Source organism: Spinacia oleracea, chromosome 6 (genome assembly GCF_020520425.1).
Source record: "Spinacia oleracea cultivar Varoflay chromosome 6, BTI_SOV_V1, whole genome shotgun sequence".
NCBI lineage: Eukaryota > Viridiplantae > Streptophyta > Magnoliopsida > Caryophyllales > Amaranthaceae > Spinacia > Spinacia oleracea.
In genome coordinates this window covers 34031671-34103759 of record NC_079492.1, presented here as the reverse complement: position 1 = coordinate 34103759, position 72089 = coordinate 34031671, and the positions used below count along the sequence as shown (strand labels likewise).

The 72089-nt window shown below is 37.5% G+C and overlaps 4 protein-coding genes and 1 long non-coding RNA gene across 5 annotated transcripts; all 5 read left to right on the top strand.

The window, feature by feature from the left end:
- The first annotated feature begins 24947 nt into the window (after positions 1-24947).
- LOC110805650 (uncharacterized) lies at positions 24948-25665 on the top strand. Its single transcript, XR_002538071.2, has 2 exons — positions 24948-25041; positions 25437-25665. It is a non-coding gene; the product is annotated as an uncharacterized lncRNA (long non-coding RNA).
- A 629-nt stretch (positions 25666-26294) lies between these two features.
- LOC110805654 (late embryogenesis abundant protein, group 3) lies at positions 26295-28908 on the top strand. Its single transcript, XM_022011278.2, has 2 exons — positions 26295-26711; positions 28012-28908. Exons 1-2 carry the CDS (start codon positions 26577-26579, stop codon positions 28702-28704), a joined length of 828 nt encoding a protein of 275 aa, XP_021866970.2. The 5' UTR covers positions 26295-26576; the 3' UTR covers positions 28705-28908.
- A 602-nt stretch (positions 28909-29510) lies between these two features.
- LOC110805648 (uncharacterized) lies at positions 29511-31350 on the top strand. Its single transcript, XM_022011271.2, has 2 exons — positions 29511-29728; positions 30674-31350. Exons 1-2 carry the CDS (start codon positions 29603-29605, stop codon positions 31145-31147), a joined length of 600 nt encoding a protein of 199 aa, XP_021866963.1. The 5' UTR covers positions 29511-29602; the 3' UTR covers positions 31148-31350.
- Positions 31351-50033: 18683 nt separating this feature from the next.
- On the top strand, positions 50034-52573 carry LOC110805649 (late embryogenesis abundant protein At3g53040). Its single transcript, XM_022011272.2, has 2 exons — positions 50034-50248; positions 51993-52573. Exons 1-2 carry the CDS (start codon positions 50117-50119, stop codon positions 52434-52436), a joined length of 576 nt encoding a protein of 191 aa, XP_021866964.1. The 5' UTR covers positions 50034-50116; the 3' UTR covers positions 52437-52573.
- A 1716-nt stretch (positions 52574-54289) lies between these two features.
- Positions 54290-56443, top strand: LOC130463059 (uncharacterized). Its single transcript, XM_056832081.1, has 2 exons — positions 54290-55499; positions 55815-56443. The coding sequence occupies exons 1-2, from the start codon at positions 54290-54292 to the stop codon at positions 56441-56443; spliced, it is 1839 nt and encodes a 612-aa protein (XP_056688059.1).
- Positions 56444-72089: the final 15646 nt, after the last annotated feature.

The following is a 72089-nucleotide window of genomic DNA, read 5'->3' as shown; positions in this document are numbered from 1 at the left end:
CTCACTATAAATAGAGCTCCGTCTAAAGCTGTCGAAAAGACTCCATACGAATTATGGTTTGGAAAGCCTCCAAATGTGTCTTTTCTTAAGATTTGGGGATGTGAAGTATACGTCAAACGATTAATTTCAGACAAACTTCATCCAAAATCTGACAAATGTATCCTTGTGGGATATCCAAAGGAAACAAAGGGGTATTACTTCTACAATACATCTGAGAACAAGGTGTTTGTTGCTCGAGATGGTGTCTTTTTGGAGAAAGATCACATTTCCAAAATGACAAGTGGGAGAAAAGTAGACCTCGAAGAAATTCGAGTCAAACAACAAACTCTAGAGAATGCTCAAGATGACATTCAGGATGAAACTCAGAGATCTTTAGAAGAATCTGGTGAGAATCATGGTCAAACTAGAAATGTTACCCCGCGTAGATCGCAAAGATATAGATCTCAATCGAAAGGTACTTAGGTATTTTGACGAACGAGAGCTATGACGTTCTATTACTTGAAAGTGATGAACCTGCGACTTACAAACAAGCTATGACGAGCCCTAGCTCCAAGCAGTGGCAAGAAGCCATGCAATCTGAATTAGACTCCATGTCTGAAAACCAAGTATGGGATTTGGTCGATTTGCCAGATGGCTACCAAGCCATTGGAAGCAAATGGGTTTTCAAACTGAAAAAGGACAAGGATGGGAAACTTGAAGTTTTCAAAGCTAGATTGGTTGCAAAAGGTTACAGGCAAGTCCACGGTGTGGATTACGATGAAACCTTTTCACCAGTTGCAATGCTAAAGTCTATTCGGATAATGTTAGCAATCGCTGCATATTACGATTACGAAATATGGCAGATGGATGTCAAAACTGCTTTCTTAAACGGAGTTTTAACAGAAACTGTGTTTATGACACAGCCTGAAGGTTTTGAGGATCCAAAGAATGCTAAAAAGGTATGCAAGCTAAAGAAGTCAATCTACGGATTGAAGCAGGCATCCAGGAGCTGGAATATACGTTTTGATGAAGCAGTCAGTGACTTTGGTTTCATCAAGAACGCAGACGAATCTTGTGTATACAAGAAAGTCAGTGGGAGCAAAATTGCTTTCCTAGTATTATATGTCGACGACATATTACTTATCGGAAATGACATTCCTATGTTGAACTCTGTCAAGATTTGGCTTGGGAAATGTTTTTCGATGAAAGATCTAGGAGAAGCACAGTACATATTGGGCATCAAGATTTACAGAGATAGATCTAAAAAGATGATTGGACTTAGTCAAAGCACTTATATCAATAAGGTGCTTGATAGGTTCAAGATGGCAGACTCCAAGCGAGGCTACCTACCCATGTCTCATGGAATGACTCTAAGCAAGACTCAGTGCCCAAAAACACTTGATGAGCGTAGACGAATGAATGGGATTCCATATGCATCATTGATTGGTTCAATAATGTATGCTATGATATGTACACGCCCGGATGTTGCGTACGCACTCAGTGCTACGAGCAGATACCAGTCAGACCCAGGAGAGGCGCATTGGACTGCTGCCAAGAACATTCTGAAGTACTTGAAAAGGCACAAAGATGACTTCCTGGTCTTTGGTGGAGATGATGAATTAATTGTTAAAGGCTATACGGACGCAAGTTTCCAAACCGACAAAGATGATTTCAGATCACAGTCTGGGTTTGTCTTCTGCCTCAACGGAGGAGCAGTAAGCTGGAAAAGTGCTAAACAAAGCACCATTGCGGATTCTACAACTGAAGCGGAGTACATTGCTGCACATGAAGCAGCAAAGGAAGCTATATGGCTAAGGAAGTTCATAGGTGAACTTGGTGTAGTCCCCTCCATTAAAGGACCAATAGCCCTGTATTGTGACAATAACGGAGCTATTGCACAGGCAAAGGAGCCTAGACACCACCAGAGAGTCAAGCATGTACTTCGTAGATTTCACCTTCTACGAGAGTTCGTTGAAAGAAAAGAAGTCGAGATAAGCAAAATTGGAACTGATGACAACATATCAGATCCATTGACTAAACCTCTGCCGCAAGCGAAGCACAACTCGCACACTGCAGCTATGGGAATCAAGCATATTGGAGAATGGCTTTGATGTCTCTGTTTAATGTTTTAGAGTTTTAGAGTTTAAATCTTTGTAAAACATTATTGGTTAATCATTCACAATAAATGAAAAGAATTCATTTTTCCATTTAATTTGTGGTTTATTAAATGATGAGTCCCTTCAATTTGACGATATATTCAAGATAGACTGTCAGGACCAGTCCTGTGACTAAGAAATGTCTATCAAGTGAACTTGAATGTCAAAGGTTGAAAAGGTCCCTGGTCGGAGTTTTCTATAAAATTGGACGCATAGAAAACGTTAGACGATTAGAATGCAAGATGACTAGTAGTTCTGTTTCTTGAACTATGTGGACATGGCCATGTCATAATCATTTGCATAGATACTTACTTTGGGAAGACTAGTATCAAACAAGACCTATGAAACTTTACTGTAAGAGATGAAAATCTGTCATAAGTAAATTTCATTAAAATTATTAGACACTGAATCCTCAATACCTGAGTAATTTGAGATTACTTGTTTGAGAACTGGTTGCTTTGACGTTGACCAACCGTCGCACCGTAAAAGGAGGCTATAAAGGCAACGCTCAGGTAATCACCTATCAAACGAAGTCTAATCTCAATATCACAAGATTGGGATTGTCCTCCCATAAATCGGGATGAGATGCTTAAAAGTTATACAAGGCCACTCGGAGAGCTAGAAACTGTGAAATGCATGGCCGTGCTCGGATGAATCATAGGCTATGATTATCTGTTTATTTGATCAGTTGAACTCTGAAACCGAGAAACACCTCTGGACATAATAAGGATGACAACTCTTACCTTATGTTCAAGAGCAAGCATCGAGCGACAAAGGAATTAGGAAATGCACACTTGTCCCTAAGGACAAGTGGGAGACTGAAGGAAATAATACCCTTGGTCCAAGTATGCATTCTATGTTAAGTCTAATAAATGCGGTTCAGTATTAATTAACAAGTTAATAATTCAGTGAGATCAAGTGAGCTGAATGCCTAGCTAGAGGCCGCTTCAGTTCAAGTGGAATTAATGATATTAATCCACAGCTTACTCTTGACTGAACCCGTAGGGTCACACAAATAGTACGTAAACGGATCAAGTATTTAATGGCATTAAATACTCCATCTATGGATATTCGGAATCGACGGATCTTGGTTTCAGTGGGAGCTGAGATCGTCACAGGCAAGAAATGAATACTCCGGAAACGATGATATTGCCGGAAACGGAAATATGGATCGTATCGGAAATATAAATATTATCCAAGTCGTAGATGTTGCCGGAAACGGAAACATGGTACGTATCGAAAAATATTATCGGAAATGGAAATATTGCCGGAATCAGAAATATTGCCGGAAACGGAAATATTGTGAGAATCGGAAATATTATCGGAATCGGAAAATAATTCCGGAAACGGAAATATTAAATATTTGTTCGAAACGGAAATTGATTCCGGAATCGGAAATGTTGAATATTGTTCGTATCGGAAATGAATTCCGGAATCGGGAAATTAATCGGAAGCGTATCGTACGAATTAGCATCGGACGAGGCCTGCCAGACGAAGGCCCAGCACGAAGCCGGGCCATCGCCCAGCAAGCCAGCGCGCCACAAACGCACCAGCCAAGGCTGCGCCAGGCCCACCGCAAGGCAGGCCCAGTGCGCGCCAAGGCTGCGGCAGCGTATGGGCTTGCGGCAGTGGGCTGCGAGCTTGCGGGCTGAGCGCGCGCGCGCATAGCGCCCCTCGTGGGCTGCTGTGCGTGCGTGTGTGTTTGTGTGCTACTCGAATCCTAAAGCTACCGGGATTTTTCATATGATTAAATCTAATCCGAAAAGATTTAGTTTATTTAATTAGAGTCCTAGTAGGATTATAATTAAATAAATTAGTATCCTAATAGGATTCCAAATCCTTTTCCATAACTCTATAAAAACGTGCCTAGGGTCACATATTTAAATCGAGCATTCAAGTATTCAAAGTGAGTTTTTGAGAGCAAAATTCAGTCACACAATTGCCTATAAAGTGCCGAAAATTCAGTCACGTTTCCTAAAACATGCAGAGTTCGGTTAATGATTAAATTCCTAATTCTAATTGATAAATTAATTAAATTAGAGTTCTTGTAGGATTCTAGGTTTAATTAATTTGTATCTGAATAGGATTTCGATTCCCTTTCCATACCCCTATAAATATGAGGCTAGGGCTCACAATTTATAACAAGTTTAAAAGTATTCAAAGTGAGTTTTTGAGAGAAAAATTCAGTCACACATTTGCCTATAAAGTGCCGAAAATAATAGTACCTTAAGGGCGATTCTAGTTGGTCAATCTTAAGGCGGATCCGGACGTGCTGTGGACTATCTACGGAGGGACGACACTTGGAGTCCTAAAGACTTGTTCTTGTTCGGTTCGGGCGCAGCTAGGGAAGGCACGCAACAAAGAGTATGCATCTAAACTATGCTAAATGATTATGTGTAAATAATATGTTTTCCTGGCTTTATGGTTTTTCCGCATGATTTATGAATTGTCATATGTATCATAACCTAACAGTGGTATCACGAGCCTCTTATTATTTTCATAATCTAAATTGCATGAACATGGTTAAATATTACAAATTTGCAAGAATTAAAAGGGGTGATTAATTTTCGTAATTGTTAATTAATTGCAAATTGCGTTTATTTAATTATACGTACGCAGTTTTTTCGGCAGTTTCTTCGTTACTCATCCAAATCGAGTGATTTTTGTGTCAATTCCGCATGTAAAAGGCATTCTAAAATTTTGACAAAAAGAGTATTTTTCTGCCGAACCCAGAATTCTCAAATTCGAAGCCTAACTATGACTTTTCGAAGGTTTTAGTTTTTCGAATGCAAAATTTCGTAAATTTAAGATGTTAAATTAAATATTTGCGATTCTTGTTGATAAATCTTGAATTTTTGATTGACCTGCTGTATATGTTTAACAAGTTTGAATGCCTAGCCTTGTTAATTATGCAATCTAATTTGTAATTATGATTAATTTGTTGAAAATTAGAATAATTTAGAATTAATTTGATTTTCATAATTAATTATAATTTAATTAGATACCTATGATTAAAAACCACCATAAAAATTGTAAATTTATGTTAAATTTTAAATTTTTATGACCTAGACTTGAATCCATGTTAATCGGAAATCAATTGAATAATAAATTTTCGATTTTTTCGCCCTAAAATTATGAAATTAATATTATTTATTAATTTGTCATTAATTTTAAATATAAATTTTTAAATTTTATGCGATTCGCTCATGAAACTTGCACGCACAAAGCAATGGACGCTACGTGTTACCCTTAAGGGGTGTTGTATAGTGCGGGCATGTGACGACGAGCAAGGGAGCTCGTCGCCCATGCGGCACGAATGCAATGAGCAAGGCCATGGTGCACGAGCACAAGGCAGCAGCCCTGCCTTGTGTCGTGGGCTGTGAGCAATGGACGAATGGGCGAGGGCGAAAGCAAGGCACAGCAGTCGCGTGTGGGCAGCAAGCGAGCTGCGCCACAGGGCGCATTGCCTCGCGCAAAGCGTGCGGATCCTCGCGCGCAGCGAGCGCAAGCTCGCGTGCCACGAGTGCTACGCCCAGCGTCGATGCCTCGCGCAGCGAGCGATGGCTCGCAGGATCGAGCGCTGGCAAGCGCGCGCAGCGAGCGCTGGCAAGCGCGCGCAGCGAGCGCTGGCGAGCGTGCGCAGCGAGCAATGGCCCGCATAAAGCAAGCGCTGGCGAGCGCGCGCAGCGAGCGCTGGCGAGCGAGCGCAGCGAGCGATGGCTCGCGTGCATCGAATGCTGGCGCGCGCAGCGAGCACCAGCTCGCGTGATGCCTTGCCAAGGAAAGCAGCAGCAGCAATGCGACGCAGCGCATGGGCTGCGCGCACATGGCCAGCGATGGCTGTGTGCGTGTGGCCCATGGGCGTACGTTGCGTAGGGTTGTTGCGTTGCGATTAGATCGTTTTGAAATTTTAATTTGAAATTTTCAGTTTACGTAATTTTAATTAATTTTAAAATTAATAATTTAAATTATTTTCTTGGATTTTTTTGAATATTGTAATTATAATAAATTTTATTTATTCTAATTATTTTACTAAAATTAAAATCATGAATTAATTTAAATACGACTGAAATTAAATTAAACTTTTTGGATTCAATTATAAATTTATATGAGCTTTAAATTTTAATTAAATTTGTATGTTTCCGGTTAGACTAGAAATACATTTTTATGTTTAAAATTAGTAAAGCATATGAATTTATTGGTTTAAGTGGGAGACCTTTTTAGTCATAAACTCTTGATTAGGTCTACAAAACCTTAAGGTTAAAACAACTTGATTAGAATTAATAAGGACTGAATAATTTGTAGATTATTTGTGCCCTTGATTAATTGATGCAAATGTTTATGTGATGCATAATGTGTTTTACTAACCAGCTATGTGGGCCATTCATTTTAATGAATGGATGAATGGTATATATTGTATATGTACTGTTTTGCAGGTTATGAAGTGACTAGTATGGCCCAAATAGGATAGAAAATATGGTCTGCGTACCATTAATTTGAATGTAATTGGTCTAAAGGACCAAAGTTGTTTTTCAATTCAAATATGGTCTGCGTACCATCAAATAGTTGTAATTATTTTTAATTATAGCTTATTCTATTTGAAGAAAATGGTGCCTCCCACGGAGATTTTCAAGACGGACTTTGAAGTTAAAGCTTCAAGATGAAGTCGGGCTATACTAGATCACATTTATCTTATGCATGTTTTAAGTTATTTATTGCTTTTAAATATGTCTTAAAATGCATGAGATCAAAAGCTTGATTATGTTGCATGATTAAGGATTTTAGTTCACTTAAAATCTAACCAACATAGTAAGAGCCTTAAGTTCCAAACTTAAAAATTGAGTTAAAAGGTGCCATGCCAAAATATACACTTGCTTGGATATCCTTTTCATCAATCTAGTAATAGTTTTCGCTCAGCGAGGTGTTACTTATTGGTCCTAAAGGGGCAAGGTACACAAATAATTGTGAGTACATGTTAGTTTTGGTGAAACTCAACGATATAAGTAAGGAGTCCTTTTATGTCGTGGCAAAATCGATAGGTTTACCTAATAAGTTCTTAGACGTACCTATCAACCAAGAATAGTTTCTAGACTATTAGCAAAAGGCTTTTGCTTACCTAAGATGTTTTAGGATTAAGTCGACAAACTGTGCTTAGTTCTTCAATGATTTTAGGATCTTGGAATCATTTTATTCACACCTGCCGGAACACATAACTTGAATAAAATGCTTAATAAACATTGAATTATGCATGTATGCTAGAATTTAAGTTTATTAAGAGAAACTGTGAATGGTTATTTATTTGTTTATTCTTTTCAATTGTAGTTTTTAAAATGGCAAACAACAATCAAAACATCATCATAGGTTCTGAGCTTATGGTCAAGCTGAACCTGGCAAATTTTCTTGAATGGGAAGCTAAGCTAGTTGAAATAGTCAAACTCAATGGACTTGAGTATGTACTGTCACATCCCATGCCAAGCTACTATGCCAGAGACATGACCCCTGAGAGATTTTACGCCTGGGATGCGGATCTCAAAAAGGTTATGAGTCTCATGCTGAACAATATCCCTGATGATTGGGCTAAAAGGTTTGTAGCCTATGAACCTTTTACGCTCATCAAGAATCTGAGGGATATCTGTCGTGGAAGCACGGAGGACAGGGACCTAAACGTCCATGAGTTGATTGAATCAATGTCTGGTCTAAAGGTTAGTTCTTCCAACAGGTGTTATAGGATGGAGATCCAAGAAACACATGTTCAGCTCCTTCGCACTAAACAGAGGGTAGGAGTCCCACTGAGGTTCCATGTGGATCTTATGCGTTCATACTTTGATCGCCTAAGTCTACTAGGAACACCAATAAGCGAAAGGATGGCAGCCTCTATCTTGCTCAATTCACTACACAGTGGGTTTGGTCGCTTCAAGCAACTATTCCTAAGTGAACCAAGAGAAGAAACAGTTGCAGAATTTGTTCACCTTGTCAGAAAGGCTGAAATAATACTGGACTGTGAAGCCAAAGATTTACTCAAGGCTGGAAGGAGACCATTCAAGAAAGGTGGAAAGTCCAAGGGCAATGCTAAATCAAAGCAGGACAAGTCCACATCAAGCTGTCTTTATTGTGATGGAATAGGCCATTACAAAAGAGAATGTCCAAAGCTAAAGGAAGATCAGAAGAACGGAACAGTCGTTCCATCTTCAGGTATTTTCGTTATAGACTGTATACTTGCTAATTCAACTTCTTGGGTATTAGATACAGGTTGTGGCTCACACTTATGTTCCAATCCACAGGGACTAAGAAGAAGTAGAAAGTTAAGCAAGGGTGAAGTCGACCTACGAGTGGGAAATGGAGCACGGATTGCTGCATTAGCTGTAGGAACTTACTATTTGTCGTTGCCCTCCGGGCTAGTTTTGGAACTGGAAGAATGTTTCCATGTTCCAAGTCTTACTAAAAAAAAAAACATCATTTCAGTTTCTTGATTAGATGCTAAGGGATTTTCCTTTTTAATAAAAGACAATAGTTGTTCGTTTTATTTTAAAGAGATGTTTTATGGATCTGCTAGATTAGTCAATGGACTTTATTTATTAGATCACGACAAACAAGTATATAACATAAATACCAAAAAGGCCAAAAAGGATGATTCAGATCTCACCTATCTGTGGCATTGTCGATTAGGCCATATAAACTTGAAACGCTTAGAAAGACTTCAAAAGGAAGGAATTCTAGAACCATTTGACTTAGAGGATTATGGTAAATGCGAATCATGTTTACTTGGCAAAATGACAAAGCAACCTTTCTCTAAAGTTGGAGAAAGAGCAAATGAACTATTGGGTTTAATCCATACAGATGTATGTGGACCAATGAGTACAAATGCTAGAGGTGGTTTCAGCTACTTTATCACTTTCACTGATGACTTCAGTAGGTATGGTTATGTCTACCTAATGAAGCATAAGTCTGAATCCTTTGACAAATTCAAGGAATTTCAGAGTGAAGTAGAGAATCAATTAAGCAAGAAGATTAAGGCACTGCGGTCTGATAGAGGCGGTGAATATCTGAGCTATGAATTTGATGACCATCTGAAAGAATGTGGAATTCTATCAGAATTGACTCCTCCTGGAACACCACAATGGAACGGTGTGTCGGAACGGAGGAACAGAACCTTGCTAGACATGGTCAGGTCAATGATGGGTCAGGCCAAACTTCCATTAGAATTTTGGGGACATGCACTAAATACAGCTGCACTCACTATAAATAGAGCTCCGTCTAAAGCTGTCGAAAAGACTCCATACGAATTATGGTTTGGAAAGCCTCCAAATGTGTCTTTTCTTAAGATTTGGGGATGTGAAGTATACGTCAAACGATTAATTTCAGACAAACTTCATCCAAAATCTGACAAATGTATCCTTGTGGGCTATCCAAAGGAAACAAAGGGGTATTACTTCTACAATACATCTGAGAACAAGGTGTTTGTTGCTCGAGATGGTGTCTTTTTGGAGAAAGATCACATTTCCAAAATGACAAGTGGGAGAAAAGTAGACCTCGAAGAAATTCGAGTCAAACAACAAACTCTAGAGAATGCTCAAGATGACATTCAGGATGAAACTCAGAGATCTTTAGAAGAATCTGGTGAGAATCATGGTCAAACTAGAAATGTTACCCCGCGTAGATCGCAAAGATATAGATCTCAACCGGAAAGGTACTTAGGTATTTTGACGAACGAGAGCTATGACGTTCTATTACTTGAAAGTGATGAACCTGCGACTTACAAACAAGCTATGACGAGCCCTAGCTCCAAGCAGTGGCAAGAAGCCATGCAATCTGAATTAGACTCCATGTCTGAAAACCAAGTATGGGATTTGGTCGATTTGCCAGATGGCTACCAAGCCATTGGAAGCAAATGGGTTTTCAAACTGAAAAAGGACAAGGATGGGAAACTTGAAGTTTTCAAAGCTAGATTGGTTGCAAAAGGTTACAGGCAAGTCCACGGTGTGGATTACGATGAAACCTTTTCACCAGTTGCAATGCTAAAGTCTATTCGGATAATGTTAGCAATCGCTGCATATTACGATTACGAAATATGGCAGATGGATGTCAAAACTGCTTTCTTAAACGGCGTTTTAACAGAAACTGTGTTTATGACACAGCCTGAAGGTTTTGAGGATCCAAAGAATGCTAAAAAGGTATGTAAGCTAAAGAAGTCAATCTACGGATTGAAGCAGGCATCCAGGAGCTGGAATATACGTTTTGATGAAGCAGTCAGTGACTTTGGTTTCATCAAGAACGCAGACGAATCTTGTGTATACAAGAAAGTCAGTGGGAGCAAAATTGCTTTCCTAGTACTATATGTCGACGACATATTACTTATCGGAAATGACATTCCTATGTTGAACTCTGTCAAGATTTGGCTTGGGAAATGTTTTTCGATGAAAGATCTAGGAGAAGCACAGTACATATTGGGCATCAAGATTTACAGAGATAGATCTAAAAAGATGATTGGACTTAGTCAAAGCACTTATATCAATAAGGTGCTTGATAGGTTCAAGATGGCAGACTCCAAGCGAGGCTACCTACCCATGTCTCATGGAATGACTCTAAGCAAGACTCAGTGTCCAAAAACACTTGATGAGCGTAGACGAATGAATGGGATTCCATATGCATCATTGATTGGTTCAATAATGTATGCTATGATATGTACACGCCCGGATGTTGCTTACGCACTCAGTGCTACGAGCAGATACCGGTCAGACCCAGGAGAGGCGCATTGGACTGCTGCCAAGAACATTCTGAAGTACCTGAAAAGGCACAAAGATGACTTCCTGGTCTTTGGTGGAGATGATGAATTAATTGTTAAAGGCTATACGGACGCAAGTTTCCAAACCGACAAAGATGATTTCAGATCACAGTCTGGGTTTGTCTTCTGCCTCAACGGAGGAGCAGTAAGCTGGAAAAGTGCTAAACAAAGCACCATTGCGGATTCTACAACTGAAGCGGAGTACATTGCTGCACATGAAGCAGCAAAGGAAGCTATATGGCTAAGGAAGTTCATAGGTGAACTTGGTGTAGTCCCCTCCATTAAAGGACCAATAGCCCTGTATTGTGACAATAACGGAGCTATTGCACAGGCAAAGGAGCCTAGACACCACCAGAGAGTCAAGCATGTACTTCGTAGATTTCACCTTCTACGAGAGTTCGTTGAAAGAAAAGAAGTCGAGATAAGCAAAATTGGAACTGATGACAACATATCAGATCCATTGACTAAACCTCTGCCGCAAGCGAAGCACAACTCGCACACTGCAGCTATGGGAATCAAGCATATTGGAGAATGGCTTTGATGTCTCTGTTTAATGTTTTAAAGTTTTAGAGTTTAAATCTTTGTAAAACATTATTGGTTAATCATTCACAATAAATGAAAAGAATTCATTTTTCCATTTAATTTGTGGTTTATTAAATGATAAGTCCCTTCAATTTGACGATATATTCAAGATAGACTGTCAGGACCAGTCCTGTGACTAAGAAATGTCTATCAAGTGAACTTGAATGTCAAAGGTTGAAAAGGTCCCTGGTCGGAGTTTTCTATAAAATTGGACGCATAGAAAACGTTAGACGATTAGAATGCAAGATGACTAGTAGTTCTGTTTCTTGAACTATGTGGACATGGCCATGTCATAATCATTTGCATAGATACTTACTTTGGGAAGACTAGTATCAAACAAGACCTATGAAACTTTACTGTAAGAGATGAAAATCTGTCATAAGTAAATTTCATTAAAATTATTAGACACTGAATCCTCAATACCTGAGTAATTTGAGATTACTTGTTTGAGAACTGGTTGCTTTGACGTTGACCAACCGTCGCACCGTAAAAGGAGGCTATAAAGGCAACGCTCAGGTAATCACCTATCAAACGAAGTCTAATCTCAATATCACAAGATTGGGATTGTCCTCCCATAAATCGGGATGAGATGCTTAAAAGTTATACAAGGCCACTCGGAGAGCTAGAAACTGTGAAATGCATGGCCGTGCTCGGATGAATCATAGGCTATGATTATCTGTTTATTTGATCAGTTGAACTCTGAAACCGAGAAACACCTCTGGACATAATAAGGATGACAACTCTTACCTTATGTTCAAGAGCAAGCATCGAGCGACAAAGGAATTAGGAAATGCACACTTGTCCCTAAGGACAAGTGGGAGACTGAAGGAAATAATACCCTTGGTCCAAGTATGCATTCTATGTTAAGTCTAATAAATGCGGTTCAGTATTAATTAACAAGTTAATAATTCAGTGAGATCAAGTGAGCTGAATGCCTAGCTAGAGGCCGCTTCAGTTCAAGTGGAATTAATGATATTAATCCACAGCTTACTCTTGACTGAACCCGTAGGGTCACACAAATAGTACGTAAACGGATCAAGTATTTAATGGCATTAAATACTCCATCTATGGATATTCGGAATCGACGGATCTTGGTTTCAGTGGGAGCTGAGATCGTCACAGGCAAGAAATGAATACTACGGAAACGATGATATTGCCGGAAACGGAAATATGGATCGTATCGGAAATATAAATATTATCCAAGTCGTAGATGTTGCCGGAAACGGAAACATGGTACGTATCGAAAAATATTATCGGAAATGGAAATATTGCCGGAATCAGAAATATTGCCGGAAACGGAAATATTGTGAGAATCGGAAATATTATCGGAATCGGAAAATAATTCCGGAAACGGAAATATTAAATATTTGTTCGAAACGGAAATTGATTCCGGAATCGGAAATGTTGAATATTGTTCGTATCGGAAATGAATTCCGGAATCGGGAAATTAATCGGAAGCGTATCGTACGAATTAGCATCGGACGAGGCCTGCCAGACGAAGGCCCAGCACGAAGCCGGGCCATCGCCCAGCAAGCCAGCGCGCCACAAACGCACCAGCCAAGGCTGCGCCAGGCCCACCGCAAGGCAGGCCCAGCGCGCGCCAAGGCTGCGGCAGCGTATGGGCTTGCGGCAGTGGGCTGCGAGCTCGCGGGCTGCGCGCTGCGCGCGCATAGCGCCCCTCGTGGGCTGCTGTGCGTGCGTGTGTGTTTGTGTGCTACTCGAATCCTAAAGCTACCGGGATTTTTCATATGATTAAATCTAATCCGAAAAGATTTAGTTTATTTAATTAGAGTCCTAGTAGGATTATAATTAAATAAATTAGTATCCTAATAGGATTCCAAATCCTTTTCCATAACTCTATAAAAACGTGCCTAGGGTCACATATTTAAATCGAGCATTCAAGTATTCAAAGTGAGTTTTTGAGAGCAAAATTCAGTCACACAATTGCCTATAAAGTGCCGAAAATAATAGTACCTTAAGGGCGATTCTAGTTGGTCAATCTTAAGGCGGATCCGGACGTGCTGTGGACTATCTACGGAGGGACGACACTTGGAGTCCTAAAGACTTGTTCTTGTTCGGTTCGGGCGCAGCTAGGGAAGGCACGCAACAAAGAGTATGCATCTAAACTATGCTAAATGATTATGTGTAAATAATATGTTTTCCTGGCTTTATGGTTTTTCCGCATGATTTATGAATTGTCATATGTATCATAACCTAACAGTGGTATCACGAGCCTCTTATTATTTTCATAATCTAAATTGCATGAACATGGTTAAATATTACAAATTTGCAAGAATTAAAAGGGGTGATTAATTTTCGTAATTGTTAATTAATTGCAAATTGCGTTTATTTAATTATACGTACGCAGTTTTTCGGCAGTTTCTTCGTTACTCATCCAAATCGAGTGATTTTTGTGTCAATTCCGCATGTAAAAGGCATTCTAAAATTTTCAAATTCCGCCGAACCCAGAATTCTCAAATTCGAAGCCTAACTATGACTTTTCGAAGGTTTTAGTTTTTCGAATGCAAAATTTCGTAAATTTAAGATGTTAAATTAAATATTTGCGATTCTTGTTGATAAATCTTGAATTTTTGATTGACCTGCTGTATATGTTTAACAAGTTTGAATGCCTAGCCTTGTTAATTATGCAATCTAATTTGTAATTATGATTAATTTGTTGAAAATTAGAATAATTTAGAATTAATTTGATTTTCATAATTAATTATAATTTAATTAGATACCTATGATTAAAAACCACCATAAAAATTGTAAATTTATGTTAAATTTTAAATTTTTATGACCTAGACTTGAATCCATGTTAATCGGAAATCAATTGAATAATAAATTTTCGATTTTTCGCCCTAAAATTATGAAATTAATATTATTTATTAATTTGTCATTAATTTTAAATATAAATTTTTAAATTTTATGCGATTCGCTCATGAAACTTGCACGCACAAAGCAATGGACGCTACGTGTTACCCTTAAGGGGTGTTGTATAGTGCGGGCATGTGACGACGAGCAAGGGAGCTCGTCGCCCATGCGGCACGAATGCAATGAGCAAAGCCATGGTGCACGAGCACAAGGCAGCAGCCCTGCCTTGTGTCGTGGGCTGTGAGCAATGGATGAATGGGCGAGGGCGAAAGCAAGGCACAGCAGTCGCGTGTGGGCAGCAAGCGAGCTGCGCCACAGCGCGCATTGCCTCGCGCAAAGCGTGCGAAGCCTCGCGCGCAGCGAGCGCAAGCTCGCGTGCCACGAGTGCTACGCCCAGCGTCGATGCCTCGCAGGATCGAGCGATGGCAAGCGCGCGCAGCAAGCGCTGGCGAGCGTGCGCAGCGAGCAATGGCCCGCATAAAGCAAGCGCTGGCGAGCGCGCGCAGCGGGCGCTGGCTCGCATGAAGCGAGCGCTGGCGAGCGAGCGCAGCGAGCGATGGCTCGCGTGCATCGAATGCTGGCGCGCGCAGCGAGCACCAGCTCGCGTGATGCCTTGCCAAGGAAAGCAGCAGCAGCAATGCGACGCAGCGCATGGGCAGCGCGCACATGGCCAGCGATGGCTGTGTGCGTGTGGCCCATAGGCGTACGTTGCGTAGGGTTGTTGCGTTGCGATTAGATCGTTTTGAAATTTTAATTTGAAATTTTCAGTTTACGTAATTTTAATTAATTTTAAAATTAATAATTTAAATTATTTTCTTGGATTTTTTTGAATATTGTAATTATAATAAATTTTATTTATTCTAATTATTTTACTAAAATTAAAATCATGAATTAATTTAAATACGACTGAAATTAAATTAAACTTTTTGGATTCAATTATAAATTTATATGAGCTTTAAATTTTAATTAAATTTGTATGTTTCCGGTTAGACTAGAAATACATTTTTATGTTTAAAATTAGTAAAGCATATGAATTTATTGGTTTAAGTGGGAGCCCTTTTTAGTCATAAACTCTTGATTAGGTCTACAAAACCTTAAGGTTAAAACAACTTGATTAGAATTAATAAGGACTGAATAATTTGTAGATTATTTGTGCCCTTGATTAATTGATGCAAATGTTTATGTGATGCATAATGTGTTTTACTAACCAGCTATGTGGGCCATTCATTTTAATGAATGGATGAATGGTATATATTGTATATGTACTGTTTTGCAGGTTATGAAGTGACTAGTATGGCCCAAATAGGATAGAAAATATGGTCTGCGTACCATTAATTTGAATGTAATTGGTCTAAAGGACCAAAGTTGTTTTTCAATTCAAATATGGTCTGCGTACCATCAAATAGTTGTAATTATTTTTAATTATAGCTTATTCTATTTGAAGAAAATGGTGCCTCCCACGGAGATTTTCAAGACGGACTTTGAAGTTAAAGCTTCAAGATGAAGTCGGGCTATACTAGATCACATTTATCTTATGCATGTTTTAAGTTATTTATTGCTTTTAAATATGTCTTAAAATGCATGAGATCAAAAGCTTGATTATGTTGCATGATTAAGGATTTTAGTTCACTTAAAATCTAACCAACATAGTAAGAGCCTTAAGTTCCAAACTTAAAAATTGAGTTAAAAGGTGCCATGCCAAAATATACACTTGCTTGGATATCCTTTACATCAATCTAGTAATAGTTTTCGCTCAGCGAGGTGTTACTTATTGGTCCTAAAGGGGCAAGGTACACAAATAATTGTGAGTACATGTTAGTTTTGGTGAAACTCAACGATATAAGTAAGGAGTCCTTTTATGTCGTGGCAAAATCGATAGGTTTACCTAATAAGTTCTTAGACGTACCTATCAACCAAGAGTAGTTTCTAGACTATTAGCAAAAGGCTTTTGCTTACCTAAAATGTTTTAGAATTGAGTCGACAAACTGTGCTTAATTCTTCAATGGTTTTAGGATCTTGGAATCATTTTATTCGCACCTGCCGGAACAATAAATTCGAATAAAATGCTAATAACTTGTTGAAATTGCATGATTGCTTTAATTTTCAAGTTATTACTCATGATAAATGTTTAGACTTTGCATGCTTCAATGTATGTTTTAATTATTGTTTATAATTAAATTCTTGCACTGCGGTAAATCCTTTTAGAAAGGTAACAGTAAATTTCTTCGATTGGTAGTGAATCCAAGAACGATTCAAGGAAATGAGAGAAAGTGAGCAATTTAAAATGTACGTTTCTTATAGCGACTTTTATGGTTGTTTTCGAACATCAAAGTCGAATGGCAAACCGATTGGTGCTTGTGAATTCAAAATACAATGTAGTTTTGAGATCATAAAGCATTGAGTTTAAACGCTCAGCTTTACCAATGGTTAACAACCTAAAATCTTTTTTCCATTTAATTCTCGAATGAGTCTAGTCCCTAGACATTCGAATAGATCGATACTTAGAGAACTTTAGAAGCTTCTGGTAAGATCATCTAGTTGAAACAAAATATTCAACATAAATTAAAATGGTAAAGAACCTTGTTGGTGACATTGGACATGTCTAACAAAGTATAAAAGTCAACACTAAAGAATTCAATTCTTAAGACTATAAGAAAGGGTACAAGAAATAGGAAAACAAAGGAACAGATGACAGGAATTTACAATTCCGTTTCTACCTATAAGTTTATGTTTAAAGAGAAGTGACCTAGGAATCAAACTTCCTTGGTATCATATACCGCTTGAGGTTCTTACTTCGGTAATAACTCAAACAATGGAAGCTAGGCTACACTAATGGCCTACAAGTGGGAAATGAAGCATGGCAATGCTACATTAGTTGTAGGGTCATCTAGTTTGTTTTAAGTCCTTTCAAAGGCTGGAACTTAATGGCTATTTTGTTCCATAATCAGCATACCTAAATTTCTGTTTTTCAAACACAGAAAGACTCACATTCAAGAAAAACAAAAACAATGTTTGTTTGTTTATTTGAGTGAAATGGTCAATTACGGGTTGAGTCAATATGCTTGATTAAAACAAACAACTCTTTAACAATAAAAACTTTACTAGGTTCAAATCAAACCCTTGATTTGAGTTCCACTAATCTTTGGCATTGTTGCTTAGACCATGTCAACAAGTTAACAATCACAAGCTCTATTTTAATGGACTTTTGAAAGTTGGTTGATTTCTAGATCAACTTAAGACAAGCCAGTCTTACTTGTTGAAAGTAACAAAGAATATGAACTATTGTTAGAACGCCTAGACGATAGAGTTCAAAGTTAAAGAAAGGTTTTATGACTTTATTATTTCACATGGATTTGAGTGAATATAGGTTTGAATCTGTTTGACTAGTTCAAAGATTCAGAAGTATAAAATCCACTTGGCAAGAAATCATAAAGATCTAGGTTAGATCATGTTGATGATTACTTGAGACCAAATATGATCATCAATGATTGTGTGTTGTAATTTCACAATCTAGGTCCATAAGATATGGCATATCTTAGTTGGAATAATCGAAGTCAATTAGTACTTGATTCGATCAATGATGAATCATAAAGACTTTTCCTATAATTTCTAAAATAAAATGCTCAACTACCACCAAACTAAACCAAATTCGTCAAAGCTATTGAAAAGTAATTTCAAAATTTCTTTTCATAATATATTTAAAGAGTTCCTAAACTCAGTGGGAGCTTAGTGTTTGTTATTCAACAAACTAAGGCCCCAAGTATAGATATATGTTTCATTGTGATTTATTCAAATGAGACACAAGGGTATTGTTTCTACCACGAATTTTTGAGAACATAATGTTTGTTTGCTCGAAATGATGTCCTTTTGGAGATTCGTTTCCAAAATGACAAGTGGGAGAAAATAGACCTCGAAAGTCTTCGAGGCGAACAACAAACATAAACAGACATTCCGGAGGCTTTTCGAAGTGCTTCAGAAAATCCGAACTTATCCTTTAAAGACTTTAGAAGTGGCTTTAAAGAATAGACATCTCTTAGAAGACTTTCCAAGTGCTTCAAGGAGAACAGAATATTCAAAGGACTTTCAAGTGGCTATTGATATTCTATTGTTTGATGTTCTATACCCAAGTAGGCATAGAGTTCAAGTCACTGAAACTATGAGATTCTTCTATTAAATAGTGAAGAATCATGGAGTTCAGGTCACTGAAGCTATGCGATTCTTCTATTAGATAGTGAAGAAACCTACAACTTGCAGTCAAACTATTATCATGTAGATTAATGAGTTTGTGACTTGTAAGAAAGCTATGACGAAACCCAGATTCCCTAAAATGGTTAGAGGCCATATATAGACTCAAATGTTTTAAATGGTTAGAGGCCATAAAACATACTCAATGTTTTGATGACAAAATTGAAATTTTGTTGATTTGCAAGAATAGTTTCACACCTATTGGTTGCAAGTTTGTTTTAAGGATAAAAACCATCAAACATGAAATTGTGTTCACACACAAAGCTAGATTAGTTGCTAAAGGTTACAAGCAAATTCACGATGTGGATTGTGTTGAAACCTCATGCAAAATCGTAATGCTTAAGTCTATAATTCAAGCAATGATTGCATATTGGTACATATGGCAATTGGATGACAAAACATCTTCCTCAGTCAAATGTTGGAAGAAACTATGTACATGGTATGTCATAGGATTTGTGGATCCAAATAAATGCTTGAAAAGAAAAGCTAGTTTATAAAATCTAAGTACAGATTTAAGCAAGCAATTGGGAATTAGAAATGTATTTTAGTGAAGCTAATAAGTATTTTAGTTTCTAAGTACAGATTTAAATGATGAGTCCCTTCAAATTTGACGATATATTCAAGATAGACTGTCAGGACCAGTCCTGTGACTAAGAAATGTCTATCAAGTGAACTTGAATGTCAAAGGTTGAAAATGGTCCCTAGTCGGAGTTTTCTATAAAATTGGACGCATAGAAAACGTTAGACGATTAAAATGCAAGATGACTAGTAGTTCTGTTTCTTGAACTATGTGGACATGGCAATGTCATAATCATTTGCATAGATACTTACTTTGGGAAGACTAGTATCGGACAAGACCTATGAAACTTTACTGTAAGAGATGAAAATCTGTCATAAGTAAATTTCATTAAAATTATTAGACACTAAATCCTCAATACCTGAGTGATTTGAGATTACTTGTTTGAGAACTGGTTGCTTTGACGTTGACCAACCGTCGCACTGTAAAAGGAGGCTATAAAGGCAACGCTCAGGTAATCACCTATCAAACGAAGTCTAATCTCAAGATCGCAAGATTGGGATTGTCCTCCCATAAATCGGGATGAGATGCTTAAAAGTTGTACAAGGCCACTCGGAGAGCTAGAAACTGTGAAATGTATGGCCGTGCTCGGATGAATCATAGGCTATGATTATCTGTTTATTTGATCAGTTGAACTCTGAAACCGAGGAACACCTCTGGACATAATAAGGATGACAACTCTTACCTTATGTTCAAGAGCAAGCATCGAGCGACAAAGGAATTAGGAAATGCACACTTGTCCCTAAGGACAAGTGGGAGACTGAAAGAAATAATGCCCTTGGTCCAAGTATGCATTCTATGTTAAGGTCTAATAAATGCGGTTCAGTATTAATTAACAGGTTAATAATTCAGTGAGATCCAGTGAGCTGAATGCCTAGCTAGAGGCCGCTTCAGTTCAAGTGGAATTAATGATATTAATCCACAGCTTACTCTTGACTGAACCCGTAGGGTCACACAAATAGTACGTAAACGGATCAAATTTTTAATGGCATTAAATACTCCATCTATGGATATTCGAAATCGACGGATCTTTGTTTCAGTGGGAGCTGAGATCGTCACAGGCAAGAAATGAATACTCCGGAAACGATGATATTGCCGGAAACGGAAATATGGATCGTATCGGAAATATAAATATTATCCAAGTCGTAGATGTTGCCGGAAACGGAAACATGGTACGTATCGGAAAATATTATCGGAAATGGAAATATTGCCGGAATCGGAAATATTGCCGGAAACGGAAATATTGTCAGAATCGGAAATATTATCGGAATCGGAAAATAATTCCGGAAACGGAAATATTAAATATTTGTTCGAAACGGAAATTGATTCCGGAATCGGAAATGTTGAATATTGTTCGTATCGGAAATGAATTCCGGAATCGGGAAATTAATCGGAAGCGTATCGTACGAATTAGCATCGGACGAGGCCTGCCAGACGAAGGCCCAGCACGAAGCCGGGCCATCGCCCAGCAAGCCAGCGCGCCACAAACGCACCAGCCAAGGCTGCGCCAGGCCCACCGCAAGGCAGGCCCAGCGCGCGCCAAGGCTGCGGCAGCGTATGGGCTTGCGGCAGTGGGCTGCGAGCTCGCGGGCTGCGCGCGCGCGCATAGCGCCCCTCGTGGGCTGCTGTGCGTGCGTGTGTGTTTGTGTGCTACTCGAATACTAAAGCTACCGGGATTTGTCATATGATTAAATCTAATCCGAAAAGATTTAGTTTATTTAATTAGAGTCCTAGTAGGATTATAATTAAATAAATTAGTATCCTAATAGGATTCCAAATCCTTTTCCATAACTCTATAAATACGTGCCTAGGGTCACATATTTAAATCGAGCATTCAAGTATTCAAAGTGAGTTTTTGAGAGCAAAATTCAGTCACACAATTGCCTATAAAGTGCCGAAAATAATAGTACCTTAAGGGCGATTCTAGTTGGTCAATCTTAAGGCGGATCCGGACGTGCTGTGGACTATCTACGGAGGGACGACACTTGGAGTCCTAAAGACTTGTTCTTGTTCGGTTCGGGCGCAGCTAGGGAAGGCACGCAACAAAGAGTATGCATCTAAACTATGCTAAATGATTATGTGTAAATAATATGTTTTCCTGGCTTTATGGTTTTTCCGCATGATTTATGAATTGACATATGTATCATAACCTAACATTTATAAACTCTACTTTTATTTAGTCATGACTATCGTTATTACTACTATTACTACTATTTATAGTTAATGGATTTTGAAATATTTAATACTTTGGTTTTGGGCCTTAGTGGTTCCAGTTTGTTTTAATGACCATTAACTATTTATTATGTTTTGAAAGTTAGTTAATTTCGCTGCGTAATTCTGGTAAATAGCCTTAGCCGTTATCACGGTGGCGGTAATATCTTGGTAAAAGCAAGGAATTATTAGGGTGTTACACTACACCCCACCCCCACTCACTAAAATGATATGGTCCTCACTTATTTTACTTATTAAAATATCTACCTAACCCCACTTGTTTTATTACTTTATTTCATTCAATTCTTCTTCTTAATACCCGTGCCCTACCAAGTGTATCTCTTAAATAAATACGGAGAGAATAGTAACTTATATAACTAGTAACAGTGTAACACCAAATATTACGTTGAGTAACATAAATAATATAAAAAGTATCTTAAAATGATAATATTTGGAACTAAAAAAGTATTTTGAAATAGGAACTAAAAAAAAAGTTGAGATTTTTTAGAAATATATGTTACTAGGGTGTCTAACTCACTACCACGTGAGTATTGTATGAGCGAGTCTACCACTTTTCTAGGAAGAATATGTCTAACAAATCAGCCAATGATTTAATATTTTATAACTCCGTATAATCAAAAGTTGACCCGACCTGAAAACCCGACCTGAACCCGACCTGAAAATAGCGGGTTTGGGTTGAGATTTTCAACCCGATTAATTAAATGGGTCGACACAAACCCGACCTGAAGTTAAATGGGTTAGGTTTGGGTTGAAAATCTCAACCCGAAATCAACTTGTGTAACCTGATTATTTAAATGGGTTAAAATCAGGTCGGGTCAACCCGACCTGATAACCCGACAAAAGTTAAAACAATTTTTTTTTAAAATAATTAGTTAAAAAAGAACGACAATTTTGTAAAGAACAAAGAAAGCGCAAATTTTTGGCTATACCCGGGTACAGCCAAAGCTGGCTGTACCCCCATCCAAAACGATGTCGTTTTGTGTTGTTTAAAATGAACATTAATATACTGGTACAAAAATGAACATTTACTATTTCGAAAATGAACATTTATTTATTTATTTGGAATGAACATTTACTATTTTGGAAATGAACATTTATTTATTTATTTAGAAATAAACTACAAAAATGAGCATTTACTATTTCGGAAATGAACATTTATTTATTTATTTGGAATGAACATTTACTATTTTGGATATGAACATTTATGTATTTATTTGGAAATAAACAATATAGGCGCTTGTAAAAACATAAAAACCAATTAAGTGAACAATTTCATTATGAACATTAACCATATATTTATTGTGAACAAACAAATAAACAAGAAAGAACAAATAATTCAACAAAAAAGAACAAACAATATAAAAAAGAACATAAAATTCCAGAAAAAAGAACAACCAAAACAACAATTATGAACAATTTTATGATGAATTTTAAAGCCAACATGAAAGAACAAACAATAAAACAAGAAAGAACAAATACTGGTACAAAAATGAACATTTACTATTTCGAAAATGAACGTTTATTTATTTATTTGGAATGAACATTTACTATTTTGGAAATGAACATTTATTTATTTATTTGGAAATACACTACAAAAATGAGCATTTACTATTTCGGAAATGAACATTTACTATTTCGGAAAAGAATATTTATTTATTTATTTGGAATGAACATTTACTATTTTGGAAATGAACATTTATTTATTTATTTGGAAATAAACAATATAGGCGCTTGTAAAAACATAAAAGACCAATGAAGTGAACAATTTCATTATGAACATTAACCATATATTTATTGTGAACAAACAAATAATTCAACAAAAAAGAACAAACAATATAAAAAAGAACATAAAATTTCAGAAAAAAGAACAAACAATACAACAATTATGAACAATTTTAATTTATGATGAATTTTAAAGCCAACATGAAAGAACAAACAATACAACAAGAAAGAAAAAACAATAAAGCAAATAATTATTATGAACAAACAAATAAACAAGAAAGAACAAATAATTCAACAAAAAAGAACAAACAATATAAAAAAGAACATAAAATTCCAGAAAAAAGAACAAACAATACAACAATTATGAACAATTTTATGATGAATTTTAAAGCCAGCATGAAAGAACAAACAATACAACAATAAGTTTGATGAATGAATTTAAAAAACAACAAGAAATAACAAACAGTACAACAAGAAAGAACAAACAATACCAAAAGAAAGAATAAAAGATTAATGAAGAATTTAATTATGAACATTAACCATATGATTATTATAAACAAACAAATAAACAAGAAAGAACAAACAATATAAAAAAGAACATAAAATTCCAGAAGAAATAACAAAAAATACAACAATTATGAAAATTTGATGATGAATTTAAAAAACAACATGAAAGAACAAACAGTACAACAAGAAAGAACAATCAGTACAATAAGAATGAACAAACAGTACAATAAAAAAGAACAAACAGTCGACAAGAATGAACAAACAATATGAGCGCGTCGTTTTTGGGGGGTACAGCCAGAGCTGGCTGTACCCGGGTACAGCAGTCAGCAATTACAAAGAAAGAATACGGGGTAGGTCATTGACAATAATGGGCCAAGCCCAAATAACTTTATTTTACCCAAACATTTAAATCACAGTATAAAACTAAATTTACCTAAACCCTAATTCATTACTTTCTACCCACCGGCCACCACTCTCTTACTCCCTCACTGACTCCCTCAAACACTCTCTCTCTAATAGGGCTGCAAATGAGCCGAGCCGAGTCGAGTAATAACCTTATCGAGCTAAGCTTGTTAAGGAACATTGGTATTCGAGCAGGCTCGAGCTTGAACGAGCTTTAATTTTTTTTGTTCGAGCCAGGCTCGTTTAATAAAATACTTTCTCGGGCTCGGCTTGAGCTTGCTCGTTTGTATTTCGAGCTCGAGCTCAAATCTTAACGAGCTTTAAACGGGTTTTAGTAAATGATCGAAAACCTATTCAATTCAAGGGTACTTATAGTGGCCATAAAGATTGACGAAATATGAAGAAGTAGCTAATTTGGAAGTCCAGCAAAATTCTTGTTGATTGTCGTGATTGAGAAGACTAAAAGAGGAAGCAGGAAATATGAATGTATAATTGACAAAATTCAAGCAAATATGCATTGACTATTGAGTTTCTAGATATATAATTCCTAAAATTTGTTTACTTTTTACCATATTAAATTTAGACTTTACCATTATACAAAATAATACATATTCTATATTTAAATTTGTATTATTCTATTAAAATATTTTACAAGCTATAACGGAGTTATAAACGGGCTACTAACGAGTTACAAAAGAGATATAAACGGGCTGTTCGTGAACAATAACGAGCCGAACGGGATGTTGTTCGAGTAAAGCTCGTTTAACAAACGAGCCTTAAATATTTGCTCGAGCTCGTTCAATTGCTTAATGAACGAGCTTTGACCGAGCTTTGACCGAGCTTGTTCGCGAGTTGTTCACGAACGTCCTAGCTCATTTGCACCCTTACTCTCTAAACAACTAAATGGTTCCTCTCTTCCTCACTCATCAGTTCATCTCATCCTCTGCTCAACGGTTCATTTTTCGTTCCTCTTCATTCACTCGGTAATGTTCTTCACTCTTTTTCATTTCCTTTGTTGTCATTTCTCTAATTTATGCTATTTTTTTATCTTTTTGAATTTTATATGCGAATTCATGCTGTTATTTTTGTTTTATTCGATTTTATATATGATTATATGTTGATATTTTCTAATTTATCGATTTTGTGTTTTTTCGATTTGATTTATGCTGATGGTTTTTATTTTTTCGATTTTATTTTCGCTTTGTTCGAGTATGTTTAGGGTTTAGAGTTTTATTGATTTTGTTTAGGATTTTTTCGATTTTGTTTAGGATTTTTCGATTTTGGTTTTTTCTATTTTATTTATGCTAATATTTTATTTATTTATGCTAATGTTTTATTTATTTATGCTAATATTTTATTTATTTATGCTAATGTTTAGGATCCGTCGTAAATTTGAGGGTGAATGTAGAAGGTGATGAGATTCCATTGACAAAGTTGCCTCCGGTTGAGGCTCACCAGCCATCCTCCTCCAACAATTTATAATGTTCTTGTTTTAAATTCAAGTTGTAATTTGTGCCTTTGAGGCAACCTAATTTGGTCTGTAAAACTATTAATACTTTCTGCAAACCTATTAGGGTGTGCTAACTTTAATGGCACCTTTAACTCAACTGCTGCCCTTAGATGCTAAAATTTAAATTGTATTTGAGATCAGAATTTAGAATTTATTGTTTGGGATGACCCGAAAACAGCAGGTTTGGGTTGACTCAACCTGAAAACAGCAGGTTCAGGTCAACCCAACCTGAAAACAGCAGCTTCAACCTAAATTTTTTCGTGTATGTTAAAATTTTTAAAATTTTCAGGTCAAAAACAGATCAGGTTCTGGTTGACCTGATAATCAACAGATCAGGTTCAGGTTTAGGTTTTCAACCCGAATTCTTAAACAGATCAGGTTCGGGTACGGGGGTAGTCAACCTGAAAATAGTCAACCCGAACACGAACCCGACCCAACCTGATATGATTGCCACCCCTAGTTCCACGTTCAACGTTCAACTCTGCTATTTTCTTAACGTAAACGCGTCATACCATCAATTGATGTTGTGTCGCGCCACACATAGACAAACTAAAAAACAATCAATTAACAAACCGTTATAATCGAACCTAAACCTGATCCATAACCGACAGATTACCAATAACTCTACTTATTGGGCCGAACCAACGTTGGAAGTTGGAATCCCTAAGTCCCTAACCTCAAAAATCTACAAATGAATAGGCCCAACCGAAAACTAAACAAAACCACAATTTTTTTTAGAAAAAAATATATGAGTAGAGACATATGTGTTGACTGCTGAAGCTCGCTAACTTTGACAACAAACACGTGTCAATATCGCACTTAACGTGGCATGCAACTAACACTCCACCTAATATCTCCTCTTACAACTTGAAACCCTTTATAGTTAACACCATCTCCAAACTTGATCAACCAATTGTTTACTCTCTTGAAGTAAATTAAAACTAAGTTGAAATCCTATTTTTATCTTCTTTTGGAAACAAAACAAAGCAAAGCTAAGTATTTGCAAGAATGGCGTCTATGTTTATGGTGAAGAACACCTTTTTGAAGGTCTCAAAAGTGGGTTTACCTCCTCAAGGGGTTTCTTATCTTTTCCCTCGTAAAGTTTCAAGGGTTTACTTTACTTCAGCCTCCAAGTTTAATCAGGTAAACCCTTTGTTGTTCGATTTGTATCACGTATGTTACTTTGCGTGTGTACGAATTTCTTGTGTCGCAGTAACACGGATGATGTGGTGCTATTACGAGTTACTCAGTTATTAAAAAAAAACATTGTTTATTAATCCTTTATCCGGTTTGTTTGGCTCATTTGTCATTGTCTCATCATTTTTATCCTTTTCTCAATTTCATTCAACAAATTCTTAATAGAACAAACAACTGGGAATGGAATCATCAATTAAACAAACAACTGGGAATGGAATCAACAATTAAACAAACAATTAGGAATGATATGAAATCAACAATTTAGGACTACTTTTTTTTTAAACTCTTCCGGCTCTCTCATTTAAGTGGCCAATTTTATTCCGGTTAAAATAAAAATGCTTTCACACCAAATCCTAACACTTATAAAGTCTCATACTTTGGTTACTATTCATACAATAGTGAATTATCTGAATTACACCAATTTCCTTCGTGTTTATATTTTTGTCTTTTCCTTAAGAATAGAGTACTTACGGTTATAACCTTTGCCTTATCAATGTTGTCACGATTGAATATGCGACCTTATGTTAATATAATTAGAGGTTTTTGTGATTCTTTATTTGTTTTGTTTTCTAATGACGGGTTGTAAAATTTATGCATTTCCTCATTAAATAGCTTCATTAATATAGAAGCACGTTGCTAATGTTGCCCGTGGAATGCTACAATAACAATTGTAGTGATTTTAATGTTGCTTGTGGAATGCTACAATATCAATGACACTAATGTTGTAAACGTATTTATGATTTCGTATTATCAATTACATGCAATTCGAACTTTAGCATTCCTAATCTAGGATTAACGTAAACTTGTACATGACAGTCTTTTACGTAACACTTATACAAAATAAGTTTGTATACCTTGGGGGATCGTGCGCGTTAAACCGTGTCACAATAATGACATGACATGCGTATGTGTCATGATTTAAATTGAAAATTAAAATATTTAACTTATATAAACTATTACACATGTTTCAGAAAATGGTAGGAAACTCTTAATATTCTAATTTGTTTCTTTCTTTATATCGATTACCATTATTTATTCCGATAATGCGGTTTTTGTGGCGCCTATATGTACCAATTAAACTGCGACAAGTAAGATTGCGATAACTAAATATTGTCGCAACCTTTTATCATCACCCATTTATTTAATCCCATTTATTTAATCTTGTTCATGCTTAAAATGTTGTTGAAATTAATTGAAGTTTTGGACAATTTTTGAGAGTTAACAGTACTTAAAATTTGTGCTTTAGAATCAGTATGCTAGAGAGGATGCTGGGGGAGAAGAAGACGCAAAAGCTGCTGAAAGAATTAGGGAGGCACGGCAAGTGTACGAGAGCGACAAAGAAGCCGAGGAGGTTGAGAGGAAATACTCAGAAATGAAGCAGAAAGCCAAGGACACCGCCCAGGACGTGAACGAGAAGGCCAAAGAGGGCACCCGACAAGCCGGCGAAGCAATGCAGGATGCTGCGGACAGAGCAAAACAGGGCACTGAGGCGGCAAAGCGGAAGGCTCAAGAGGGAATGAATAAGGCAGGGGAAACAATGTACAATGCAAAAGAAAGGACTAAGGATACGGCAGAGTGGACATCCGACAAGGCGAAGGAAGGGGCTAATAAAGTCGGAGAAACAATGAGGGATGCAAAGGAAACGACCAAGGAAACCATGAACGATGCAAAAGAAAGGACTAAGGATACGGCGGGGTGGACGGCTGACAAGGCGAAGGAAGGGGCGGGGAAGGTGGGAGAGACGATGCATAATGTGAACGAGAAAGTGAAGGAGACGGCCAAGGGGGCGTGGGAGACCGCGAAAGATGCGACCCATAAGATAAAGGAGACGGTGGTGGGAAAAGATGAGGAGGATAAGAGGGTTGATGATTATGTTGAAAATCATTTGCCTAAGCGTCCCGGTGATGGTTGGGACCAGAAAATCAACCGTGATCGTTGATCACTTTTGTTAATCTATATATGCTTTTGTATTTTATGTTTGCAAGTAATGTAACATAGGAAAAGAAAATTATGGCCCTTTATATGTTAAATTGGTCCAATTTTCACTTTTGGATGTGTAATAAACTTGGGACTTCTTTTGACCAAACGATCATTGTATCAAACTATAGTCAATATTAATATCAAACTCATTAGGTGGTTCTAATGTGACTATATGGTCAATATTCATCCGTATCCGATTTCAATTAACCCAAAATATAATTGTTCATATCGGTTAATTTTGCTTAGATTTGGCAATCTTTGATACCACTAAAACCGGCAAATGAATAGCGGCAGAAAACACTAGGCCAACACGACACAAAATCAATTGGTACAAGGCCCATTTAGATATCTGATTATGCAATGATCTTACGCTTTACATAGTTTTATTAAAGGTCCATACACCAATGCGATGCGGAAACGACACTTCTGCCACTTCAACCCGCTACCTAACCAAAATCTTATTGGACCTTAGCACGACATCCAAATATGCAACTTCACTTATTGGGCCGAATATCAGAAATCTACACATAGATGGGCTTTAGTGCCATAGAAAGTTTCCAATCTCAGGACAAACAAAACCATACGGAAAATAGATATTTTAAGCGAAACATGTCGATTGCGTCGACATAGCTTCGTATATAATATGTCGACCGATGTAGACTGTTGAAGCTCACGGTCTTTACAAGCCAACACGTGGCATGCATAGAACCTGCCACCCAATCTCTCCTCTACCTTCTTTAAACCATTTATAGTGAACTTTAGTGAAAAGAGAACAAAGCAAAATAAAGACTAGAAGATCTTATCTTATCAAACCAAATTAAAGCAAGTTAACTTAAGCAAAGTTAGTTATTATAATAATGGCTTCTGTTATTATGGCTAAGGGTACCTTTATTAAGGTCACAAATGTCGGTTCACCACAAGCTTATCTTAGCCCTCGTAAAGTCTCAAGGGTTTCGTTCACTTCCGCCACCACGTTTAACGGGGTAATTAACTATTATTTATTGCATTCAATTTTTGTATGTATTTCGTTAATTAATTTTTTGGATCCAATTTAGGAAAATTAAGGGTTATTCAAGGAGTGTAATTTATAAACTAAAATAAAATAACTTCGTATATTATGAGTATAACTTTAGTAAAATACGAGTGAAAATCAGTTAAATAAAATGTACATTTAGTACAAATTCTATTGTGTTAGTAACACCGCTAGCACTATCATAAGTGTTTTAGTAGATGAAAAATTATGGCTATTTTTATATGTATCTTCTTAGATTTGTAACATATTTTGCATATTTTTCCCTAGCTCTGTTATCTATTTTTTAGTAGATCTACCATTTGCGTTTACTCTTTTCTTTTAATGCATTATGCATAACTTTGACATTTAATATGTCTAATTACATTATAAAAATTATAATAATTAATTTTTTTGTCTAAAATATTCTATCAATATCTCAGTGCATTATGTTTCTCCTTAGATAAGATGATCAAATGTGAATCTATTAAAAGAATAAAAAATCGGAGGAATAGTGATTATTATTTTTTGGTGTTAACACCCGGTTGACTCTTAATCCGTGTTCGAGGCGAGTTCTAGGTGGATAAGTTTCAGTTCCCTCGCAATTGTTATTGCGGGGATCGTACACGAATTCTTCCTACCAAATTCAGCCCCAATCACCACTGAACCAACATAAAGTCGGTAAAACTGGTAAAACTATTGCTTAAAGAAAATATTATCATTAATAACCCGTGTATCCAATTCATGCTGAGTTGGCATTAAAAATTAGTAATTTGTCAGATTTTAATGGATACTCCGTATTAATGAATTGATAAAACTTTGGGATATTACTCAAGACTTAGGGTTCGAGTGACTCGATCGAGTCTTAGTATGTGACTAGCATTTGGTCTTAATATGTGATTCTAAATTTGTGCTTCAGAACGTTGCGGGATACAAAAGCGGAAGAGCTGACAGAATCATAGTAAAAGCCGAGGAGAGCAGCAAACAAGTCGGCGATGTAATGCAAGATGCTGCAGACAAAATCAAAGAGGGCGTTGAGACCGCAACAAAAAACGCCCAAGAAGGCGCAGATTGGGCAGGCAAGGCAATAAGCGAGACACATGAAAAGAACGTGGATTCAGCTGAGTGGGCAGCTGACAAGGTAAAGGAAGAGGCCGGTAAAGCTGGAGACGCCTTACAAAGTGCAAAAGAAAGCACCGAAGCCAACTTGAAAGAGGCACACGAAAAGAACAAGGATACGGCGGACTTGGGAGCTGACAAGGTGAAGGAAGCGGCGGATAAGGCGGGGGAGATATCGAAAGATGTCAACTCGAAAGTGGAAGAGGCGGCCAAGGGAGCGTGGGAATCAGCCAAGGATACCGCACAAAAAATCCAAGACAAAGTAGAGGGTTGATTTGTATATATCCAACATCATTAATTTTGCCTAAGCGTTGAGAATGTGTTAGATAACCTTTTTCTAATTTATACTTTCATTTGTATTTTATGTTCAAGTTGTCTAAGATGAGGATAAAATGGCACATACAGTACATGTTAAATTGGTCTACATTTTATTCTGTACGATGTGATTAAAATAATTTGCAACTTCTTTTGATCTAATCATTATTGCAACAATGCAACACTTAGAAAATAATTGCAACCGTTTGAATGACACAATTTTCACAAAATCTCTAATTGTCAATTAATAAAGTTAATAAACAAAATGCTACAACTCCAGAGATTGCTGAAGCTTTGGCGGTAAGGTATGGTTTGCAAATGGCTAGACGACTTGGTTTTGATCGTATATTGATAGAATGTGATGCTATAAATGTGGTCAATGAGACGAAGTGTTCGAGTAGGGGTCTTTTCCCAATCCATCTGATCTACGGAGACATTAGATAAGATAGCTTGCTTTTTGAATCTTTTAATATTTCTCATATTAGACGGGTATATAATACGGTAGCTCACTTAGTGGCAAGGTGGGATACTAGTAATCATACAGAACATGTTTGTATTGGCTCTTTCCCCCAAAGTGTAACAACTTTAGCGGAAATTGACTTATATTAATAAAATGCCCGCACAAGCTTCCTATCAAAAAAAAAAAAAGTTAATAAACAAAGTTGTAAAATGTCAATTAAAACATGTGTTAAATAAATGTAACCTCCTTCATTTCAAAATATTTTTTGTGGTTATTCCAACAACTTATTACACGATAATAAGTTAATATATTTTAAGATCTATTACGTGTCACTTCCTGGTGAAAAAAAATTTCGAATTTTTTTTACTTAATATTTTTTTTCAATTAACTTTTATGGAAAATGTTCAGTATAGACTTAAATTTTATCTTTCTCTATTTATTTGATCTTCAATAAAGATTTTCAACTGTAATTAATTTTATTTCTAAAAAATAATATTTGTAAAATCATAAAATATATATTTTTAACTTTATTAGTCTTATTAAAAATCTGCAAAATCATTTGTACTTCGTACTACTTTAATATTGAACAAATCTTTTGTTACTCAAATATTTTAATTTTTTTTTGAATAACCGTGCGTGCACGAGATCTTATCTAGTATTTTGATATTTATCACATTTTAAATTCCAGGCTTTGTATTTACCACCTTATAAAATGTAATTTCATATTTACTACCTTAATTTTATGAAACGTTTTAAATTCACCACCTCATAATGGTTATCATCCAACTTTCAGTCCATGTGAAGCCTATTAAACTAACTTTTTTAATTGAAAACCAAATAAAAGAGTTGGAAAATTAAAGAAGTTGGTTAAGTGATTCTCATATGGATGAAAAATTGAATGAAATCCGTTAAAAAGTGGTAAATAAAAACTTTTCATAAAATTAAGGTGGTAAGTATAAAATTATACTTTATAAGGGGATAAATACAAAAACGTGAAACTTAAAAGATGATAAGTATAAAAAATTCCTATATATCACTCCCCCCTCTCCTTTTGTTCTTTACGTTAGGTATTTTACACGCATTTAACGACTAACTAATGTGCATTGAGGTTGATCTTTTTTTTATATTTTAACAAGGAAAAATACGTTTATTTATAATGATTTCACTTTTATCAAAATTCTGATATTGAGAAAATGAGAAAATTTTAATGTTGTAATGGAAAATCGTGTGAGATTAAATTACCAATTAATTTAATTGATTAGAATAATAATTCGACACAAATTTTGATAGAATATTAAGGTATTTATATGATAATATAAAAAGAAATGAAAAAAACAATTTTGGAACACACAAAAAGAAAAACGTAAAGAAGAAAAAGAGATGGAGGAGGAAATAGTAAATACTTAAAGTCAACGTTAGTATGTGAATAGTTTGAAGTCAAACTGTTGCACTTAAACTGAAACAAATGGAGTATAGTCGTTGTTATAACTAAATGCGTGCCACGAACGATTGAGAACAAACCCAAAAATATAATATAGGACAAATAGCAAAGACAATAATAAAATACACGAGAGTTTATGAGGAAATTTAGATTTCCTCCCCTCAAATATTATCGTATTATTAAGTTCCTACAAAATAACACAATAACCCCTCAATTGATGATTCCTCTCACCAATGTATTTTCCCCTCCTATTTTCTAGCTAGGCCTAAACCCCCTTTTATAGGCTAAACTAGAAACCCACGTCTACTAGAATTATACTTGCTCCCCAAGTCTAAATAATTCTAGAGATGGTTACATACCAAAATATATCTACTTTCCTAATTACAATTCTAATTAAACTAGGAAACAAGATATTAAATCATACAAGTCCGTTTCGTATTTTTGTCAACTTAACTAAGTTGTGTTTATTTCCTAACAAACCTTCCCTTAAACTCAACTTAGTCTCTTCGCGAACTAACGAGCAACTTTCGGAACTTGCCTTCCCTTGAGCCAAAACTTGTCCCTCATTACCTCCTTCAAGTATGAAGAGATTTTGTTTGTTACATCGTCCCTTCAAGATCACATTCCTAGCCTTGGTGACCTCCAAACGACCTCCCTCAATATGAATAGCATAACTCAAGCCATCCAAACGACCCAAAGATATAAGATTGCGATCAAGTCTCGAAATGCTACCATATAAGGAAGTCCATGAAGACTTAGCTTCCAGTAACACTTTTTTTGGGATGGGTCCTTGCATGGATTTCCCCTATGGAATATTGTAACCGTAAGGTCTAGATGTTGGTGCTCGGTATATCTTTCCGGCTTTGATACCATATTTTTGTTCTTTTGATAATTTATGTAACTTTTAACATTATGGAATTTTGTTTAAATTGAATGTCACTATATTTAAATTTTGTATTTTGGTAGTATTAAAAGCTGCTTATTTTATTTAATGTGTAGATTAAATAAAATCAGCAGCTATTTTTTTTAAATATCCATAAAGTCATTTGCGTCTCTCTTTTAGTAAAACAGCGACGCAAATGACTTTTTAGCATTTTTTCAAAAATGTCATTTACGTCGCACTTTAGCTAAATCTACGGCGCAAATGACTTTTCAGCATTTTTTCAAAAATGTCATTTGCGCCGCACTTTAACTAAACTGCGACGCAAATGACTCTTATTTGCGTCGCCCAAATGTGCGGCGCAAATGACTTTTTTCATTTGCGTTGCAGCCAGTTGCGTCGCACCAATGTGCGACGCAAATGGGCTTAAATAATGACTAACGCAAATGACTATTTTTCCACTAGTGAGTGTTGGGAAAATGTATAAGTGATGAGAACTACGAGAAGTACAAGGAGGCTAAAAGAGAAGCAAAGAAGGCCGTAAGAGAGGCTAGAGCAAAGGTGAATCAGGATCTTTACGCAAGATTGGATACAAAAGAAGGGAAAAAAGACATTTATAGACTTGCTCGAATGAGAGATAGAAAGACGCGAGACATCGGGAGGATTAAATGTGTGAAAGATGTTGATCAAAAAGTTTTGTTGTGAGATAAGGAAATCAAGGATAGATGGAGGTTCTACTTTAATAACTTGTTCAACGGGGATCAAGGGCGAGAAGTCGAAATGGCACTGAAAAACATGGGACGCAAGAGGGCGGTGGGGCCCGATGGTATACTATCGAAGTCTGGAGATTCTTGGGAGAGAGAGGGGTAGTATGGTTAACAACTCTTTTCAAAAATATTTGGGGGAGTAATAGGATGCCATTAGAGTGGAGGAAAAGTACTATCATCCCCTTGTACAAGAATAAGGGTGATGTCCAGGATTGTGCCAACTATCGAGGAATCAAACTAATGAGTCATACTATGAAACTTTGGGAGCGGATTATTGAGAAAAGATTGAGGAGAACTGTGAAAATTTCGGAGAACCAGTTTGGATTTATGCTTGGGAGATCTACTATGGAGGCCATTTATCTTATAAGGCAACTAATGGAGAATTATCAGGATAAGAAGAAGGATTTACATATGGTTTTCATTGATTTGGAGAAGGCGTATGATAAGGTACCAAGGGAAATTCTTTGATGGGCATTAAGTAGGAAAGGAATTCCGAGGAAATATATTGATATCATCAAGGACATGTATGAGGGAGTTAGCACGAGTGTGAGAACTAGTGTTGGTAAGACCGAAGAATTCCCCATTACGATTGGAGTGAATCAAGGCTCCGCACTTAGCCCGTTTCTTTTTGCTATAGTCATGGACGAATTGACGAGGACAATCCAATATGGTATACCCTGGTGCATGATGTTTGCAGATGATATTGTGTTGATTGATGAAACAAAAGAAGGAGTGGAAAGTAAGTTGGAGTTATGGAGACAAACTTTGGAATCTCAGGGTTTTAGGCTGAGTAGAAACAAGACGGAATATATGGAGTGTAAGTTTAGTGGAGTCCAAGATAGAGAGATAGGGGCAATTACCTTAGATGGGAAAATTATCCAAAGCTCTGAAATGTCCGTTATTTAGGATCTATTATCCAAAAGCATGGAGAAATTGATGGCGATGTGGCCCATAGAATCAAAGCAGGTTGGTTAAAGTGGAAAGGTGCCACGGGGTTCCTATGTGATTCAGAGATGCCCCAAAGATTGAAGGGATAATTTTCCCGCACGGCAATTCGACCGGCTTTGTTATACGGCACGGAATGTTGGGCAGTGAAACATTGTCACATGAATAAGATGAATGTGGCGGAGATGCGCATGTTACATTGGATGTGTGGGCATACAAGAAATGATCGTTTGATAAATGAGATTATTAGGAAGAAAGTAGGAGTTCCACCGATTTAGTTTAAGATGATGGAAAATCGTTTAAGATGGTTTGGACATGAAAGCAGAAGATCAAGTGATGCCCCGGTTAGGAGGATAGAAGGGTGACAAAGTGATAGAATTGCAAGGGGTAGAGGAAGACCTAAGAAAACTTGGAGCAAGGTGATTGAGCACGATATAAGCTTTCTTGGGATTGAGGAAAATATGGCGTTGGATAGGACAGAATGGAGGGAGAGAATATACATTGATGACTTCATTTGACTTATACAGCTTCAATGTTTTTGATTCTCTCTCTCTCTCTCTCTCTTTTTTTTTTTAATTCTTTCAATTGATTTTAATTTTACATGCTATTTTGAAATGTAGTTATTTTACTTACTCATTTACTTTAAACTTTACTTATTTTTTTATTATCTCACAATATTTCTTCTATAATATATACATATATATATATATATATATATATATATATATATATATATATATATATATATCTCTAATCTTACTTTCATTAATTCCACTTTCTCTTCCTTGTTTTTTATTTTTTTACTTCCTGCTCCTTTCTGGTTTGATTGAAGACAATAACGATCTCCTACGACGATTCATATTAGCCGGCCTCAAATAATTTTGGGACTAAGGCTTTGTTGTTGTTGTTGTTGCTGTTGTTGTTGTTGTTGCATGCATGCATGCATTGTCTTAAATTTGATAAGGAAAGAGTTGTTGTTGTTGCATGCATGCATGCATTGTCTTAAATTTGATAAGGAAAGAAATAGTTTGATAATTTAACAACCTATTTTTAGCAAACTAAAAAAACTATATAAACGCATGTTATTGTTTGTAATAATAAACATCCCAAAACAAAAAGAAAACCACAAAAGGATAGAGAGAAAAGCTTTATGAGAATTTTTAGAGAAAAAAATTCTTGGGTGTAATTGGGGTGCGTATGGGTTGTGAGTTAAAATAAGTGTTGTAAACACTTGTGTATTATTTAACTTTTCAGTAAAAGTTTTGCAGCGTATTTAGAGATTATAACACTTGTTGGATAATCAATTTATTTGTGTGTGTTATTTTGAATATTATTGTTATTCCAACTAACCTGATTCATTAGGAAAGTTGTATAGTTTCCAAACATATGCGAAGTTCCAGAGCGACATCGAATCGTATCAGATTGTGATTTTTGCATGCTCCTTAATTAACCGAGTTGGTTAGAAAGAGCCTTATATAAGGTCAGAGTTTTTTCAGTCATGTGACCGGCACATGGCCGAGTCAACACCGGGAAAATGTTGCCAACAACCCTTTTCCGTCCTAAGGTCTCAGACTCTTTGTCAACAAAATAAAAGTTTATTAAGGTCTCAATTTACCACTTTGTTAATATAAGGTCCTTTCTCACAAGTTCGACCTTCCATAAGGTCTTTTGTAACAAATTTTCCTTAACTTAAAGGTTCCTTATTAGGTCTTAGGCCCTTAGCGTAAAACCGTACAAGAGAGTAAACATGCTCCGATCCCTCACTTATTGAATTGAACATATCAATGATAATGTTATGTCTTGACCTAGTGGTAAGATTGAGGCTCAAATAAGACATATACAATATGTTACAAGCTTTTCCCTTCCCTCGTTTGTAATGCAGTAGTGGCCCGTTTGCACCACACAACATCAACAAAAGAAAAAACTTATTGGGTCTAGCATTCCTTACCTTTAGGGATGTCAGAAGTGTTAGGTTATGATACATATAAACGAATATAAATCATGCGGAAATAACCATAAATGCCAGGATTCCAAATTAATTGCCACATAACAATTAGCATAATTTAGATGCATACACTTTGTAGCGTGCCCTCCCTTGCTGCGCCCGAACCGAACAAGAACAAGTCTTTAGGACTCCAAGTGTCGTCCCTCCGTAGAAAGTCCACAGCACGTCCGGATCCGCCTTAAGATTGACCAACTAGAATCGCCCTTAAGGTACTAAAATATTCGGCTAATATGGGCAAGTGTTTGGCTGAATTTTTGCTCAAATTCTTACCTTTGAATACTTGAAACTCGTTGTAAATTATGAGCCCTTAACTCATATTTATAGGCCATGGAATAAGTAATCGAATCCTACTAGGATACGAATTAATTAAATTAGAATCCTAGCAGAACTCTAAATTAATTAATCTATCTTTTAGGATTAGGAAATTCAATCAACAAATGAATCCTATACGCTTTAGGTTGATCGTAAGGGAACACAAACACACACGCACGCATAGCAGCCCACGAGGGGCGCCATGCGCGCGCGTGCAGCCCACGAGCACTCGCAGCCCACTACCACGAAGCCCACACGCTGCCGTAGCCTTGGGCGCGCGCTGGGCCTGCCTTGCGGTGGGCTGTTAGGTTATGATACATATGACATTACATAGATCATGCGGAAACAACCATTAACCCAGGACAACATATTATTTACACATAATCATATAGCATAATTTAGATGCATACTCTTTGTTGCGTGCCTTCCCTAGCTGCGCCCGAACCGAACAAGAACAAGTCTTTAGGACTCCAAGTGTCGTCCCTCCGTAGATAGTCCACAGCACGTCCGGATCCGCCTTAAGATTGACCAACTAGAATCGCCCTTAAGGTACTATTATTTTCGGCACTTTATAGGCAAATGTGTGACTGAATTTTTCTCTCAAAAACTCACTTTGAATACTTTTAAACTTGTTATAAATTGTGAGCCCTAGCCTCATATTTATAGGGGTATGGAAAGGGAATCGAAATCCTATTCAGATACAAATTAATTAAACCTAGAATCCTACAAGAACTCTAATTTAATTAATTTATCAATTAGAATTAGGAATTTAATCATTAACCGAACTCTGCAAGTTTTAGGAAACGTGCACGAACACAAACACTTGTACACACACGCACGGCAGCCACGATGGGCCGCCCATGCGTGCGCACGAGCAGCAGCCCACGCAGCGCCCGCGCGCGCTGCGCGCTGCGCGTGCTTGCGCGCGCTGTGCGTGCTGCGCAGCCTGCTGGGCCTGGCCTTGCGCTGGGCCTGGCGTGGCTGTTTGTGCGGCGCGCTTGGCTTGCTGGGCGATGGCCTGGCTTCGTGCTGGGCCTCGTCCGGCAGGCCTCGTCCGATGCTTATTCGTACGATGCGCTTCTGATTAATTTTTCCGATTCCGGAATTCATTTCCGATACGAACAATATTTAATATTTCCGATTCCGGAATTAATTTCCGTTTCGAACAAATATTTAATATTTCCGTTTCCGGAATTATTTTCCGATTCCGGTAATATTTCCGATTCTGACAATATTTCCGTTTCCGGCAATATTTCCGATTCTGGCAATATTTCCATTTCCGATAATATTTTCCGATACGTACCATGTTTCCGTTTCCGGCAACATCTACGACTTGGATAATATTTATATTTCCGATACGATCCATATTTCCGTTTCCGGCAATATCATCGTTTCCGGAGTATTCATTTCTTGCCTGTGACGATCTCAGCTCCCACTGAAACCAAGATCCGTCGATTCCGAATATTCATAGATAAAGTATTTAATGCCATTAAATACTTGATCCGTTTACGTACTATTTGTGTGACCCTACGGGTTCAGTCAAGAGTAAGCTGTGGATTAATATCATTAATTCCACTTGAACTGAAGCGGCCTCTAGCTAGGCATTCAGCTCACTTGATCTCACTGAATTATTAACTTGTTAATTAATACTGAACCGCATTTATTAGACTTAACATAGAATGCATACTTGGACCAAGGGCATTATTTCCTTCAGTCTCCCACTTGTCCTTAGGGACAAGTGTGCATTTCCTAATTCCTTTGTCGCTCGATGCTTGCTCTTGAACATAAGGTAAGAGTTGTCATCCTTATTACGTCCAGAGGTGTTCCTCGGTTTCAGAGTTCAACTGATCAAATAAACAGATAATCATAGCCTATGATTCATCCGAGCACGGCCATGCATTTCACAGTTTCTAGCTCTCCGAGTGGTCTTGTACAACTTTTAAGCATCTCATCCCGATTTATGGGAGGATAATCCCAATCTTGCGATCTTGAGATTAGACTTCGTTTGATAGGTGATTACCTGAGCGTTGCCTTTATAGCCTCCTTTTACGGTGCGACGGTTGGTCAACGTCAAAGCAACCAGTTCTCAAACAAGTAATCTCAAATCACTCAGGTATTCAGGATTTAGTGTCTAATAATTTAATGAAATTTACTTATGACAGACTTTCATCTCTTACAGTAAAGTTTCATAGGTCTTGTCCGATACTAGTCTTCCCAAAGTAAGTATCTATGCAAATGATTATAACATTGCCATGTCCACATAGTTCAAGAAACAGAACTACTAGTCATCTTGCATTCTAATCGTCTAACGTTTTCTATGCGTCCAATTTTATAGAAAACTCCGACTAGGGACCATTTTCAACCTATGACATTCAAGTTCACTTGATAGACATTTCTTAGTCACAGGACTGGTCCTGACAGTCTATCTTGAATATATCGTCAAGTTGAAGGGACTCATCATTTAATAAACCACAAATTAAATGGAAAAATGAATTCATTTCATTTATTGTGAATGATTAACCAATAATGTTTTACAAAGATTTAAACTCTAAAACTTTAAAACATTAAACAGAGACATCAAAGCCATTCTCCAATATGCTTGATTCCCATAGCTGCAGTGTGCGAGTTGTGCTTCGCCTGCGGCAGAGGTTTAGTTAATGGATCTGAGATGTTGTCATCAGTTCCAATTTTGCTTATCTCGACTTCTTTTCTTTCAACGAACTCTCGTAGAAGGTGAAATCTACGAAGTACATGCTTGACTCTCTGGTGGTGTCTAGGCTCTTTTGCCTGTGCAATAGCTCCGTTATTATCACAATACAGGGCTATTGGTCCTTTAATGGAGGGGACTACACCAAGTTCTCCTATGAACTTCCTTAGCCATATAGCTTCCTTTGCTGCTTCATGTGCAGCAATGTACTCCGCTTCAGTTGTAGAATCCGCAATGGTGCTTTGCTTAGCACTTTTCCAACTTACTGCTCCTCCGTTGAGGCAGAAGACAAACCCAGACTGTGATCTGAAATCATCTTTGTCGGTTTGGAAACTTGCGTCCGTATAGCCTTTAACAATTAATTCATCATCTCCACCATAGACCAGGAAGTCATCTTTGTGCCTTTTCAGGTACTTCAGAATATTCTTGGCAGCAGTCCAATGCGCCTCTCCTGGGTCTGACTGATATCTGCTCGTAGCACTGAGTGCGTACGCAACATCCGGGCGTGTACATATCATAGCATACATTATTGAACCAATCAATGATGCATATGGAATCCCATTCATTCGTCTACGCTCATCAAGTGTTTTTGGGCACTGAGTCTTGCTTAGAGTCATTCCATGAGACATGGGTAGGTAGCCTCGCTTGGAGTCCGCCATCTTGAACCTATCAAGCACCTTATTGATATAAGTGCTTTGACTAAGTCCAATCATCTTTTTAGATCTATCTCTGTAAATCTTGATGCCCAATATGTACTGTGCTTCTCCTAGATCCTTCATCGAAAAACATTTCCCAAGCCAAATCTTGACAGAGTTCAACATAGGAATGTCATTTCCGATAAGCAATATGTCGTCGACATATAATACTAGGAAAGCAATTTTGCTCCCACTGACCTTCTTGTATACACAAGATTCGTCCGCGTTCTTGATGAAACCAAAGTCACTGACTGCTTCATCAAAACGTATATTCCAGCTCCTGGATGCCTGCTTCAATCCGTAGATTGACTTCTTTAGCTTGCATACCTTTTTAGCATTCTTTGGATCCTCAAAACCTTCAGGCTGTGTCATAAACACAGTTTCTGTTAAAACGCCGTTTAAGAAAGCAGTTTTGACATCCATCTGCCATATTTCGTAATCGTAATATGCAGCGATTGCTAACATTATTCGAATAGACTTTAGCATTGCAACTGGTGAAAAGGTTTCATCGTAATCCACACCGTGGACTTGCCTGTAACCTTTTGCGACCAATCTAGCTTTGAAAACCTCAAGTTTCCCATCCTTGTCCTTTTTCAGTTTGAAAACCCATTTGCTTCCAATGGCTTGGTAGCCATCTGGCAAATCGACCAAATCCCATACTTGGTTTTCAGACATGGAGTCTAATTCAGATTGCATGGCTTCTTGCCACTGCTTGGAGCTAGGGCTCGTCATAGCTTGTTTGTAAGTCGCAGGTTCATCACTTTCAAGTAATAGAACGTCATAGCTCTCGTTCGTCAAAATACCTAAGTACCTTTCCGGTTGAGATCTATATCTTTGCGATCTACGCGGGGTAACATTTCTAGATTGACCATGTTTCTCACCAGATTCTTCTAAAGATCTCTGAGTTTTATCCTGAATGTCATCTTGAGCATTCTCTAGAGTTTGTTGTTCGACTCGAATTTCTTCGAGGTCTACTTTTCTCCCACTTGTCATTTTGGAAATGTGATCCTTCTCCAAAAAGACACCATCTCGAGCAACAAACACTTTGTTCTCAGATGTATTGTAGAAGTAATACCCCTTTGTTTCCTTTGGATAGCCCACAAGGATACATTTGTCAGATTTTGGATGAAGTTTGTCTGAAATTAATCGTTTGACGTATACTTCACATCCCCAAATCTTAAGAAAAGACACATTTGGAGGCTTTCCAAACCATAATTCGTATGGAGTCTTTTCGACAGCTTTAGACGGAGCTCTATTTATAGTGAGTGCAGCTGTATTTAGTGCATGTCCCCAAAATTCTAATGGAAGTTCGGCCTGACCCATCATTGACCTGACCATGTCTAGCAAGGTTCTGTTTCTCCGTTCTGACACCGTTCCATTGTGGTGTTCCAGGAGGAGTCAATTCTGATAGAATTCCACATTCTTTCAGATGGTCATCAAATTCATAGCTCAGATATTCACCGCCTCTATCAGACCGCAGTGCCTTAATCTTCTTGCCTAATTGATTCTCTACTTCACTCTGAAATTCCTTGAATTTGTCAAAGGATTCAGACTTATGCTTCATTAGGTAGACATAACCATACCTACTGAAGTCATCAGTGAAAGTGATAAAGTAGCTGAAACCACCTCTAGCATTTGTACTCATTGGTCCACATACATCTGTATGGATTAAACCCAATAGTTCATTTGCTCTTTCTCCAACTTTAGAGAAAGGTTGCTTTGTCATTTTGCCAAGTAAACATGATTCGCATTTACCATAATCCTCTAAGTCAAATGGCTCTAGAATTCCTTCCTTTTGAAGTCTTTCTAAGCGTTTCAAGTTTATATGGCCTAATCGACAATGCCACAGATAGGTGAGATCTGAATCATTCTTTTTGGCCTTTTTGGTATTTATGTTATATACTTGTTTGTCGTGATCTAATAAATAAAGTCCATTGACTAATCTAGCAGATCCATAAAACATCTCTTTAAAATAAAACGAACAACTATTGTCTTTTATTATAAAGGAAAATCCCTTAGCATCTAAGCAAGAAACTGAAATGATGTTTTTAGTAAGACTTGGAACATGGAAACATTCTTCCAGTTCCAAAACTAGCCCGGAGGGCAACGACAAATAGTAAGTTCCTACGGCTAATGCAGCAATCCGTGCTCCATTTCCCACTCGTAGGTCGACTTCACCCTTGCTTAACTTTCTACTTCTTCTTAGTCCCTGTGGATTGGAACATAAGTGTGAGCCACAACCTGTATCTAATACCCAAGAAGTTGAATTAGCAAGTATACAGTCTATAACGAAAATACCTGAAGATGGAACGACTGTTCCGTTCTTCTGATCTTCCTTTAGCTTCAAGCAATCTCTCTTCCAATGCCCCTTCTTCTTGCAGTAGAAGCATTCGGATTCAGAAGTGGGTTGACTGACCTTCCTCTTTGCAGATTTGGCGCCAGTTTGCTTAGTTGGGCTGGCCTTGTTGCCACCTTTCTTAGCATTCCTCTTCTTTCCAGATTTCTTGAACTTGCCCCCACGCACCATAAGCACATCCTGCTTATCACTTTTGAGCGTCTTTTCAGCGGTCTTCAGCATACCGTGAAGCTCAGTGAGCGTTTTGTCCAGACTATTCATACTGTAGTTCAGTTTGAACTGATCATACCCGCTATGAAGAGAATGGAGGATGGTGTCTATAGCCATTTCCTGAGAAAATTGCTGATCCAGCCGACTCATATTCTCAATGAGTCCAATCATTTTGAGAACATGTGGACTTACGGGCTCGCCTTTCTTAAGCTTGGTCTCAAGAATTTGCCTATGAGTCTCGAATCTTTCGACTCGAGCCAGATCTTGGAACATGTTCTTTAACTCACTGATGATTGTGAAAGCATCTGAGTTGATGAACGTTTTCTGCAGATCCGCACTCATGGTGGCGAGCATTAGACATTTCACATCCTTGTTGGCATCAATCCAACGATTGAGGGCTGCCTGAGTGACCCCGTCGCCTGCAGCTTCGGGCATCGCCTCATCTAGGACATACTCCTTTTCTTCCTGCATAAGAACTATTTGCAAGTTCCTTTGCCAGTCAAGGAAGTTTTTCCCGTTCAACTTCTCCTTTTCGAGAATTGATCGAATGTTGAATGAATTGTTGTTTGCCATATTAAAAACTACAATTGAAAAGAATAAACAAATAAATAACCATTCACAGTTTCTCTTAATAAACTTAAATTCTAGCATACATGCATAATTCAATGTTTATTAAGCATTTTATTCAAATTATGTGTTCCGGCAGGTGCGAATAAAATGATTCCAAGATCCTAAAATCATTGAAGAACTAAGCACAGTTTGTCGACTTAATCCTAGAACATCTTAGGTAAGCAAAAGCCTTTTGCTAATAGTCTAGAAACTATTCTTGGTTGATAGGTACGTCTAAGAACTTATTAGGTAAACCTATCTGTTTGCCACGACATAAAAGGACTCCTTACTTATATCGTTGAGTTTCACCAAAACTAACATGTACTCACAATTATTTGTGTACCTTGCCCCTTTAGGACCAATAAGTAACACCTCGCTGAGCGAAAACTATTACTAGATTGATGTAAAGGATATCCAAGCAAGTGTATATTTTGGCATGGCACCTTTTAACTCAATTTTTAAGTTTGGAACTTAAGGCTCTTACTATGTTGGTTAGATTTTAAGTGAACTAAAATCCTTAATCATGCAACATAATCAAGCTTTTGATCTCATGCATTTTAAGACATATTTAAAAGCAATAAATAACTTAAAACATGCATAAGATATTTGTGATCTAGTATGGCCCGACTTCATCTTGAAGCTTTGACTTCAAAGTCCGTCTTGAAAATCTCCGTGGGAGGCACCATTTTCTTCAAATAGGATAAGCTATAACTAATTACAACTATTTGATGGTACGCAGACCATATTTGAATTGAAAAATAACTTTGGTACTTTAGACCAATTACATTCAAATTAATGGTACGCAGACCATATTTTCTATCCTATTTGGGCCATACTAGTCACTTCATAACCTGCAAAACAGTACATATACAATATATACCATTCACCCATTCATTATCATGAATGGCCCACATAGCTGGTTAGTAAAACACATTATGCATCACGTAAACATTTGCAGCAATTAATCAAGGGAACCAATAATCTACCAATTATTCAGTCCTTATTAATTCTAATCAAGTTGTTTTAACCTTAAGGATTTGTAGACCTAATCAAGAGTTTATGACTAAAAAGCGCTCCCACTTAAACCAATAAATTCATATGCTTTACTAATTTTAAACATAAAAATGTATTTCTAGTCTAACCGGAAACATACAAATTTAATTAAAATTTAAAGCTCATATAAATTTATAATTGAATCCAAAAAGTTTAATTTAATTTCAGTCGTATTTAAATTAATTCATGATTTTAATTTTAGTAAAATAATTAGAATAAATAACATTTATTATAATTATAATATTCAAAATTAAAATCCAAGAAAATAATTTAAATTATTAATTTTAAAATTAATTAAAATTACGTGAACTGAAATGTTCAAATTAAACATTCAAAACGATCTAATCGTAACGCAAACACCCTACGCATTGCACGCCCATGGCCCGCACGCACACAGCCATTGCTGGCCATGTGCGTGCAGCCCATGCGCTCGTCGCATAGCTGCTGCATCCCCATCGCAAGCCTCCGCACGCATTGGTGTTCGCTGCGCGCGCCAGCGCTCATCGCACGCGAGCTATCGCTCGCATTGCGCGCGCGACATCGCTCGCTGGGCGCGCGACATCGCTCGCTGGGCGCGCGACATCGCTCGCTGTGCGCGCGAGCCATCGCTCGCTGGGCGCGCGACATCGCTCGCTGGGCGGACGACATCGCTCGCTGTGCGTGCGAGTAATGCTGGGCGCAGCGCTCGTGGCACGCGAGCTTGCGCTCGCTGCGCGCGAGGCTGCGCGCTCTTGTGCGAGGCAGCGCGCGTTGTGGCGCAGCTCGCTTGCTGCCCACACGCGACTGCCTTGGCTCGCCCTTCGCCCATGCCCATTCGTTCATTGCTCATGGCACACGACACAAGGCAGGGCTGCTGCCTTGTGCTCGTGCACTACGCCCTTGCTTATTGCATTCGTGCCGCACGGGCGACGAGCTCCCTTGCTCGTCGTCGCATGCCCGCATTATACAACACCCCTTAAGGGTAACACGAAGCGTCCATTGCTTCGTGCGTGCAAGTTTTATGAACGAATCGCATAAAAATTTAAAATTTATATTTAAAATTAATGACAAATTAATAAATAATATTAATTTCATAATTTTAGGGCGAAAAATCGAAAATTTATTATCCAATTGATTTCCGATTGTTATGGATTCAAGTCTAGGTCATAAAAATTTAAAATTTATCATAAATTTACAATTTTTATGGTGGTTTTTAATCATAGGTTTCTAATTAAATTACAATTAATTATGAAAATCAAATTAATTCTAAATTATTCTAATTTTCAACAAATTAATCATAATTACAAATTAGATTGCATAATTAACAAGACTAGGCATTCAAACTTGTTAAACATATGCAGTAGGTCAATCAAAAATTCAAGATTTATCAACAAGAATCGCAAATATTTAATTTAACATCTTAAATTTACGAAATTTTGCATTCGAAAAACTAAAACCTTCGAAAAGTCATAGTTAGGCTTCGAATTTGAGAATTCTGGGTTAGGCAGAAAAATACTCTTTTTGTCAAAATTTTAGAATGCCTTTTACATGCGGAATTGACACAAAAATCACTCAATTCCGATGAGTAACGAAGAAACTGCCGAAAAACTGCGTACGTATAATTAAATAAACGCAATTTGCAATTAATTAACAATTACGAAAATTAATCACCCCTTTTAATTCTTGCAAATTTGTAATATTTAACCATGTTCATGCAATTTAGATTATGAAAATAATAAGGGGCTCGTGATACCACTGTTAGGTTATGATACATATGACATTACATAGATCATGCGGAAACAACCATTAACCCAGGACAACATATTATTTACACATAATCATATAGCATAATTTAGATGCATACTCTTTGTTGCGTGCCTTCCCTAGCTGCGCCCGAACCGAACAAGAACAAGTATTTAGGACTCCAAGTGTCGTCCCTCCGTAGATAGTCCACAGCACGTCCGGATCCGCCTTAAGATTGACCAACTAGAATCGCCCTTAAGGTACTATTATTTTCGGCACTTTATAGGCAAATGTGTGACTGAATTTTTCTCTCAAAAACTCACTTTGAATACTTTTAAACTTGTTATAAATTGTGAGCCCTAGCCTCATATTTATAGGGGTATGGAAAGGGAATCGAAATCCTATTCAGATACAAATTAATTAAACCTAGAATCCTACAAGAACTCTAATTTAATTAATTTATCAATTAGAATTAGGAATTTAATCATTAACCGAACTCTGCATGTTTTAGGAAACGTGCACGAACACAAACACTTGTACACACACGCACGGCAGCCACGATGGGCCGCCCATGCGTGCGCACGAGCAGCAGCCCACGCAGCGCCCGCGCGCGCTGCGCGCTGCGCGTGCTTGCGCGCGCTGTGCGTGCTGCGCAGCCTGCTGGGCCTGGCCTTGCGCTGGGCCTGGCGTGGCTGTTTGTGCGGCGCGCTTGGCTTGCTGGGCGATGGCCTGGCTTCGTGCTGGGCCTCGTCCGGCAGGCCTCGTCCGATGCTTATTCGTACGATGCGCTTCCGATTAATTTTTCCGATTCCGGAATTCATTTCCGATACGAACAATATTTAATATTTCCGATTCCGGAATTAATTTCCGTTTCGAACAAATATTTAATATTTCCGTTTCCGGAATTATTTTCCGATTCCGGTAATATTTCCGATTCTGACAATATTTCCGTTTCCGGCAATATTTCCGATTCAGGCAATATTTCCATTTCCGATAATATTTTCCGATACGTACCATGTTTCCGTTTCCGACAACATCTACGACTTGGATAATATTTATATTTCCGATACGATCCATATTTCCGTTTCCGGCAATATCATCGTTTCCGGAGTATTCATTTCTTGCCTGTGACGATCTCAGCTCCCACTGAAACCAAGATCCGTCGATTCCGAATATTCATAGATAGAGTATTTAATGCCATTACATACTTGATCCGTTTACGTACTATTTGTGTGACCCTACGGGTTCAGTCAAGAGTAAGCTGTGGATTAATATCATTAATTCCACTTGAACTGAAGCGGCCTCTAGCTAGGCATTCAGCTCACTTGATCTCACTGAATTATTAACTTGTTAATTAATACTGAACCGCATTTATTAGACTTAACATAGAATGCATACTTGGACCAAGGGCATTATTTCCTTCATGGGCCTGGCGCAGCCTTGGGCTGGTGCGTTGTGGTGCGCGTTTCTCTTGCTGGACGTGGGCCTGGCTTCGTGCTGGGCCTTCGTCTAGCAAGCTCGTCCGATTCTAATTCGTACGACGCGCTTCCGATTAATTTCCCGATTCCAGAATTCATTTCCGATACGAACAATATTTAACATTTCCGATTCCGGAATTAATTTCCGTCTCGAACAAATATTTAATATTTCCGTTTCCGGAATTATTTTCCGATTCCGATAATATTTCCGATTCTGACAATATTTCCGTTTCCGGCAATATTTCCGATACCGGCAATATTTTCATTTCCGATAATATTTTCCGATACGTACCATGTTTCCGTTTCCGGCAACATCTACGACTTGGATAATATTTATATTTCCGATACAATCCATATTTCCGTTTCCGGCAATATCATCGTTTCCGGAGTATTCATTTACTTGCCTTTGACGATCTCAGCTCCCACTGAAACCAAGATCCGTCGATTCCGAATATTGATTAGATAGAGTATTTAATGCCATTAAATACTTGATCCGTTTACGTACTATTTGTGTGACCATACGGGTTCAGTCAAGAATAAGCTGTGGATTAATATCATTAATCCACTTGAACTGAAGCGGCCTCTAGCTAGGCATTCAGTTCACTTGATCTCACTGAATTATTAACTTGCATAATTAATAATGAACCGCATTTATTAGACTTATCATTAAATGCATACTTGGACCAAGGGCATTATTTCTTTCAAAAAGCTAGTCCGACTCTACCGTCATCCGAAAAAAATCAAAGTGAGACCGAAAAAAAATTCAAACATTTAATCCACATGAGCACAATAAACCCACACATAGCAGAATCCGATTATACCATAATTAATCATACCCCAATCTACAATCCACCAATAATCTGATTTGACAGCACTACTTACCTCTGCTTTTCTTTTTTCTTTTGGGCAAGAGACTACTTACCTCACAATCTGCTATCTACACAAGCATGGGCCTAGCTTTGAAGTGTTTTTTTAACGGTCCTAGGACTCCTAGCTAGAAAGTCCCAAGATAAACAAAACCATACAAACCCATACTCCATACTCATTACGTCGATTGCGTCGACATACATGTCGACTGAAGTGGACCGTTGAGGTCACAAACCTTAACAAGCCAACACGTGTCATGCATATAACATGCCATGTCATTTCCCTCTTTCAACTTTAAACTATTTATAGTAAAATCTAGTGAACATAGACCCAAAACAAAGAGTTCAAACTTCCTTCTCTAGCTTATTAGTCAAAAGTTAATCCAAATTAAAGCTAAGCTAAACTAAGTTAAATTGCAATAATGACATCTGTTATTATGGCTAAGAGCTCCTTTATGAACGTCTCGAAAGTGGGTTTACCTCCTCAAGCTTCTTATCTTTGCTCTCGTAATGTCTCAAGGGTTTGCTTCACTTCTGCCACCATATTTAACGGGGTAATTACATGTTAAACTATCGCGTTACATTTTTCATATTTTTTAATTCATTTTTTGTGTTAGTGTCTCTAATTATATTTAAGAAAAAAATATACGAAAATGATAAAGGTCGCAACATGCGACCTTTAAGCCGTGTCACAATGATGACATGGCATACTTGTGTGTCATGATTTAAATTGGAAACTAAAATATTTAACTTATATAACTATTATACATTTTTCAAAAAAAGGTAAAAAAATCTTAATATTCTAATTTGTTTCCTTCTTTATATCGACTACCTTATTTACATAATTTCATAGTAAAAATAATGCATTGATAGTAAAAATATTCTAATGATGCATAGCCTACGTGACGCCTATATGTACCAATTAAACAGCGACACGTAAGATTGCGACAACTAAATGTCATAGCGACACGTAAGATTGCGACAACTAAATGTCATCGCAACTTGCGACCTTTATCATCACCCAAAAATATATATGATGAAAATAAACGAAATAACATAATCTCATACAACTATAAATATGCATGTGAATTAGTGAATGTGTAAATGTAGTGATTATGAGAAGGTAACACTAGGGAGGGAAGAAATTATTATCATTCATCACTTGTGAATCTAATTCACCGATGAGTTTGATGAGGTAAAGACATTGAGTCTGTGTAACCTCCTCCTCCGATTGTAATTTATATTGTATTTCTATCTTATTTTTACCAAAAATAATACTTTCTCCTTTTTTTTTTTTTACATATTTCTTTTAGGGTGTTTCATAATGTTTGTTACGTAGGAGAAACTTTCCTTTTATAAACTTATTATACTGTCATTTTTTGTGCTAGCTTTTAATTTTAATTGGTCCAATTTTTTCAACTCTTTAAATTTTTTACAATCTCCCAAGTATGTTAAGTTAGCAACCTGTGTCCTTTTCCATTATTGGTTCATTTTAATAAATAAAACAATCTTATTGGTTGTTGTAATGATTAGTGGATTGAGGTTTCACTTGGATTTTCTTTTTAATATAAATGATGGAATCTAAAACATTTAAAATAAAAAATAAAAATATATTTATTATACGTTAATAAACGTGCAAAAATCTAAACATAACAAACAAAAAGAAACGGAGGGAGTACTCCGTAATTGTGTATCCAATTAATTACGAATTACTTGTATTTTGCATGTCTCTTTTTGTTCTTTACGTTTTGTATTTTGCACACGTTTTAATGACTAATTAATGTGTATTGAGATTCCTCTATTTTTTTATTTAAACAAGACAAATTACGTTTATTTATAAGGCTTTTACTATTATCAAATTTCTGATATTGGGAAAATGAGAAAATGTTAATGTCCTAATGAAAAAGTGAGAGATATTAAATGACCTAATGAATTTAACTGGTAAATTAATCATTCAATATAAATTTCGATAGAATATTAAAACATTTATTGATAATTTAAAAGGAAATATAAAGAACATTTTGGAACACCCAAACAGGAAAAGGTAAAGAACAAAAAGATACAGAGTAAGTAGTTTTCTAATAAGATTTATAATTTTATTGTCAGGTTTCACAAATATTAACTAGTTTAGTGGATAATGTTTTGAGATATTACTCATTTTGAGCCGAGTCTTACTATGTGTCAATTTTTTTTTCCTTTCAAAGTTCCAATTTGGTTCGCCCTTGCAATTTGTGTAAATTTAATTGTATTGTAAACTGTCTAAGGCATAATTAACACTCAAAATTTGTGGTTTATTAGAACCAATATGCGAGAGAAAATGTTGCGGGATACAAAGGTGGGAGAGCAGCTGAAAGAATCAGAGTAAAAGCCGATGGCACCAATCAAGTCGGCGATGTAATGCAGGATGCTGCGGATAAAATTAAAAAGGACTTTGATGCGGCAGCCAAAAATGTCCAAGAAGGCGCAGATTGGGCAGGCAAGGGAATAACCGAGGCACATGAAAAGAACATGGATTCAGCAGAGTGGGCAGCTGAGAAGGTGAAGGAAGAGGCTAGTAAAGCAGGAGAGGCCTTGCAAGGTGCAAAAGAAAGTACACAGGCCAATATTCAAGATACGGCGGACTGGACAGCCGACAAGGCCAAGGAAGGGGCGAATAAGGTGGAGGAGACGGCCAAGGGAGCGTGGGAGTCAGTTAAGGATGCCGCACAAAAAATTCAAGAGACAGTTGAGCAAGACAAGTAGAGTGGTTTTTTTTTTCTTTTTTGATTAAGTTGAGGGGTTAATCGATTAGTGTAGTATAAATGTATGATAATTCCTTCAAAAAATAAAAAGAAAATTGATGATAATTAACAATAGTCCTTAATTGATGATTCCTCTCACCAATGTATTTCTTCCATTTACTTTCTAGCTCGGTCTAACCCTCTTTTATAGAATAAACTAGAAACCCTGGTCTAACAGAATTATACTTGTTCCCCAAGTCTAAATAATTCTAGAGTTACAAACACACCAAAATACTATTAGTTTCCTAATTACAATTTGCATTAAAGTAGGAAACATAGTAATTAACAAATTTTCCAAAACCTTTGTGAACGAAATACCATATGACTTGACTTTCCTAATCCACTTGCTTGCTTTCACGTTATATCCAAAGAACATCAAGGTTTCTGGGAAGCCATTCAAGTGTTATTCCTCTAGGAATGGACTGGAATTTGGTCTAATGTGTATGGGAAAACCCAACTCTACTACTTGAATTCATGGGACATAATCCTCAATCAAATTACCCATCTTGGATAACACATCACTTACTCCTTTCATCACTTAATTCAAAACAAGTTGGGAGAACTCATCTCTCAAGCCCTTACGCTGCTTAAAGCCACCATAAATCAACTTCATTCCTAAGGTAATATACATCACTATTCACCCTAAGATTTTATGGGCAGTTCACACAACAATTAGTTTATCAAACTCTCTTAGCCAGTTCTCTAGTACACTGGGGTCAAACTTCCCTTGGTATAGCGGAGGTTAAGTTTACTCTGGGCTACTTTCTTGAACATTTCCCCAACAGGGTCATTGTTTGGATTAATTCTGCCTAGTCTCTGCTAGGTTCTACACTACTGCAGCTAGTTGCCTAACAACCTCAATTATTCTCCTTCTCCTGAATGAAATAAAAGAATAACTTTAATGATTGGGTTTGACGTGGACAACACTAAGGTTACATACCAATAGACCAATTAAATTACTTTGCAACATTGCATGAAAATTTCGAACATTATGGGGAAAGTGGCGCCATTACTGGCCACCCCCTTGCCTTGTTCGAATCATATAGCTAAGTGTGTTGGAACATTTATAGAGTAAATGGGTTTATGAGTTAAATGTGAAGTGTGTATTATACTAGGAGTTGAGGAGGTAGTATAATGTTTAAATTAGAGTCTATTCCAAGCGGATGCAACGGTTATTTGGGCTATTGCAACGGTTTTGGCGTTGCATTAGCCTGCCCATCGGGCGAAGCTCGCCCGTCGGGCGACTTTCTCCAATCGCCCGCCGGGCGAAGATCCGCCCACCGGGCGAATGGAGAAAGTTAAATGTTTGCACGCGCGCCCGACAAGAAGAACCTCACCCGTCGGGCGACTTTCTCCAATCGCCCGCCGGGCGGAACTCCGCCCACCGGGCGAATGGAGAAAGTGTCCGTTTTGAGCGTTTTTGTGACGGTTGCTCGGATGTAACCGTTGGATATTATTTTCAATGGTGACTCTTCATTAAGAACTCTATATATAGAGTACTTTTTGACACATTTAACATGATGGTTAACATATTAATATACTTGCATAATTTTGAGAAATCTTCTTGCAAATTATTTCTTCAAAGTGAGAAATTTGAGGGTTAAACACAAATTCTTGTTGGATTGATTTTGTGAGAACAAACAAGATCAATTGATTCTTCATTGTATCTCAATAGTGTTATAGTGAACCTGATTGTTCCTTTGTGGGTCGATAAAATACTATTAGGAAAGCGTGTTATCTCGTGCCTTGAAGATTTTATCCGGTCTCCCCACAGTGATATTTCTAACAATATAATAGTATTTTAATCTATGGATAATGGCGTCTTCATTGCGTGATATGGCTACGAAATTCCAGAAGTTGGACAAGTTCGAGGGTGCGGTTTATCGCCGTTGGCAAAAGAAAATTCACTTTCTTTTGACAACATTGAACGTGGTGTACGTGCTAACAACTCCTATGCCAGATCCTCCCGCCGATGGAGAAGAAGAGACTTTAGAGAATACCCGGCGTAGAACCAAGTGGGATAACGATGATTACATTTGTCGTGAGCACATATTGAATGCGTTGGCTAACCCGTTGTTCGATCTGTACCAATATGAGGAGAGTGCAAAGAAATTTTGGGACAAACTTGATTCCAAGTATATGGCCGAGGATGCTTCAAGTAAGAAATTTCTTGTTAGCAATTTTAATAATTTTAAAATGTCTAATGATAGACCTATTATGGAACAATTTCATGAAGTTCAACATATTTTGAGTCAAATTAGATTGCATGGTATGGTAATGGATGAGGCTATAGCGGTAACATCTATTATTGATAAATTGCCATCTTCTTGGGAAGATACAAAGAACTCCTTGAAACATAAAAAGGAGGAAATGACCATGGAACAATTAGGTACTCATCTTCTTTTTGAGGAGGGTATCCGGGTTCAAGATGGTGTTAAGGAGTCTAATGTCAATGACAAGATTACTCCTGGTTCTTCTATCAACATGGTGGAAGAAGGGCAGTCTAGTTGGACTAAAAAGTTCAACAAAAGGCCATATAAATCTAACAACAAAAGTGTTGCAAACAAAAAGGATAAAAAGACAAAATCTGTTTCTTGTTGGAAATGTAACGGTCCTCATTTCAAGAGGGATTGTCCAACCTTCAAAAACAAGAAGGCTAGCAAGGGTCAACATAACAATGTTGACAAGAACCAAGGTATGGTTGTTGCACATTATGCTACAAATATAGAAATGAATTTTCTGGCTATGATTTCTGAAATCAATGTTGTGCAAGTTGATGACTCTTGGTGGATTGATACGGGAGCCTCTAGACATGTGTGCAAAGATAGGAATTATTTCAAGTCTTTTGAAGATTTGGAGGATGGTCCAATTTTGTACATGGGGAATGATTCTATGGTCAAGGCTAAAGGAATAGGCCAAATAGAATTATTGCTAACATCTGGAAAAACTCTAACTCTTAGGGATGTAGTTTTTGTACCAGAAGTTAGAAAAAACTTAATGTCTGGAGGTGTATTAAGTAAGGGTGGTATTTATGTAGGACAAGGATATTATTGTAATGGGATGTTTAAATTAAGCATTAATAATAAAGTTGTGGATTCTATTGACTTGCTTGATGTTTCTTCTCAATGGCACAATCGTTTATGTCACGTTAATTAGCGCCGCTTGTATGACATGTCTAAAGTAGGATTGATTCCTCCTTTTGCTTATAATATAGAGAAGTGTAAAACATGCATGTTAAATAAAATTACAAGAAATCCTTTTCCTACCGTGCAAAGACAAACAAAATTGCTTGAATTGGTGCATAGTGATTTATGTGATTTTCATAGTTCACCTTCTTTAGGAAATAAGAAATATATTGTAACTTTTATTGATGCTTATTCAAGATGGTGTTACATTTATTTGTTATCTTCTAAAGATGAAGCTCTTGATAAGTTTAAGATCTTTAAAATCGAAGTTGAATTGCAAACTAATAAAAAAGTCAAGAAACTTCGAACGGATAGGGGTGGAGAGTATTATGATCCAAGTTATTTTCAGTCTATTGGTATAATCCATGAAATTACCGCACCATATTCTCCTCAAAGTAATGGGGTTTCGGAAAGAAAGAATAGGGTTCTAAAAGAAATGGTTAATTCCATGCTTTCTAATTCGGGTCTTAGTGACGGTTTTTGGGGTGAAGCTATGTTGACAGCTTGTTATGTCTTGAATAGAGTTCCTAACAAAAGGAATAAGACTACCCCATATGAATTTTGGCACAAACGGAAGCCTAATCTCAATTATCTTAAGGTATGGGGATGTAGGGCTATCGTTAAAGTGACGGAACCCAAAAGGAAAACTTTGGGTGAAAAGGGAATTGATTGCGTCTTTATAGGCTATGCTGAACATAGCAAAGCCTATAGGTTTTATGTCATTGAGTCTAATGACTATGTCTCTACACACACCGTGGTAGAGGTCAAGGGATGTAATTTTTGATGAAACTCGTTTTTCATCTATTCCAAGACCAAAGGATATGTTACCTAGTACAAGTTCCGGTATAGTAGATGATATTGGAAAAGATCATGTTACTATTGTACCGGAAATAAGGAAAAACAAACGAATTAGGAAAGAAAAGTTTTTTGGACCTGATTTTCAGTTGTACTTAGTTGAGGGGTCAAGAGAGTCAGTTTTGACTCTATCTTCATATTTTTATAATGTGGAGGAAGACCCTAAGACTTTCATATTACAAAATTAAATTTAATTAAAATCGTTTTCAATCGAAACATAAACTAAACTGCCAAAACGTACCAAGGCAAGGCCTTAGGCCGAAGTCCAAGCCTCGCCCAAGAATCAACTTCGCAGCGCCATGGGTCGCGTGCACGAAGAAGCGCCCAAGGCCCGCGTTGCTGTGGCCGAGTGATGCACCATCGCATCGCACAACTTCGTGCTATGCTTGTTGCTCGCTGCTCGATGGTTGCGCGCTGGCAGTGGCATGCGCAACGGCATGCGAGCTCCCTTGCTCATATGCTGCTGCCTTGCCTCGTGCCTTGCGCTACGATGCATCGCTGCCCAATTTTTTCTCGACCATCCACACGGCACACACGACACAGGCCATTGCCTGCCGCGCATGCCTTGCTTGCTCATTACCCCGTACCGAATGGGCGACGAGCTCCCTTGCTCGTCGTCGCATGCCCGCACTATGCAACACCCCTTAAGGGTAACATTTAGCTTCCATTGCTTCGTGCGTGCAAGATTGGTGATCGGTTTTATAAAAATTAATAATTCTTTTACTTTAAATTTAATCGACATATTAATAAATCATATTAATTTCATTAAATTTGGGCAAAAATCGAATTTTATTATTCAAATTAATATCCGATTACATTTATTTTAGGGATTCAAATCTAGGTCATAAAATTTTAAAACTTTTCAATTTTAACAAATTTTATGGTGGTTTTAATCATAGGATCCTAATTAAATTGCCAATTAATTATGAAAATCAAAACAAATTCTAAATTATTCGAATTTCAACAAATTAATTACAATTACAAATTAGGTTGTATAATTAACAAGATTAGGCTTTGAAATTGTTAAACACATACAATAGGTCAATCATAGATTCAAGATTTATATACAAGATTCGCAAATATTTAATTTTGTTAGGTTATGATACATATGACATTACATAGATCATGCGGAAACAACCATTAACCCAGGACAACATATTATTTACACATAATCATATAGCATAATTTAGATGCATACTCTTTGTTGCGTGCCTTCCCTAGCTGCGCCCGAACCGAACAAGAACAAGTCTTTAGGACTCCAAGTGTCGTCCCTCCGTAGATAGTCCACAGCACGTCCGGATCCGCCTTAAGATTGACCAACTAGAATCGCCCTTAAGGTACTATTATTTTCGGCACTTTATAGGCAAATGTGTGACTGAATTTTTCTCTCAAAAACTCACTTTGAATACTTTTAAACTTGTTATAAATTGTGAACCCAGGCCACATATTTATAGGGGTATGGAAAGGGAATTGGAATCCTATTCAGATACAAATTAATTAAACCTATAATTCTACAAGAACTCTAATTTAATTAATTTATCAATTAGAATTAGGAATTTAATCATTAACCGAACTCTGCATGTTTTAGGAAACGTGCACGAACACAAACACTTGCACACACACGCACGGCAGCCACGATGGGCTCCCATGCGTGCGCGCGAGCAGCAGCCCACGCAGCGCCCGCGCGCGCTGCGCGCTGTGCGTGCTGCGCGCGCTGTGCGCGCTGCGCAGCCTGCTGGGCCTGGCCTTGCGCTGGGCCTGGCGTGGCTGTTTGTGCGGCGCGCTTGGCTTGCTGGGCGATGGCCTGGCTTCGTGCTGGGCCTCGTCCGGCAGGCCTCGTCCGATGCTTATTCGTACGATGCGCTTCCGATTAATTTTCCGATTCCGGAATTCATTTCCGATACGAACAATATTTAATATTTCCGATTCCGGAATTAATTTCCGTTTCGAACAAATATTTAATATTTCCGTTTCCGGAATTATTTTCCGATTCCGGTAATATTTCCGATTCTGACAATATTTCCGTTTCCGGCAATATTTCCGATTCTGGCAATATTTCCATTTCCGATAATATTTTCCGATACGTACCATGTTTCCGTTTCCGGCAACATCTACGACTTGGATAATATTTATATTTCCGATACGATCCATATTTCCGTTTCCGGCAATATCATCGTTTCCGGAGTATTCATTTCTTGCCTGTGACGATCTCAGCTCCCACTGAAACCAAGATCCGTCGATTCCGAATATTCATAGATAGAGTATTTAATGCCATTAAATACTTGATCCGTTTACGTACTATTTGTGTGACCCTACGGGTTCAGTCAAGAGTAAGCTGTGGATTAATATCATTAATTCCACTTGAACTGAAGCGGCCTCTAGCTAGGCATTCAGCTCACTTGATCTCACTGAATTATTAACTTGTTAATTAATACTGAACCGCATTTATTAGACTTAACATAGAATGCATACTTGGACCAAGGGCATTATTTCCTTCAGTCTCCCACTTGTCCTTAGGGACAAGTGTGCATTTCCTAATTCCTTTGTCGCTCGATGCTTGCTCTTGAACATAAGGTAAGAGTTGTCATCCTTATTACGTCCAGAGGTGTTCCTCGGTTTCAGAGTTCAACTGATCAAATAAACAGATAATCATAGCCTATGATTCATCCGAGCACGGCCATGCATTTCACAGTTTCTAGCTCTCCGAGTGGCCTTGTACAACTTTTAAGCATCTCATCCCGATTTATGGGAGGACAATCCCAATCTTGCGACCTTGAGATTAGACTTCGTTTGATAGGTGATTACCTGAGCGTTGCCTTTATAGCCTCCTTTTACGGTGCGACGGTTGGTCAACGTCAAAGCAACCAGTTCTCAAACAAGTAATCTCAAATCACTCAGGTATTCAGGATTTAGTGTCTAATAATTTAATGAAATTTACTTATGACAGACTTTCATCTCTTACAGTAAAGTTTCATAGGTCTTGTCCGATACTAGTCTTCCCAAAGTAAGTATCTATGCAAATGATTATAACATTGCCATGTCCACATAGTTCAAGAAACAGAACTACTAGTCATCTTGCATTCTAATCGTCTAACGTTTTCTATGCGTCCAATTTTATAGAAAACTCCGACTAGGGACCATTTTCAACCTTTGACATTCAAGTTCACTTGATAGACATTTCTTAGTCACAGGACTGGTCCTGACAGTCTATCTTGAATATATCGTCAAGTTGAAGGGACTCATCATTTAATAAACCACAAATTAAATGGAAAAATGAATTCATTTCATTTATTGTGAATAATTAACCAATAATGTTTTACAAAGATTTAAACTCTAAAACTTTAAAACATTAAACAGAGATATCAAAGCCATTCTCCAATATGCTTGATTCCCATAGCTGCAGTGTGCGAGTTGTGCTTCGCCTGCGGCAGAGGTTTAGTTAATGGATCTGATATGTTGTCATCAGTTCCAATTTTGCTTATCTCGACTTCTTTTCTTTCAACGAACTCTCGTAGAAGGTGAAATCTACGAAGTACATGCTTGACTCTCTGGTGGTGTCTAGGCTCTTTTGCCTGCGCAATAGCTCCGTTATTATCACAATACAAGGCTATTGGTCCTTTAATGGAGGGGACTACACCAAGTTCTCCTATGAACTTCCTTAGCCATATAGCTTCCTTTACTGCTTCATGTGCAGCAATGTACTCCGCTTCAGTTGTAGAATCCGCAATGGTGCTTTGCTTAGCACTTTTCCAGCTTACTGCTCCTCCGTTGAGGCAGAAGACAAACCCAGACTGTGATCTGAAATCATCTTTGTCGGTTTGGAAACTTGCGTCCGTATAGCCTTTAACAATTAATTCATCATCTCCACCATAGACCAGGAAGTCATCTTTGTGCCTTTTCAGGTACTTCAGAATGTTCTTGGCAGCAGTCCAATGCGCCTCTCCTGGGTCTGACTGGTATCTGCTCGTAGCACTGAGTGCGTACGCAACATCTGGGCGTGTACATATCATAGCATACATTATTGAACCAATCAATGATGCATATGGAATCCCATTCATTCGTCTACGCTCATCAAGTGTTTTTGGGCACTGAGTCTTGCTTAGAGTCATTCCATGAGACATGGGGTAGGTAGCCTCGCTTGGAGTCCGCCATCTTGAACCTATCAAGCACCTTATTGATATAAGTGCTTTGACTAAGTCCAATCATCTTTTTAGATCTATCTCTGTAAATCTTGATGCCCAATATGTACTGTGCTTCTCCTAGATCCTTCATTGAAAAACATTTCCCAAGCCAAATCTTGACAGAGTTCAACATAGGAATGTCATTTCCGATAAGCAATATGTCGTCGACATATAATACTAGGAAAGCAATTTTGCTCCCACTGACCTTCTTGTATACACAAGATTCGTCCGCGTTCTTGATGAAACCAAAGTCACTGACTGCTTCATCAAAACGTATATTCCAGCTCCTGGATGCCTGCTTCAATCCGTAGATTGACTTCTTTAGCTTGCATACCTTTTTAGCATTCTTTGGATCCTCAAAACCTTCAGGCTGTGTCATAAACACAGTTTCTGTTAAAACGCCGTTTAAGAAAGCAGTTTTGACATCCATCTGCCATATTTCGTAATCGTAATATGCAGCGATTGCTAACATTATTCGAATAGACTTTAGCATTGCAACTGGTGAAAAGGTTTCATCGTAATCCACACCGTGGACTTGCCTGTAACCTTTTGCGACCAATCTAGCTTTGAAAACCTCAAGTTTCCCATCCTTGTCCTTTTTCAGTTTGAAAACCCATTTGCTTCCAATGGCTTGGTAGCCATCTGGCAAATCGACCAAATCCCATACTTGGTTTTCAGACATGGAGTCTAATTCAGATTGCATGGCTTCTTGCCACTGCTTGGAGCTAGGGCTCGTCATAGCTTGCTTGTAAGTCGCAGGTTCATCACTTTCAAGTAATAGAACGTCATAGCTCTCGTTCGTCAAAATACCTAAGTACCTCTCCGGTTGAGATCTATATCTTTGCGATCTACGCGGGGTAACATTTCTAGATTGACCATGATTCTCACCAGATTCTTCTAAAGATCTATGAGTTTCATCCTGAATGTCATCTTGAGCATTCTCTAGAGTTTGTTGTTCGACTCGAATTTCTTCGAGGTCTACTTTTCTCCCACTTGTCATTTTGGAAATGTGATCCTTCTCCAAAAAGACACCATCTCGAGCAACAAACACTTTGTTCTCAGATGTATTGTAGAAGTAATACCCCTTTGTTTCCTTTGGATAGCCCACAAGGATACATTTGTCAGATTTTGGATGAAGTTTGTCTGAAATTAATCGTTTGACGTATACTTCACATCCCCAAATCTTAAGAAAAGACACATTTGGAGGCTTTCCAAACCATAATTCGTATGGAGTCTTTTCGACAGCTTTAGACGGAGCTCTATTTATAGTGAGTGCAGCTGTATTTAGTGCATGTCCCCAAAATTCTAATGGAAGTTCGGCCTGACCCATCATTGACCTGACCATGTCTAGCAAGGTTCTGTTTCTCCGTTCTGACACACCGTTCCATTGTGGTGTTCCAGGAGGAGTCAATTCTGATAGAATTCCACATTCTTTCAGATGGTCATCAAATTCATAGCTCAGATATTCACCGCCTCTATCAGACCGCAGTGCCTTAATCTTCTTGCCTAATTGATTCTCTACTTCACTCTGAAATTCCTTGAATTTGTCAAAGGATTCAGACTTATGCTTCATTAGGTAGACATAACCATACCTACTGAAGTCATCAGTGAAAGTGATAAAGTAGCTGAAACCACCTCTAGCATTTGTACTCATTGGTCCACATACATCTGTATGGATTAAACCCAATAGTTCATTTGCTCTTTCTCCAACTTTAGAGAAAGGTTGCTTTGTCATTTTGCCAAGTAAACATGATTCGCATTTACCATAATCCTCTAAGTCAAATGGCTCTAGAATTCCTTCCTTTTGAAGTCTTTCTAAGCGTTTCAAGTTTATATGGCCTAATCGACAATGCCACAGATAGGTGAGATCTGAATCATTCTTTTTGGCCTTTTTGGTATTTATGTTATATACTTGTTTGTCGTGATCTAATAAATAAAGTCCATTGACTAATCTAGCAGATCCATAAAACATCTCTTTAAAATAAAACGAACAACTATTGTCTTTTATTATAAAGGAAAATCCCTTAGCATCTAAGCAAGAAACTGAAATGATGTTTTTAGTAAGACTTGGAACATGGAAACATTCTTCCAGTTCCAAAACTAGCCCGGAGGGCAACGACAAATAGTAAGTTCCTACGGCTAATGCAGCAATCCGTGCTCCATTTCCCACTCGTAGGTCGACTTCACCCTTGCTTAACTTTCTACTTCTTCTTAGTCCCTGTGGATTGGAACATAAGTGTGAGCCACAACCTGTATCTAATACCCAAGAAGTTGAATTAGCAAGTATACAGTCTATAACGAAAATACCTGAAGATGGAACGACTGTTCCGTTCTTCTGATCTTCCTTTAGCTTTGGACATTCTCTTTTGTAATGGCCTATTCCATCACAATAAATACAGCTTGATGTGGACTTGTCCTGCTTTGATTTAGCATTGCCCTTGGACTTTCCACCTTTCTTGAATGGTCTCTTTCTAGCCTTGAGTAAATCTTTGGCTTCACAGTCCAGTACTATTTCAGCCTTTCTGACAAGGTGAATAAATTCTGCAACTGTTTCTTCTCTTGGTTCACTTAGGTATAGTTGCTTGAAGCGACCAAACCCACTGTGTAGTGAATTGAGCAAGACAGAGACTGCCATCCTTTCGCTTATTGGTGTTCCTAGTAGACTTAGGCGATCAAAATATGAACACATAAGATCCACATGGAACCTCAGTGGGACGCCTACCCTCTGTTTAGTGCGAAGGAGCTGAACATGTGTTTCTTGGACCTCCATCCTATAACACCTGTTGGGAGAACTAACCTTTAGACCAGACATTGATTCAATCAACTCATGGACGTCCAGGTCCCTGTCCTCCGTACTTCCACGACAGATATCCCTCAGATTCTTGATGAGCGTAAAAGGTTCATAGGCTACAAACCTTTTAGCCCAATCATCAGGGATATTGTTCAGCATGAGACTCATAACCTTTTTGAGATCCGCATCCCAGGCGTAAAATCTCTCAGGGGTCATGTCTCTAGCATAGTAGCTTGGCATGGGATGTGACAGTACATACTCAAGTCCATTGAGTTTGACTATTTCAACTAGCTTAGCTTCCCATTCAAGAAAATTTGTCAGGTTCAGCTTGACCATAAGCTCAGAACCCATGATGATGTTTTGATTGTTGTTTGCCATATTTAAAACTACAATTGAAAAGAATAAACAAATAAATAACCATTCACAGTTTCTCTTAATAAACTTAAATTCTAGCATACATGCATAATTCAATGTTTATTAAGCATTTTATTCAAATTATGTGTTCCGGCAGGTGTGAATAAAATGATTCCAAGATCCTAAAATCATTGAAGAACTAAGCACAGTTTGTCGACTTAATCCTAGAACATCTTAGGTAAGCAAAAGCCTTTTGCTAATAGTCTAGAAACTATTCTTGGTTGATAGGTACGTCTAAGAACTTATTAGGTAAACCTATCTGTTTGCCACGACATAAAAGGACTCCTTACTTATATCGTTGAGTTTCACCAAAACTAACATGTACTCACAATTATTTGTGTACCTTGCCCCTTTAGGACCAATAAGTAACACCTCGCTGAGCGAAAACTATTACTAGATTGATGTAAAGGATATCCAAGCAAGTGTATATTTTGGCATGACACCTTTTAACTCAATTTTTAAGTTTGGAACTTAAGGCTCTTACTATGTTGGTTAGATTTTAAGTGAACTAAAATCCTTAATCATGCAACATAATCAAGCTTTTGATCTCATGCATTTTAAGACATATTTAAAAGCAATAAATAACTTAAAACATGCATAAGACATTTGTGATCTAGTATGGCCCGACTTCATCTTGAAGCTTTGACTTCAAAGTCCGTCTTGAAAATCTCCGTGGGAGGCACCATTTTCTTCAAATAGGATAAGCTATAACTAATTACAACTATTTGATGGTACGCAGACCATATTTGAATTGAAAAATAACTTTGGTACTTTAGACCAATTACATTCAAATTAATGGTACGCAGACCATATTTTCTATCCTATTTGGGCCATACTAGTCACTTCATAACCTGCAAAACAGTACATATACAATATATACCATTCACCCATTCATTATCATGAATGGCCCACATAGCTGGTTAGTAAAACACATTATGCATCACGTAAACATTTGCAGCAATTAATCAAGGGCACCAATAATCTACCAATTATTCAGTCCTTATTAATTCTAATCAAGTTGTTTTAACCTTAAGGATTTGTAGACCTAATCAAGAGGTTATGACTAAAAAGCGCTCCCACTTAAACCAATAAATTTATATGCTTTACTAATTTTAAACATAAAAATGTATTTCTAGTCCAACCGGAAACATACAAATTTAATTAAAATTTAAAGCTCATATCAATTTATAGTTGAATCCAAAAATTTAATTTAGTTTCAGTCGTATTTAAATTAATTCATGATTTTAATTTTAGTAAAATAATTAGAATAAATAACATTTATTATAATTATAATATTCAAAATTAAAATCCAAGAAAATAATTTAAATTATTAATTTTAAAATTAATTAAAATTACGTGAACTGAAATTTTCAAATTAAACATTCAAAACGATCTAATCGTAACGCAAACACCCTACGCATTGCATGCCCATGGGCCGCACGCACACAGCCATTGCTGGCCATGTGCGCGCAGCCCATGCGCTCGTTGCATAGCTGCTGCATCCCCATCGCAAGCCTCCGCACGCATTGGTGCTCGCTGCGCGCGCCAGCGCTCATCGCACGCGAGCTATCGCTCGCAGTGCGCGCGCGACATCGCTCGTGGGCGCGCGACATCGCTCGCTGGGTGCGCGACATCGCTCGCTGGGCGCGCGACATCGCTCGCTGTGCGCGCGAGCCATCGCTCGCTGGGCGCGCGACATCGCTCGCTGGGCGGGCGACATCGCTCGCTGTGCGCGCGAGTAATGCTGGGCGCAGCGCTCGTGGCACGCGAGCTTGCGCTCGCTGCGCGCGAGGCTGCGCGCTCTTGTGCGAGGCAGCGCGTGTTGTGGCGCAGCTCGCTTGCTGCCCACACGCAACTGCCTTGGCTCGCCCTTCGCCCATGCCCATTCGTTCATTGCTCGTGGCACACGACACAAGGCAGGGCTGCTGCCTTGTGCTCGTGCACTACGCCCTTGCTCATTGCATTCGTGCCGCACGGGCGACGAGCTCCCTTGCTCGTCGTCGCATGCCCGCATTATACAACACCCCTTAAGGGTAACACGAAGCGTCCATTGCTTCGCGCGTGCAAGTTTTATGAACGAATCGCATAAAAATTTAAAATTTATATTTAAAATTAATGACAAATTAATAAATAATATTAATTTCATAATTTTAGGGCGAAAAATCGAAAATTTATTATCCAATTGATTTTCGATTGTTATGGATTCAAGTCTAGGTCATAAAAATTTAAAATTTATCATAAATTTACAATTTTTATGGTGGTTTTTAATCATAGGTTTCTAATTAAATTACAATTAATTATGAAAATCAAATTAATTCTAAATTATTCTAATTTTCAACAAATTAATCATAATTACAAATTAGATTGCATAATTAACAAGACTAGGCATTCAAACTTGTTAAACATATGCAGTAGGTCAATCAAAATTCAAGATTTATCAACAAGAATCGCAAATATTTAATTTAACATCTTAAATTTACGAAATTTTGCATTCGAAAAACTAAAACCTTCGAAAAGTCATAGTTAGGCTTCGAATTTGAGAATTCTGGGTTCGGCAGAAAAATACTCTTTTTGTCAAAATTTTAGAATGCCTTTTACATGCGGAATTGACACAAAAATCACTCAATTCGGATGAGTAACGAAGAAACTGCCGAAAAACTGCGTACGTATAATTAAATAAACGCAATTTGCAATTAATTAACAATTACGAAAATTAATCACCCCTTTTAATTCTTGCAAATTTGTAATATTTAACCATGTTCATGCAATTTAGATTATGAAAATAATAAGGGGCTCGTGATACCACTGTTAGGTTATGATACATATGACATTAAATAGATCATGCGGAAACAACCATTAACCCAGGACAACATATTATTTACACATAATCATATAGCATAATTTAGATGCATACTCTTTGTTGCGTGCCTTCCCTAGCTGCGCCCGAACCGAACAAGAACAAGTCTTTAGGACTCCAAGTGTCGTCCCTCCGTAGATAGTCCACAGCACGTCCGGATCCGCCTTAAGATTGACCAACTAGAATCGCCCTTAAGGTACTATTATTTTCGGCACTTTATAGGCAAATGTGTGACTGAATTTTTCTCTCAAAAACTCACTTTGAATACTTTTAAACTTGTTATAAATTGTGAACCCAGGCCACATATTTATAGGGGTATGGAAAGGGAATTGGAATCCTATTCAGATACAAATTAATTAAACCTAGAATTCTACAAGAACTCTAATTTAATTAATTTATCAATTAGAATTAGGAATTTAATCATTAACCGAACTCTGCATGTTTTAGGAAACGTGCACGAACACAAACACTTGCACACACACGCACGGCAGCCACGATGGGCTCCCATGCGTGCGCGCGAGCAGCAGCCCACGCAGCGCCCGCGCGCGCTGCGCGCTGCGCGTGCTTGCGCGCGCTGTGCGTGCTGCGCGCGCTGTGCGCGCTGCGCAGCCTGCTGGGCCTGGCCTTGCGCTGGGCCTGGCGTGGCTGTTTGTGCGGCGCGCTTGGCTTGCTGGGCGATGGCCTGGCTTCGTGCTGGGCCTCGTCCGGCAGGCCTCGTCCGATGCTTATTCGTACGATGCGCTTCCGATTAATTTTCCGATTCCGGAATTCATTTCCGATACGAACAATATTTAATAGGAAAAATTACTTTAAATAATCCAGCCTTTCGACGATTTTCCGTTAATAATCCAACCTTTTGATTATTATATAATAATCCAACCTTTGCACCCCATTAACTTTTATTGCACCCTACCGATCATTAACCTGATATAGCAGGTAACCTACCCACGTGTCGTATAACCATTCGCGATAATTTGCAAACTAAAAAAAAATCTTTATTTTTCTTTCCTTCCTCCTTTGTCCTTCGTCCTTCCTCCCTCCACCTTTAATATAACTGAAACTCTATTTATCCATATCAAAATCAATATAAACAAATATCAAATTAAATACTCGAAATTTGCTAATTTGTGAATGAAATTAAACTCCAGGCATTTGGTATCAATCAAAATCACTCAAACATTATTCATCCAAATCAAAATCAAAATTTCCCCTCAAAAAAAAAAAAATATCAAAATCAAAATTAAAATCGAATCAAATCAAATCAAATCCCAGTACACCCTTTTGCTTCTTCAGATTTTCTGGGCTTTTGATGCTTCTTCATCTAGATTTGCAGAAAGTTAAAATCTTATGAACTCTTGTGTGTCATCGTCGTTGTCGCCATTAACGACTTCTCAATTTCTCTCTCTGCAACTTCCATGGCCAGGTCTATGTTTCATGGAGGCGGGGTAGCTTTTCTGATAAGGCTGGTGGTAGCTGGGAGGGGGGGACGAGGCTGCTCATAGGGGGCTACAGTGTTGCGGAGGAGAGAGAAAAGCAGGGGAACAAGAGAGAAAGAGAGGGGATATGCGAGGGTGATGGCCCGATGGGTGTAGTCTGGCTATTTTTTGGATAATTATTTTTATATTAGCAATTATGGTATTTTGTGGGGAGATTTTTGGGTGTGGTTAATGTATAAAGGGGCGAAACAGATGGTATTCTTCCATGAGTCCATGACTGAAATAGTGAAATGTAGAAGGGAGCTCAACTGATACATACTCCGTAGAAGACAGTAAAAGAAACAGAGAGGAGTAAAAAGGGGGCAGGAAAAATATAATTTTTTTTCATAAAAGTTTACCTTCTCAACCGGTTGTAGGTCATATTGGTGCAATAAAAGTCTATAGGGTATAAAGGTTGGATTATTAGATAATAATCCAAAGCTTGGATTTATAATAGAAAATCGTCCAAAGGTTGAATTATTAAAAGTAATTTTTCCTATTTAATATTTCCGATTCCAGAATTAATTTCCGTTTCGAACAAATATTTAATATTTCCGTTTCCGGAATTATTTTCCGATTCCGGTAATATTTCCGATTCTGACAATATTTCCGTTTCCGGCAATATTTCCGATTCTGGCAATATTTCCATTTCCGATAATATTTTCCGATACGTACCATGTTTCCGTTTCCGGCAACATCTACGACTTGGATAATATTTATATTTCCGATACGATCCATATTTCCGTTTCCGGCAATATCATCGTTTCCGGAGTATTCATTTCTTGCCTGTGACGATCTCAGCTCCCACTGAAACCAAGATCCGTCGATTCCGAATATTCATAGATAGAGTATTTAATGCCATTAAATACTTGATCCGTTTACGTACTATTTGTGTGACCCTACGGGTTCAGTCAAGAGTAAGCTGTGGATTAATATCATTAATTCCACTTGAACTGAAGCGGCCTCTAGCTAGGCATTCAGCTCACTTGATCTCACTGAATTATTAACTTGTTAATTAATACTGAACCGCATTTATTAGACTTAACATAGAATGCATACTTGGACCAAGGGCATTATTTCTTTCAAATTTAACATCATAAAAATTACAAATTTTGCGTTCGAAAAACTAAAAACTCCGAAAAGTCATTGTTAGGCTTCGAATTTGGAAATTCTGGGTTCGGCGAGCGATACATGCGAAATTCACTATAAAATTATAAGATTTCGACCATTATTGACAAAACTGCCGAAAAATCCCGCGAACATATAATCAAATAATCGCACGAATTTGCAATTGTTTACATACACGAAATTAATCACCCCTTTAATTCATTGCAAATTTATAAAATTTAACCCATGTTAACTATACTCGATTATGGAATTAATTAGAGGCTCGTGATACCACTGTTAGGTTATGAATAATATAACCAATATAATTCATACGGAAAAACCAGGAATCTAAATTAATTGCCACATAGTCAATTAGCATAACCAGGATACGTACAATGTGATACGTGCCTTCCCTAGCTGCTCCCGAACCGAAGAAGAACAAGTTTAAGACTCCAAATGTCGCCTCTCCATAGATAGTCCACAACACGTTCGGATCTGCCTTAGATTCAACCAACAATATTCTCTAAGGTATTATGTGCACTCGGGAAACTTATTATTATGTTAGGAAAATATTAAATTCTCTCTTGAACTCAATCTATGTGAATACTTATGAATTGCATTATAAATTGTGATCATGAACCACATATTTATAGGTTGGAAATAACGGAGTTAGAATTCTACTAGGATTCGAATAACTAAATCCATTAGGATTCTAGTTAAATTATATCATTAGAATTTTACGTTTAATCAAATACCTAAGTATTTCAGATTTAACTAAAATATCCAATTTGCGTAGAATTAGAAAAACGCGATTACTTGACAACGAAGTAATCCTAACCGGCCAAGGTAATGGCCGTGTAGCTTGCACAGCCAGCAGCCACGCACAGCCCGCAGCACGCAGGCCCAAGGGCGTTGTTGCTTGCTCGCTGGCCCAAGGCCGCTGGCATCATGCACGCGGCCCACTTGGGCGCTACTGCTGCTCGGCCAGCCTTGCTCGGCACGCTCTGCGCGCGTGGGCTTGCTGGGCACTGGGCCTGGCTTTGCGCTGGGACTTGCGTCTTGCAAGCTCGTCCGTCGATCGTTCATACGTCGCGCTTCCGCTTAGTTTTCCGATTCCGGAATTCATTGATTCGAACAAATATTTAATATTTCCGATTCCGAAAATATTTCCGATTCCGGTAATATTTCCGTTTCCGGCAATATTTCCGATTACGGCAATATTTCTATTTCCGATAATATTTTCTGATACGTACCATTTTACCGTTTCCGGCAAAATCTACGACTTGGATAATATTTATATTTCCGTCATGATCCATATTTCCGTTTCCGGCAATATTATCATTTACGGAGCATTCTATATTTTGCCTATTGACAATTTCAGCTCCCACTGGAACCGAGATCTGTCGTTTCCGAATGTTCATAAATAGAGTATTTAATTTACTTAAATACTTGATCCGTTCACGTACTATTTGTGTGACCCTACGGGTTCAGTCAAGAGTAAGCTGTGGATTAATATTATTAATTTCCACTTGAACTGAAGCGGCCTCTAGCTAGGCATACAGCTCACTTGATCTCACTGAATTATTAACTTGTATAATTAATTAATACTGAACCGCATTTATTAGACTTAGCATTGAATGCATACTTGGACCAAGGGCATTATTTCCTTCAGATCGTGCCATACAGAGTGTTTAAAGTTACATAAATGGTGATCGATGACGATGATGATCAATGATGATGATGATAGATTTTTATTTTTATTGTTATTATATATATACTTCGTATATTTTCTTTTGGGAAAAATAGTTATTGTAATAATAATAATAATAATAATAATAATTATAATAATAATAAAAATAATAATAATTATTATTATTATGAATCAAATGCTAACAAAGTTATACATTTTACAAATAATTACTATTATACGTTTTATTATTATTATTATTATTATTATTATTATTATTATTATTATTATTATTATTATTATTATACAAATAAATCAAATTCTAACAAAGTCAAACTTTTACAAATAATTAGTGGGAAGCCGAGATACAATCTGGGCCCCCACTCCTCTGGCTATAGCAAAGCCTATCCTGGTGAAAATATGAGCAGCAACACGAGCCCCAATGTCCTGAGTCCTAGAAAACATCTGAATCCGCTTCAGCAAGCAACCGCATCCTTATCCAGCTCCCCCAAATAAGAGAAACAGAACTGAAGAAAGCCATAACCAATGGCCTTGCAACGCGCTTTGTACTTAACCCGCTTCTGCATCAGTCACAACCCGGCCCAGGACAAAGCCAGACAACCTAGATTGTGTCAAAGGAGAAGATCCCGTCAAGTCAACACACACATCACAGCCCTGATCCCAAGAGTAGAGAAACACGTCTGCTGGACGGAGAGCTCCATCGTTCCCTCCAGATAGACCAATATCAACCTCCTTCCGCGTCGATTATTTTTTTTTTATTTATTATTATTATTATTATTATTATTATTATTATTATTATTATTATTATTATTATTATTATTATTATTATTATTATTATTATTATTATTATTATTATTATTATTATTATTATTATTGTTAGAATTCGCTATATTTTGCAGTCGATTTTCATAAAAGCTTTGTCGGTATTATATTATTATTATTATTGTTATTTTTTATTGGAGGGGTGAATATTAAAAGGGTAAAAATGTATTTTCCCGTAATAAATACGGGTGTTTAAGAAATAAGTCAAAAACCACTTATT

What these genes read in the sequence shown, in the direction of transcription:
- LOC110805648 (XM_022011271.2), top strand. Translation starts at nt 29,603, where the DNA reads ATGGCTTCTGTTATTATGGCTAAGGGTACCTTTATTAAGGTCACAAAT. An exon ending in CCGCCACCACGTTTAACGGG is followed by an intron (nt 29,729 to 30,673) that starts GTAATTAACTAT and finishes TTTGTGCTTCAG; the next exon opens with AACGTTGCGGGATACAAAAG.
- LOC110805654 (XM_022011278.2), top strand. Translation starts at nt 26,577, where the DNA reads ATGGCGTCTATGTTTATGGTGAAGAACACCTTTTTGAAGGTCTCAAAA. An exon ending in CAGCCTCCAAGTTTAATCAG is followed by an intron (nt 26,712 to 28,011) that starts GTAAACCCTTTG and finishes TTTGTGCTTTAG; the next exon opens with AATCAGTATGCTAGAGAGGA.
- LOC110805649 (XM_022011272.2), top strand. Translation starts at nt 50,117, where the DNA reads ATGACATCTGTTATTATGGCTAAGAGCTCCTTTATGAACGTCTCGAAA. An exon ending in CTGCCACCATATTTAACGGG is followed by an intron (nt 50,249 to 51,992) that starts GTAATTACATGT and finishes GTGGTTTATTAG; the next exon opens with AACCAATATGCGAGAGAAAA.
- LOC130463059 (XM_056832081.1), top strand. Translation starts at nt 54,290, where the DNA reads ATGGCGTCTTCATTGCGTGATATGGCTACGAAATTCCAGAAGTTGGAC. An exon ending in AGGTGTATTAAGTAAGGGTG is followed by an intron (nt 55,500 to 55,814) that starts GTATTTATGTAG and finishes CACCTTCTTTAG; the next exon opens with GAAATAAGAAATATATTGTA.